A 72,089-nucleotide genomic window follows, 5' to 3' on the forward strand; every position below is an offset into this window, starting at 1 on the left:
TATAATCCTCCCAACCAAACACAACCTAAGCTTTTGCCACAACAATATATCGCGAGTTGTAAGAGGTGAATAAAAATTTGTAATGTGGTCAAAAAAAAAAAAAAAAGTTGTAAGTTTATATGAGTCTATACCTCAATTACTCAAAACTCATTACGTGACGAATTGTAATAAAAATTGTGTGATTGTTTGTGTCCTTAGCATATTTCTTATTTTATTACCTGATAGGAAATGGTTTTAGTTGGGTTTGAGTTTGTGTTGAAGTTGGATGACGTGCTTAAGTCTGTACTTTCTCTCTCATTCATTTGTTTGGGACGTCCGTTTTTTTTTTTTTTTTTTGGATGAGAGTACGTCCGTGTTTTTTTTTTAACAAGTGAAATAAAAAGTACCTTACACAAGCTTGATTTGCTGTCAAATGCCAACTTTTAAGCCACTATTTTTTTTTTATTAAAAAAACTATATAAATAAGTTTTAAGAATAAAAACAATAGGACCCATTAAGGAAAAGAGGGGCCATTTAATATATATATATATATATATATATTATATTATAATATAATATAATATTATAAGGTCTTAGAGTTTGGGTAAAAAAAAAATTTGAAATTTGGTCTTAACAACTTTAAATAAAATTGTTACTTGACCAGTTGCTATGATCCGTCCGTCATCCTCCCCCTTTTACCTTTTTTTATTTATTTATTTATATTTTTATGCTGAATATATGCCTCCCCCTTTTACCTAGCAAATTCTTAAAATGTTATGCATATTAATTTGTTTGGCTTTTATATTTTCATTTTTTAAAATATTAGAAAGACTATGTTTTTTTTTTAATCTTTTAAAAATTTCAAATGACTGTTTATTTGACACTTTTGTTGTTTAGTACCTTAAGTTTCTCAAAAAAGGTTTGGAGTTATGAGATTTGGGTGTTGTCATGGTTTTGAAACCCAGAACCGCAAAATTTTGGTTCAAGTTTTTTAATGTTAGATTATGAAACTCATTTGGAATCATCTCCAAAGATTCTTCTGCATATAACCTTCGTTAGCTCTTATGGGTGAAAAAAAATCACATGATTATCACTTGACTACATTAAGAAAATTCACCAACTAATTCGTGTTATTGGTCACACAAGAATCGCGTGATTTTTATGTTCATAAGAACTAACGAAAGTTAATCATGTGATCCAATTAGTAGATATGAAACCTTAGTAATTTATTAGAAAGAATTGAAATCTGAGGAGATGTTTTTTACAATTGACCTGAATATTAAGGGTATTATTACAATTAGGAAAAAGTTAATAGATGACTTAAGAATATTGGTTTAGAAACTATTTTTATAAAATTTTTATGGAAAAATGATAAAGCAATAAAGTGAAATCTGACTAGATGTTTGCCTCAGTGCTATCTGCTATCCTTGTCCCTATGGGGTGCTGATTTAGAAAAAATAATACCATTCAAGAGGCCATTAGATGCATTTCCCTTGAGGCTAGATAGAACTTCATCAATCCTAAAAAAGCATCATCATCTGCTTTCATGGTATATTTGGCAGGGCGCATTTTGGTCTGCATAGTTAGATTACAAGATGTTTCTAAAAGCAAATACAGCCACATCTAATAATAAACTCTAAAGAGCACATTTCAAAATCAAAACAAAATGACATGGTTTGGTTCTATTAAGCACTGTAACCAGGAAAATACTTGTGGACAGAAATCTATAATGTTACTAACATATACATAATATGAGATGAGTTAAGGCAGCTAACGAACGATATTGTTAAAAGCCTTAAAGTAGAACTGTAAATAAGTTGAACCATAAAGAGATGGCAGCAATTCTATGATTTTACCCTTAGATGCAAATTGCATATGTTTTCAAAGCAATCCAGATGTAATAGGCATCAATTGGATATCCACATATGCTTGACTTGGTTGTTCTTGTGCTGCAAGTACCAAGATATCAAAGTCACCACACCACTTCCTGATCAAGTGAAAACATTGACAGATAGAACTACCATGCTCATCTTTGAGTTCAAAGAGCATATTAGTATAGCAGTTTTTTTTAATTCCTTTTCAAATTCAAAAAAACTAATAGTTGGAACAATTGTTTCGTTCTTTTTCAGATATGCAGTTGCTTAGCAAAAACATGCAGAGTTCAAGATCTTAGGCGATAGCAAGAACTGACAATACATTACACAATTTAACAAGACTTATCTCAACAACAATAAACAATAACTTATCATTATTGTTAGAATAATGGTTATATGCTTAAATTCACCAGGTTTTTTTAATAGATTAAGCTTTTGGGACAAGTGGTAAATTATCAATTTTTATACCTAAACCCTCTTAACAGACTAGCAGGACAACTAGGAAAACAAGATTACAGCCTAAGATTTCCTATAGGGAAAGGACAGAGTAAATGGAATACTATGAAGAGTAAGAGTATCTTGATATGAACAAAGTTCTCCACTCAGTTAGCATTTTTATCGCTTATAAGGCCAATGAAAAATAAGACAGCTACAACCACATAACATACAGCCTGGTATTACATCCAAGGCCACCTTAGTTCCATGCAACGCTCAAAATTATTTCCCGAAGAGAAAACCCCAACCAAAACATTACATCATCAACTAGTGTTTAAGTAAAAATTTGCAACAATTTATCAGTTAAAATCACCAAAACATGATGTCTTCATGATCATGGGAAACAATTCTAAATTTATAAGTGAAGGCAATACACATCTTAAAAGATCATTAAAATTTTTTCATAATCATGTTATTAAGGAACTTTTGGTTCAGGAATTGGCTCCACATGAGCTTATGCATAAGAAGGAGACTACCAGGCTTATGGCATGAGTGTGGAAGTTCTCCATTATTTTTATAACTTGATAATCTCTCTATCTAGCACTAAATTATTGGAAACCAGTTCCAAAGTTCATAAATTGGAATTCGCAAACATTATCAAAAGCATAAAATCAACTCACATGTCATCATCAAGATCAAGATGTAATATTTATCAAAGTTAACTAGCTGCAAATGGATTTGACTCTAATGAAGAAAATTATCTTTCTTAAACGAAACCAAGTCAAACACAACATTTATAACTAAGTAACTAACGAGGAGTACCATCACTGCAAAATCCCAATGACACAACTATAAAAACATTAAAATTTACTCAAATCCAATTTAGAAAAGTAGGTACTTCCAGTTCCGAAGCTCATAAGTTAGATTCACAAACATTATCAAAAACATTACATCAACTCACACGTCGTCGTCATCAAGATCAATATGTAATATCAAACTTTACTAGCTTCAATGGATTTGATTCTAATATGAAGAAAATTGCCTTTCATTAAACAAAACCATCTCAAACACAATCCTTACAACTAATTAATTACAATCTCTGCCAAAATCCCAATGACACAAATATAAAAGAACTAAAATTTACTCAAATCCTATCTAAGAAAAGGTACTTCCAATTCCAACGCCAAGACGACTTGCATGAACCTATAAATTAACAAACCCAATTCCTTGCTGGAAGCTTTCTCTGAACCTTCAAACCAACCTGGCCAAGAATCCCATATCCCTTGCCATATCCAGCACCTAAATAACTCTCCTCAGGTACTCCAAACTGCACCCTATTAGCCAACTTTCTCGTCTCGGTTATCCCATAACGTTTCTTCGAATTTCTTTGTCGTTGGCCACCCCTTTTCTTCTTCTTAGAACTATAATGATCAAGAACAGGAACTGGGAGTGGTTTGGCTAGTCTTGCAGCAGGAGGCTCTTGCAACTTCTCAATCGTCTCACGTATCGTATCCAACGTGTCCCTTCCCCACTTCCCCGTTGGATCTCCTTTAGTTAAATCCATACGAGCTGCTAATACAGCTTTATTAGGTAAAACTGCACCAATGCACCTCTTCAACGAAGGCCGCGAGCTCCTATAAATCTCAGTTTCCTCAAGATAACCCCACAGACATGTTTTCACATTTGAGAATCCTATGTTTTCTTTTTTAACAGAACCAACAAGCTTAACATTATAAGAAGGTGTATATGCCAGTGATGAAAGACCACCAACAGCAACTATAAGCTTCGCCGCAACAGTGACACCAACAATGACTGAAAGATTCGGTGCAATATATCCCATTCTAGCCTCCAACAAGTCCAACACTCTTTTTTTCGACGAATCAAGGGCAAGAACGTAATCACATGCATGTATTGTGTCTGCTAAATCTTGTTCCGAAAGTGGTAATTTGCCACTAGTTGTTGATGCTGTTATAGAAACTACCATTAGAATAGCTGGGGCTAAGTTTAAGCCATCGATTACAGTGATATCTGTTTCGTTACCAATCTTTTTAACAACTCGAGCGTATTCGATAGGGTCTTGAATTATAGATTCGAGTTCTGGGAATTTCTTGCAATACTTGTCGCGAATAAGATTGTAGAGGTTAAAGATTTGGCTATCAATCTCGAGCAACAAGTTGTTAGAGGCCACTGTAAATCGGTATTGAGCATCTGGGTCATTATCCACTGTCAATTCTAATCCAAGAGAGAAGAGGTTTTCGACTTTGGATGTAATATTTTTGAACCCTTTTACGTAGAAATTGGATTGAGTTAGAGATTCATCGACGTTATAGACGCAATTGTTGTTTGAGTTTTGTTGTTGTTGTTGTTGTTCATCATCATCAAGTTCATTGAGATCTTCCAAATAAGCATCGTAGTCCTCAAGAATTGCCATGATGAATCAGAATCAGGGTTTTCAAGGAAGCGAAAGTGTTAGATAAGAAAAAGAAGGAAATCGAGAATTATTATAATAAGTTTGTGTTCGTCGACTCTTATTTTATAGTGTAAGCCTTACCGAATCCGTGTAGGACTAGGAAACCAAAACAAAATAAGAAAACGTTGGCGGTTACTTCGGGGTTAAGTCATACGTGTGTGTCAAACACAAGTGTTCGTAGAAGAGTGGAAGTGTTCTACGCTAATCAATCGATTCAATCCTATACTTCAGGTCGATGAGTTCAAATATTGATCAAATTATGAATGAAATGCGAATATACTTGAATAATTTATAAGATTAAAGAAATTTGACAACTAATAACACATCATATTATTAAACGTAAAACCTATCTTCTAATTGGGATGAGTACATATATTTTTTTTAAAATTTTTTTTGACAAGATAACACACGAAACCTTTGAAAAACAAAAAACCCTTCCCCTCTTCACGCTGCTCTCATTGATATCTTTCTTTCCCTTGTTTTCTCATGGCTCAAACGCAGAGTCTCAGTGGCGGCTCCATGTTGTATGTGAGGGTGGTCACAGACCACCCTCACTTGCCAATTTTTTTTTTTATACTTAGCAAAAAAAAAATATAAATAATTAGTTTAAATTAATCTTTTCAATGACCACCATGACTTGAAAAAAATGTATATATATACTTACAAAAAAAAATATTATATATTATGTAAGGACTCAATTTATAACGACCCCAAAATGATGTTAGGTTCGCACGTTAAGGGCCCAAGTAATATAATTTGTAGAGCGTGGGTTTGAAAGGTTAGGCCTCGGTCACTGGACAGTGGATAGTCATGGTGCTCATATAGAAATAAACCATATTCGCTCGAGAAGTTTTTCTCCTTGGCACGGTATGGGAGGCTCTAGTTCTTGGCCTTTTTTCCCAGCCCCCCTTTTTTTGGCTTGCTTACCTCTCCTTTTATATTAGTCTTTACCCCTCCTCCAACGTCCACGTGTAGGTTCAACTTTTCAGGGCTGATACTTGTCCCATCAGCCCATACCCAAAGTGGTTGGGGGTGGTTGTAAAAACTGAAAAGTATTGCTCTGTCTAGCGCAGAGTATTTAATTGCAGTAATGACAGTCTTTCCTTTGTCCTTTGTCGCCATATTGTCCAGGGGTCATTTCTCTATCAACGCGGATGTGTTTAGTTTTTTCCAAAACTGTTCCTATACCATTCTTGCTCTTTCTTTTAGGAGTGCCTTGGAGATACCGAGGACAGAGTCATCCTCGGCTATGTCTCAAGGCTATTTGGACTCTGATTGTATGTCCTCGGCTATATCCCTCCTCGACTCGGGCCCAAGGCCCTAATGTAAAGTGGGTCAGGGTCACAAATTCTCTGGCCCCACATATTAGATTAACTAATTTTGACTACCATAATAAAAATGTTAAATAATATGACCTGAGAATCACAAGAATTTGAATTCAACAAAAATAATAGTAATGCTATATCTACAATATTTTTCACAATAAATTTTATGTGGTAAGCAGTTATTAATTCTAATTTGGGCTCAATATTGACATGTTTTACGCACCAATAATAGTTTGTTGCATAAAATTTGTTATGAAATTATTGTGATCACTTTATTATTCTCATATCAGTATTTTCAATTTCCACTTTATCTCTCATTAGTATTTTTTTTTTCCCTCTTTGCTAGTACAAAAAATTGTAACATTTGATATTTCATGTATTTGCGTGTTTTTTTTTTTTTGGTGAACTTGATATATTCAAGTTGTCTCTTTATTAAATTTTTTATAATTTAAATTTCTTAGTGAACACCCTAAAAAAAACTCTTAGAGCTGTCACTGCAGAGCCTTCTTTATGAAACTTGAAGATGTGAAAGCTATATACTTTACAAGTACAAAAACTACCATGAAATACATATGGATTTTTTTATCCAAAAATTTTGTTGCTCCCACTGTTAGAGATATATTAGCCCATTAGCATATAGGTCTAAGCTTAATACTATTTTGTGTGTAAGCCAAGTCTCTTACTTGTACTAAAAATCTATTAATTTAGGGTTTAGTCTACTATATATACTCATGTTATGGTTTATTGTAACACATGTTTTATACTAAACACTTATATAATAAAGATGTATCCTTGAAAGATTTTCTCCATGAACGTAGACTATAAGGTTGAACCACGTAACCCTCATGTTTTTGTGTTCCTATTTTATACTTTACTCTTCCGCATCTATTCAAGCATATTCAACATAGAATATATATCATAACTAATATTTAACACTCACAAACCCTAAATCTAAAGAAATTGTAGAAACTTATTTCTCAAAACCTAGATGTATTCCTTCGCGACTTAAAAATAGACGTACAATCACCACTACGTAGCTTTTCAATTTAGGAGTCCTTAATTTTTGATTTGAAACATTGTAGTTTTAGTATAAAACTAACTATGTAATTCTTTTCATGATTATCAAAGACTTTAGTCAAAACTCATCTTGGGAGGTTGGGGCTATCTCCAAAAAAAACACTGGTAAAAAACCCAATGATGAATGTAGGCAACATCACCATCAAGCAATTGCTGCTGAGAAGCTGCCAAACTTTAATTGCTTTAATTGCAGAAGTGTAGAATCAACAATGAGAGTAAAAGCAAGAACAATATGAACAAAATTGGATTCTAGGTCTCTTTGATTTTTTAGTTGTTTTTAAAAAATTTACCAGAGTAGTCATTAGTGATATGATTGTGCATTTAGCATGATTGTTATTTTATAGTTATTGTACTTAAATAATAGGTAATAGTTAATACTTTTAAAGTCTTCCTGTAATTGAATCGAAAGATTACTTGTTTACAATTGTCGGGGTAATTTTTGCAACAAAGGTCGAGATTGCAGAAATGAGCCCAAAAACTCCCCTTGGGTTTGTTAAATTCGTCTGTTATTTGGAGAGCCAAGCCCAAAATTCTCAATGTGAGGTACGCAAAGGCTAATGGTGTTTTATAAAAAAGGAAACCAACACAAAATGAAACACAAGAACGTGCAGAAACTATATATTCATGAGTCAGAAATTTCAGCCTGCAGTCAGCGAGAGGGAAAAATTAAGGGAGGTCCCAAGCAAGAGAGGGAGGGTTCCCTTGTATCAGTATTTTCACCTCCAGGCCTTCAAATCGTCCATACACTAGGTAGCTGACTGGGCTTTTGTGTCAAAGTTTTGGGTTTTTTTTTGTAGGGAAACGTTGTTCCCCTCTTGTGGGCTGATGATGAATATTTATATCAAGCTTTAGGGGATGCTTGTGACCAGTTTTTTAGTTGGGAGGAAGGCCTTAGACCTTTCAGATGCTATTTCTATGACTTTGTGTATTATGTTTTATGCTTAGGGAAATGTTTGGTTGCTTTTTGCATGATTTTGGAAATAAAGTTGTTTCCTCTTCATGGCTACTGCCTCTGGTCTTTGCAGGCCTTGGCAAACTACATTTGGGGCTGAGTGAGCTAGGCTGTTTAGCCTTTTTCTTATAGTCAACTGTGCTTTAGTGTGGAAAATGAAGCTAGGCTGAAAAATTAGGGGCACTATCACCCAAAGCATGGAGCCAAATCTGGGGTAGAAATTTCTGATACTGGACCTCCTTCGTAGGCCCTAAGTGCCCTCAACATCCCTAGCTCACTTCGTCGCACATACGAACTGGGCCCATGTAAAGGGTCCAATAGGAACTAACCCAAACCCACCAAATCATTCCTACTTAATTCCCCAACCGTTTGCATGGGCTTGGGCCATGCAACAAAGCAAAATATACTGATAAGATACATTAGTAAGATTTGCTAAGCAATTGAGCTTAGCCATTCTATCGAACCATAAAAATTGTCGCAAAAATGATTATTAACATTAGCCCCCCTCGCACGAGTGGCGCTTGCGGCATGTGTGTGAGCTTCACAGAATTTTTGTAAGCTCCAAATACTTGATGAATCATAGTATGGGCCCACACTTGATAATAGCATGGCCCATTAAATCTTCGTATGTTGCATGGACTAGTACATTGCCTGTGCATTTTTTTTTTCTAAAATCCCTCTTCCTCATCTCATGTTGTTGCTACCATCATTATTATTGTCCTATACACATACATATATTTGTCTCACTCTCCTTTCCCTTTTTTTTTTCTTCCATTTTTTTTTTTGGTCCACGCCTTTTCCTTTGTTTCCTTGGTCTTCATTTTTTTTCTTTACTTCAAGTAATAGGTGTGTCAAAGTCAAACTCCTTTATGACTTTTGTCTTATATATATATATATATATGTATGTATGTATGTATGAATGTATGTATGTATGTACATGTAATATTTGTCTAGCCGTTTCTTCTCTTCTTTTGTTTTTGGTCCACACCTTTTCCTTGGGTAAAAGGCGTGTCAAGGTTAGGCCCACATAAAAGAGTGGCCTCCCACACCACTTGTTTGCACCCACCAAAATTAGGTTCACCTTAGAAAGAGGGATATGAATTTCTCAGTTTTTTCCACCAAATGGGTCTCCACTTTGCTGTGCTAGGCACTCTGTCACTCCATTCTGCTATCACCGTGATTGACCAGTGAGGCAAGAAAAAGGTCAAGAAAGAAAGGGTACAAGGGCAAGAGTGAAGAGATTAGCTCTTCCCATGGTTAGATTTTTATCTTCCTAGTTTTGCCTTATCCTCCTACTATATGATCAGAGCCAAATGGTTTCAAAACGGTCGCGCTCCAAGGGTGGCAGCAAGAGTTTGAAGCGGTCATAGACCAAGGATAGTGGTGGTTCTTTGCCGTTGTTTGATGGGTCGGCGGTTGACGACTTGCCTCTGAGACCGCTTTGCAATCCATGGGTCACGACAACTTCGCCTTTCTCCTTTCCTTTGTCGCTCGATCCCATGACTCCGAATGAGGAAAAAATGGAGATTGGGTCTAACATTGTGGATTCTGATGAGTTTAATCTTCCACTGACGGATGGCATAACAAAGCTTCGACTTCGTCGCAAAGTGGTACTTCCTTCCTATCATTTTTAGTATGGAATGTGGCCACTCTGTTGATTTTGACTGTTAGGTCAATTGGGAATTGCAAGATACTAAGTTTGTGAATTTATTGAAGCGGTCTTGAATCTATAGTAGTGTATTGGTGTCCCGCGATCTGAACATGAAAAAAGACATTGCCGGGTTGCAACGTTTGGTTCATAGGTGGAATTCAGCAACCCACACATTCTTTTTTGCTTAAGGCTAGGCTACTATAACTTTAGAGGATGTAAATAAAATTTTATTGTTGCCGTTGGTGGGTTGCAAACGGCCATGGCCGATTGTGTTAATCGAAGGGAGTGAAGGTATCATTGAACAATTCTACACAGGTTATGGTGGCTGTGATGCTCCACCATGTAATAACCACCATTGATTTGCTACATGGGTTTAGTATTTTGAAAACTTTGAGGGAACCCTTGTTCATTGTGCTGCTTTTGTGGTTTATTGACTGAGTCGCTTTATGTTAACTGAGCCCCCCTTTGATCACATAAAAGCATACTTGTTTCCTCTGGCTATATTGCTGGCTCGTGATGAATCTCTCACCGTGGGTGCTATATGCTTAAGTAACTTGTATAATCATTTAGTTGCTCTTCACATTTCCGAAATGGAGGTATCAATGTATTATGTTGTGGTAACTCATTTAAACTTGGCATTACTGCAAGTTTGGGAGTGGGAGCGTGCTCTTCCTCTCGTAGCATACGCTCGTTCCGTCATAGTTGTTCGCAAGCACTATCCACCAAGTCCTAAGAACAACCAACTTGATTTTTTATAGAAATTCCGCGAATCTCCTCTTATACTTCTTAAGTGGATAGGAGTTAAGTCTCCCTCACTATCTTGGGTCGAGTTGATGGATAGGTAGACTGACTTTATCTGGCATCCATATGTTAGCATTGTCGATGGTTTTTTGTTAGTGTTGTTGGATGAAGATGTTGAATCTGATATGAGTGCATATAGTTCTTTGTTAGCTCGTACTCCGCTTTGGTTATTTCCTTGTGGTCCCTTGGGTTCTTGGACACGGTACAACCTACACGGAGTTAGGCATCAGTTTGGGTATGATTAGGGTGTGCCGAGTGAGAACCCAATGGTCCTTGACCATAAACATTCTGTGACTACATTCGTTCTACAAACTGAGCGTTCTCGTTTGAATAAGGCACCTCCGCTGGCATTGCTTCCTGAAAATCCGAGAGTTGGGGTTCTTACCCGGAGGGCTTGTTGATATTGGAATGAGATAGTTGTTAGGTTCAATGATTACACAACGACTGGTAGGAATGAATGCACTTTTCCTCCCCCTCCTTTGGCACCAATTAATAGGTCGCGCCACATAAAATTTAGTTGTGGGTTAATCACATATTTTACGAAAGAGAAAATAGGTTTTGTGGCTTGGCATGATGATGTAGTGGCTTGGGTGGCATACGCAGGCAAAGTCCCTAAACTTTGGAAAAAATATGAACCCATGGCTAAAGCTCGCGTCTCTGTTCCTTTGGCACATGGTAAGGCCTTAAATGCCAAGCCCTCAACCAAGAGGGAAAGATCAGAAACTTATGTCAACGCCTTTGCCTTTCCTCCTCCCCTGCCTAAAAAAGTTCGCTCCTCAGTAGCTATGGGCTCGAAGGTTTTACCCTGCACAGTGTTGGCACTTCGCGCCATGAAGGATGATGCTTTTGCACCCTTGAATTGTGCTGTCACAATGCGTCCTTTGCCTGGGCCAGAGGTTTCTAACAACCAGGTACGTCCACTTCCTTCCCTTTTCCTCATTATTTCATTTATTTATATATATATATATATTTTTTGGTTATTTTATTTTTCATATATATATATATATATATATTTATCTATCACTCCACTGGACTAGCATCACTCCCCCCCTCTCTCTCTCTCTTTCTTTTAGGTTCCTTCTTCTCCCGTGGTCTCTAAAGGAAAAGTGGACATCCCAGATTCATTTGAAGATGACTTGTCGGACGATTGTGAAAATGTTGCAGTACCTATTGCTACTGTCTCCCCTTTTATCGCCATAGAACAAAGGTCTTCAGTAGGCACCGACAATAAGATGACCTTAGTGAGTCAATTCCCCCGGTTTTTTCTAACCCACCCCTTGTTCCTCCTCCTTCTCTCTCTCTCTCTCTTTACTAAAAGGGATCACCACCCTCTCATTCAGGATATTCCACTTACTGAAGAAAGCTATGATGGGACAAGTGAAAGATCAGTTGGAACCACAGTGAGCCTCATGACAAAACTTCCTTTCTTGCCCCTTCCTTTATTTTTTTTCTTTTTTTTTTAAATAACTTTATGCCTCTGCTCATACCATGTGACTTTCTGTGTGTAGGGGACTTTGGATGTGAGCAAGGGAGTCGATGCTATCGAGGAGGCGACCAACATGAAGCTTATGATTGCGAAAGCCTCAATGAGTATTTTAAAGCTTCTGGGGGTGCGCACATTCCTATATATGTGTGTGTACATATATATTTATATATATATATATATATGCATATAAGTCTTTCTTTTTTTTTTTTAGTTCACACATACATTTTGACTGGTCTTTATGCCACTTACCTACAGGTTTAGGTTACCCTCGATATGGGCATTGAGGCACGCGTCGATTCCACCATCATACTAAATTCTCAAATTGAACCCATGTCCATATGTCTTAATTCCCTAACTCTCATTTCTAATGGGAAGCACATCAAAGCTTTCTTGGGTAAGTTCGAACAAGACAGAAATAATGAGCATGAGGCTTCCCATTTCTACAACTTCATAGGCCCAAGCACACGCATCCATCGATTCTCAGTCCCTTCAAAGAGTGTTCCATTGTTGGAACATCTACAAACCAGGCATAATGATTTCATCGAGTAGTTGACAGTTGGTTTAGTTGTCATGAATCATTTATTGAGGATCTTGGCTACGTCTCTTGGTGCCATTTTAATTTTATTGTAGCCACTAAAACCATCCATAAAGGAGAACATCTCATGACCTGCGGTTGAGTCAATAAGCAGGTCCATATTAGGGAGAGGAAACACATCCTCTGTGCAGACCTTCTTCAAGTCTCGAAAGTCGACACAACATCTTATATTTCCATTCTTTTTCTTCACAGGAACTATGTTTAAGAGCCACTGCAGGTGTTCGATAAGCTTGATAAATTTTGCTGTTAACATCTTCTTAACCTCTTGAACAATTTGAGCTTCAATGTTGGATGGAAAATCCTTCTTGGCTGCACCACTAGTTTAGCCCACGGTTCAATATTAAGAGTATGAGCCACCATTCCGGGATCTAGACCCGGGATTTCTTCATAATGCCATGCGAACACATCGCAATACTCTTTAAGCAAAGACAGTAATTCCTTTTTCTCTGGTGGCGTGAGCAAGGGATTGATGGAGATAGGAAGCTCCATATTATGATCATCGCCCAAATTGACTATTTTAAGTTCCTCATTGATTGGCGACAACTTAGGTAGGGTCAACACTTCTTGCGATACCGCTTATTTTTTAGTTGGATCAAATGTTTCTTCTAACAAACAATAGGAGGAAGGACAACCCCCCTATGTTAGTCCGGGGCCCTCTTGCTTGGCGTATTCAAGCCCTGCGCACCTTCACAAGCGATAACTAGTGCGCCCTGTTGACGAAAATTGTTAACCAATGTTTAACAATAATTGTTAATTTATGTTTAACGAACGTTGTCATCTTATGTTTTAACAAACGTCGTCAAATTATGTTTAACAAATATTGTCAAATTAGTCAAATTCATCAAACATAATTTCACCCATATGCCTTTTGGCATATGTGTTTTATTGATGTGAGTTGTACCCATTCAAGATAATGTATCTCTTAATTACAATCCCTTGTTTCAAGGGAAGACCTTTTGATTCCAATCATGTCATCTTTATTTATTTGTGTGTTCAAGAGGACATATGTCTTTATTTATTTGTGGCTGCACCTAATAATTTATTTAGGTTGCCTACGTACCCTTGGCAGGGATCAAGCCACTTCGTAGTTCTTAATTTGAGGTTTTAGCTTCAAAGTTTCGAATATGGTTTTGTTCCCATTTTAAATGATGGATCTTTAAGTCAATACTTTGGCTTTTAATTAAGTATTGGGTGAGATAATTGGTTTTAATCTCAAGGATAAGTTGATGACCATATTTTTATGGAAATTGATTCAAGGATAATATTTTGATTGAAGTTTCCAAATTTAATTAATGGAAAGAATATTCCTTTGAAGCAATAATTATTTTTTATGAACATTGAGAATTAGAAAATTTCCTTTAAGAATTACTAACTTTGATCTTGTTTAAAGAATTAATAATTCTAAAGAATTAGTCACAATTAATTTGGAAGAGTTAATGCCTCCATTAATTTGATGATGGAGTCAAGAACTTCATTAAAATGGTGGAGTCAAGGACTCCAATTATATGGTAGAGTCAAGGACTCCAATTTCAATGGTAGAGTCAAGGACTCCAATTTTGGGGTAGAGTCAAGGACTCCAATAATGGGGTAGAGTCAAGGACTCCAATTTTGGGGTAGAGTAAAGGACTCCAATAATGGGGTAGAGTCAAGGACTCCAATTAAGAGGTAGAGTCAAGGACTCCAATTATGGGTAGAGTCAAGGACTCCAATTATGGGGTAGAGTCAAGGACTCCAATTTTAGGGTAGAGTCAAGGACTCCAATAATGGGGTAGAGTCAAGGACTCCAATTTTGGGATAGAGTCAAGGACTCCAATAATGGGGTAGAGTCGAGGACTCCAATTTTGGGATAGAGTCAAGGACTCCAATAATGGGGTAGAGTCGAGGACTCCAATTTTGGGGTAGAGTCCAGGACTCCAATAATGAGATAGAGTCAAGGACTCCAATTTTAAGAGAAAAGACATTACAACACAAAAGAGAAATTTTATTTGGTAATTTTCAAATAAGATTTAAGAGTCAGGGACTCTTGTATAAAGTTTCATGTATGGAGTTAGGAACTCCTCATGAAACCCAACCTTATTTGCTTTCCCAAACAAAAATTATTTGAAGAATGTTGAGAGAAAGATTTTGGTAATGAGAGAATTTTTATTTGGTAATGTACAAATAGGAGTTATGAGTCAAGGACTCATATTTAAAGCTTCATGTATAGAGTTAGGAACTCCCCATGAAACCCGATCCTGTTTGCATTACCAAGTAAAAATTCAAATTTGAGAATGAGGGAGAAAGAGATTTAGAGAAGAAAGGGACTGATGTAAAATCCCATATACGAACCTATGCTGCGTATTTCTCCTCTGCTTGATGTTGCTCTCTCTGTCTGTGCCTCTCTTTTTTGTCTTCTCTCTATGCCTTTGCCGTGTGTGTGTGCACTTCTCTCTTTTTGTATTTCAGCTTTCTTTCCTTTTTTTCCTGCCTTTCTCTCCTTTTTTTTTGCGTGCCTCCCTCTATTTATAGAGAGATTCCAAAGAAGTTGCTCCCTCATTTTTCTCTCAACTGATCAGATCATGGAGCAGTTTTTGTCAGTTTTTTTCCTCCACAGCTCCTAATTTCATGTTGAGCCGTGACCCATTTTTCAGCTTCTTTTCTCTTTTTATTTGCTCCGTTGCTTTTTAAACTCCCCCTTTTTAGCTTGTGACACCCCCACTTTTCAACTTTTCAGGCCCACTTTCACCAAACCGTGTTCCTTACTTTCTGGTGATGCCACTTCCTTATTCACTTTTCAGCTTTTGTTTTTTTTGTTTTTTGTTTTACTTGATTTGTGTCTATCTTTTGCTTTTGTACTAGGCAGCAAGCTATGAAAGTGGCTCATATATAAATATATATATATATATATTTATATATAAATCAAGTGTCTATCTTTTGCTTTTGTATTAGGTAGCATGCCATGAACGTGGCTCATATATAAATATATATATAAATATATATATATATATATATATATTTTGTAGTATTGGCTAGATGCCGACCATACATGACCACACTTTTTTTGAACCTATGTCATTGTTTAATCCTAGTTGCCATGTACATGCAACACTTTTTATAAAGTAATTTCTTGGTTTCAACACGCCCATCAGGCAGTTGAATCGTCTCACATCTTGGAGCATCATGGGTTGTCTCTCTTCACTCTTTGAGTTTCTTCCTCCTTTCAAGGAGATCTCGCAAGTCCACTTCAGACCCTCCTTTAATATCCTCCTAACTAGGCAAAGGGGTACCCAAAGGCTTTGCAACTGCGTCCTCTCCACTTATGGTCAATTGATCATAAAAGGCCGTTTCTAGATAATGAGCCTTTGATTGGTCGAAAGGAGTAGGATTGGCTGGGATACGAATCAGTTTTTAGTTTAAGTGTCCCTTTTCGCATTGATGGTAGGTAAACGATATAAACTTGTGCTTGTGCAGCCATGGTTTTCCTAATAACACATGGTAGGACATAAAAGAACCAAGAACATGGAATCTGGTGAGCCCCACGAGTAGTTCAACCTTTAGTACTAACTGAATGTGTCCATTGGTATGTTCGCATCCTCCTTTAAATTCGGTAATCTCCATTGGCAATCCTTGTATTTTTCTCTGGGAAATGCCTACTGCAACAAAACTACTTAATGGAATAATATTAAGGGATGAGTCGATGTTCACGAGGGCTCTTCTCACATGAACTTCATTTATCATTGCTTAGACATATAATGGCTTCTTATGATCAATGTATTGGACTTCCATGTCTTCATAGGTAAAGGTGACTGCATTGGTCATCTCTAGAAAGGCTCGACTTGCGTAAGATTCTGTTGTAAAACAATGGGATTCGAATGAGGATGCAATGTCGACTATGGCTTTTGTCACTACTGTTCTATCCTCGGGGGTTAATCCCAATTGGTTGAACAGTGAACGAAACGCTGGACTTCTTTACAGTGTCTTAATAGTGGCTAGAGTAAGGGTGGCAGATATCATGGGATTCTCTTCTTCGTCGTCAACATGTCTGACCACAATGATCATCCCCTTTCCTCTGTCATGCTGAGGCAAAGGATTTCTTTGTACACCTTGAGTGCCACGACCTACTTCGAGAGTGTTGTCTGCCAATTTCTCATGAAACAACCTTCATATGTAGCGACATTTCACAGTTGGGTGATGAACATATCTATGGTAGTGACAGAAACATGAATGTTTCTTATCTTCCTCGATTAGCTCTCTATCAATCTTATACAGTTTTATCACTTCGTCCGTGATCCATCGATCAAGGATGACACTCAACTCCTCTGACATGCAAGATATGGGCGGATATTCTTCAACTGCCTTGCCTTTCTCACGCTTCTTCTTGCTAGTGGGCTCATTGGCAGCCACCAAGAGTGCTTGGGGAGCATTCCTCTTATTAGTCTTTGACCACTCACTTGTTTTCCAAGCTCTCTCGTTTGTCTTCCAAGATGCTGTGGTTTTGTGGGCCTTTTGGAGTAGCGGAGCAAATTGCTTGATTTTCAAATTCTCAAGGTGAATTTTGTACTCAGAAAACATATTATCAATGCAAATTTCAACCAATTCATGCTCCTCATACTTCACATGGCATTTGAGGGTTGTGTCTCGAAATCGCCGTATGTAATCAAGTAAATCTTCGCCGGTCCTTTGCTTAGTGTTGTGCAACCCAATCAATGTAACATCCTCTTGCTCTTAGTAATACTTTCCACATAAGCACTCCACCATGTCCTCCCACGACTTGATCGATCCGGCTGGGATCGTGATGTACCATGAATAAGCCTTGTTAGAAAGTGACTTGAAAATTTTGCGAAGGCATAACTCCGAATCACTAGCATATGGCCCCATAGTATCTATGAACTTGCTTACATGCTCAAGAGCATTTCCTCGTTGTCCATCATAGAGCGAGAATGTGGGAACTTCACAATTTCGAGGATATGGTTTGTGCAATAGCTCAGACAGGTAAGGAGGTTGGCGAACAAATTGCTTTGGCACTTTGGAGATTTTCGCTTGTTCCCTCTCAATGAGCTTTGCTATGTTGGCAAGCGTGACATATTGAGAATCATTATTAGCACCAAGAGCGTCATTGGCTTTGTCTTACCTAGTCTTTTCGCTATTATCCGCCACCTTTTAATTTTGACATTTTTCGAGTGCGAGCTCCTCTCACCATGGATTTTCCTTATCACGAGCCTTGTTTGATTTTTCAATGTGCTAGATAGCCTGAGCGAGGTTGTCCTGGTTTCGCTGCATGCCTCGCATCATTTCAAATAATTCCTTCATTTACCGAGGGGCTTGTTCAACCTTCTCATCAAGACGTACTTCTCTCAAAGAGGAAGCACCAGCAGCTGCCCTTTGAGATGGAGCGATGGTGTGGGACATACGTTGGTTTTTTGACTTGGGAAGCATGAATTCTACTTCCTTAGCTACTTGACTCCCCAGCGGAGTCGCCAAAATGTCTGGGTAATTTTTGCGACAAAGGCTGAGATTGCAGAAATAAGCCCAAAAACTCCCCTTAGGTCCGTTAAATTCATCTGTTATTTGGAAAGCCAATGAAAGGTTTGGTTGCTTTTTGCATGATTTTAGAAATAAAGTTGTTTCCTCTTCATGGCTACTGTCTTTGGTCTTTGCAGGCCTTGAAAAACTACATTTGGGTGGCTGAGTGGGTTAGGCTGCTTAGCCTTTTTCTTAGAGTTAGCTGTGCTTTGGTGTGAAAAATGGAGCTAGACTGAAAATTAGGGGCACAGTCACCCAGAGCATGAAGCCAAATTTGGGGTAGAAATTCTGACACTAGACATCCTTCATGGGCCCTAAGTCCCTCCAGCGTCCCTAGCCCACTTCGTGGCACCAATGGCAATGCCACGTTCATGTTAGGGTGTTCCCAGGAACACCCTGACCTGAAAAAAAAAATGATATATAATAATTAAATTTTTTTTATTTGTTTACCCTCTAAAAAAAAATTAGGAACACCCTCAAATAAATAAATAAAATTTATTTGTTCCATTTTCAAGCAAAAAAGAAAAAAAAAAAGAGGGTTTCGGCTGGTAACTGGATACCGGAGCGAAACAAAAGTTTTGATTTCTTTGCAAATTTTTGGGAAACAAGAGGGTTGAAAAGAAGTAGAGTAAGAAGAAGAGGGTTTTGTAAAACTAGATTTAGTAGACATTGTTGCTGCAGAACACCATTGCTGCTACTTTTGCTTCTTCTTCTTTTCGGTCTTACTCTCACCAACACATCTGTCAAGCTTCTTCTCTTTTTTCCATTTCACCTTTTGGTTTTCACCCCATGTGAATTTCTGATGGAAATTTTAATTGAGATAGGAAATGAGAGGACTTTGTCTTTATCTTGACTCTTTACCCCCATATGGTCATGTGACCAAATGAAAAGACATATGGGTTAAAGCTTTGGACAGATGGTCATGAGGCAAGCTTTCAGCCTTTCTCTCGGGTGATTCAAATCCTCGTAAATGGTTCCCTCTGTACCATTCTCACATCAATGTACTTATATTCACCTATTGTAATAAAGGTTCCATATTTTCATATATATATATATATATATTATTGGTTTTTTAAGTTTTGAAATCATAGATTCTTAAAAAAAAAAAAAAAGTTTTAAAATCATAGATTACCATTATTATTATTATTGATTGATTCAATAGGTTACATATGTATTCTAAAAATAAAAATATATAAAATGTAAATTTATCATTTTAAATAACTATATATATTTAGCAGTATTGACTCCCTTGATATACATATATACACTCTTATTGTACTATTTTTGGTTGTTGTTTTTCATTATTTAATTACATATTTATGTTTTAATATTCTAAAACAATAATTGTTATGTGAGTGTCAAAAAAGAAAAACTAAACGATTTGTTTTATTTGAAATTTACTTATTTGGATCAATAATTTTATGTTGTATAAGAAAATATAAATATATATTATTTTTAATTTTTTTTAGAAACCCTAAAACACCTTGAAACGGTATGTCGAAATAGATCGGTACCGAAATATTCCGTTTCACTAAACAAACCGAAATAGGGTCCAAAACAGTATTCATAACATTGCTTTCAAGCAAAAAGAAAAAGCTTAAAAAAAAAATTGAACTAAAACCTAAAAAAGAAAAAATTGTAACAGAGAATCTGAAGAAAAAAAAAATTATAATAGAGCAACCCCACCTAGGAATACCCTGAGAAAAATTCCTGGAGTCACCATTGTGTGGCACATACAGATTGGGCCTATGTAAAGGGTCCAATAGGAACTAACCCAAACCCACCAAATTGTTCCTACTTAATTCCCCGACCGTTTGCATGGGCTTGGGCCATGTAACAAAGCAAAATACATTATAAGATACATTAGTTGGATCCGCTAAGCAATTGAGCTTAGCCATTTTGTCAAACCATAAAAATTGTCACGAAAATTACTATTAACAACAATCAATATGGCTTTGAACATAGACAAAATTTTTGCAACTAATTTCTATTATATATATTTTTTTATAAACATAAATGTGATGTTAGTGGTGGACTCATATTAGAACTAATAAAAATTTGCCACATCAGTAGTTTGTAAAAATGTTGTAAAATAGTTTGTACTTGTAGCATTACTATTTTTATTATTATAAGAGTTTCAACTTATGGTGTCCGCTCTTGATAATAATTCTAGGTCTTTATCATCAGACCAAGACATTAATCGATTTTTGATGTAGGTGAAGATTGAACTCTATATTTCTTATTCAATTATTATAAATTTTACCAGTTGAACTAACTAAAATCCAATTTTTTTTTTATAAGATTTGATTATGTACTATTGTTTTTATTGTCCGTGTAATTTTTTTAGCTAAACGTGTTAGCTGAGTTATATACTCTTGATCCAAAAAAAATATTATATACCCTTTTTGTCACAAGACTAATACATACTATTAACTGTTGTGTTTATGGTTCCTCCAAAAAAAATATATATATATTGTGTTTATGGTCCATGTTTTTAACTGAATTTTTTTAAATTTATTTACCTCAACATGTAACTGACTTCTTTCTCAAAAAAAAAAAAAAAAACATGTAACTGACTTTTATAATAACTAAAGGATTTTTTTTTTTGAGAAACAACTAATGGAATTAGAAGAATGGTAAAGGAAAAGTCATTTTAAATTTAAGAATCACTTGAGATATCAATTTTTTGTTGATTAGAATTAATGGCCTACAGCTTACCAACATTTTGAACAACACAAACAAAACCGTGGAAAGGAGTATACTGTCATAATGAGTGTAATTATTTCATATTACATATTTGAAGTGGTTTCCTGACATTAGAGATGAGGAAAAATGTATAAGAGCCTCCCTGTGAGCCTCCCTTTTATCACTTCATAATATAGAATGTAGGAGAAACCTTATCAGGGCTCTTATAAAATAGCAAATATTTTTATTTCGTTGTTGTTTCACTCAGAACAAAGATAATCCTTTTAGTTCTTATCATTGAAGAAGTAAAATTGTCTTGTGACTTTGTCTTGTGCCCCATCCCCACTCCACTACTTTGTGGGGCGAGGAAAACCTGCGCAGGGTAGAGCGAGATGGCACAGGTTAAGGAGTGACTGGAAAAGGTTGTCGTCCCTGGCTGGTACTGGCCGAAATTTTGATTCAGATAGAATATATGATTTAGTGCACAAATTTATGTACCAAAACGGAATAGAATTCAAAATATAGGATATATCCTATACAAAACCGAATCTACCGATGCTTAGTAAGTGATGACTGTGACCTTTTTGTATAAGTGAGAGTTATGAAGCTTACCTTACAATCGCGGGAAAACGAAATGAGGATTTTTCAACTTGGTGACTATGATTGGTAGCTGAATTCAATGTTCATAACCCTATGAATTAAAAAATATTTCGAATGCTTTAGGTAAGTACATTTGTGGGAGCATGAGGCAACAATTCATGGTATTGATTAACAAAAAACATCTTCACTACGCCCTACTAAACCCACCAAAAATTTAGAAATAGCTCCATTGGAGACGTCTTTATTTGACGAGGATGCTTTTTATTGTTCAACTCTTCATAAAATGACATTGGGATTGTTCGACTTGCCAAACAGTTTTGTTGCTGTTGTTCATCGTTTAATTAATTAGACTAAAAGGAATATGAGAATTAGCACCAAGAGCAACCGCATTAGTAAGTGTAAAAATTTCCTTTTATTTTACACTAAAAACCTACTTTTTTTATTTTACACACTCATTTTTACAAAATACCTACATCAGTTTGTCTATTCTATTATCTATTTTATTTAAATAATTATTTTCTCACTTTTTTATTATTTTATCTCAAACTCTCCCTCTCCACTCACGAGACTCTCTCTATTCCCATCTGAAACTCCGATCCAAGCACAGCGAGAAACTCTTCTCTTTGAAACTCCGATCCAAGCATCGATACTCGCTAATCCAAGCACCAATATTCGCCGATCCATAAGCGCCGATCCAAGCACCGATACTCGTCGATCCACAAGCGTCGATCCACTTTCTCTGTCTCTGTTGGTTTGTCTGTGTGTGGGTGTGTTTGGTTTTGTGGAGTCTGTGGTTGATTTTGTTGTTAATTTTGTGGTTGATTTTTGATTTTGTGTTTGTGGGAGTGTGTGTATCAGAGGAAGAAGAAGATGATGAGGGAGAGAAGATGCGTTGGTTTTGTAGATGGAGAAGAGAGAGAGAAAAAAAGGAGCGAAATTATAAATTATTAAAATAATGTATAGAAGAGTTACAGTAACTATGCATATATGCACGGTTACTGTGGTACTTTTTCATTGATGCACAATTTTACACCCACTGATGTGGGTGTTTATTTTAGTCAAAATGTGTAAAATGTGCTATTTTTTGTATTTTGCAAGATTTTTCATAGACTGCTGCGGTTGCTCTAAGTATCTTTGTTTCAAAGAGAGAACTATATGATTATTGTTTTTTTTTTTTAAAGGTTATATTATTTCTCATCAATATTACTTAGCAACACAATTATGATGCATATTAAGACCCCAATTATTAATATATTTTAAAAGTTCACTAAAACAAGCATTAATGATATACACACAAGGAGTTTTAATTCATGATTTAATAACTTTAATCTCCTTTTACAACAAGATAAACAATGGACAACTTTTCTTTTAGCTTTCTCCCCATATCCCTCATAAGACAAGTTGCCAAATAACTCAATACAATTCTTTTTAATTTTTTTTTATAGGACAATACAATTCTTTAAACCATAGGTTTGGGTATGTCAAAGGTTTTTGAAAACAGTGAATAATAACAATGATTATTGGCAAATTTGGAATAAACTCTTTTTCATTTCAAAACCTCTAAAATTTGTACCGAATGCCACGTCATTTAAAATTATAATTTCTAAATAAAATTTAATATACACCTTCAAATTTATAAAATTCAAGCAAATTGAACCTGTAAATTTATAAGTAGGCCTTTTTTGTAGCTCGATATTTTGCCAAGTTCCCCCCTTAGCTCACGCAATAATCGAGACAGAGAGAATGGATTTGATTCACCTTTGCCTATGAGATTGAGAGTAAGAATTTCCATGTCCAATAGATAGGTTTTTTCCCCTCACTCTCGTTAGCTGTACATACATCACCTTCCATTGTCATAGCGAAAATTTCAACATACCCATGCATGTTCGAAAGTTTTTTCCCTTACTGTGAAACATGAAATAAACAAAATAGATATATACAAAAGGCCAAATTTTGTGGCACACTTCCATGCACTGTTTTGAAAACCCAATTTAACAATTTTAATTGAAATCATATTTTTCAACTACAGGATGTTGTGTATCTATCACTACTTTATAATAATAAATTAAAAAAAAAAAAGAAAAAAAAAAAAGACCAGCCAAGCAAGCGTCGCACTCGCACCCACAACATTTGGGTTCGAGCCCACACGGTTGGTTTTTTTTTTTTTTTGGAGAAGAAGCCCACATGGTCAGTGGTCACACACACTCGGCGGGAAATCACATTGCACCCCAACGTTGGCGGGAAATTCTCAATTCTATTTTGCCCCAAAGCCCAAACCTGCTTCGCTAAATTCGAACCGCACATCTCACTTTCTCAAATCAAACGGCTATAAATACCCCTCACTTATCCCACCCATTTCTCAAATTTTATTTCAAAAAATATAAAAAAAAATCGGTCTCTCTTTAGCCCTCCTACTCTCTCTCTCTCACACGCACATACACCAAATAGTCTCGCACACACGCACTTATACGAAACCCTCGATCTGAGAAACCGAGGGAGAGAGAGAGAGAAAGCCATGGCGAAGCTCTCGAAGCCACAGGCTTCGTCCGATGAAGCCCTATCCAACGCCTCGAATTCAACGTCGGAGTCGGAGGAAGAGGAGCAGCAGCAGCAAGTCAACGAGCAGATCAACGACGAAGAAGACGAGGAGGAGATCGAAGCCGTGGCTCGCTCCGCCGCCTCCGACGAAGATAACTCTCCAAACTCCGACGACGAAGCGGCCGGCGACGACGAGGACGAGGTAAAAATTTTACGATTGTGTCCTCGGTGGCGAACTCTGTGTGTGTGTGTGTGTGTGTGTGTGTGTGTGTTTGATTGGTTGGATCTGAAAGCTGTGTGGTTAGGGTTTCTAGTGGAATTTGTTGCTCTAGGGTTTGATTGTTCTAGGGCTAACTTAACCTAATGTTTAGGAAAAAAAGGAAACGAAAAATTAGGGTTGAGTCTATTGCTTCATTCCGCGTTTTTTGCGTTTTGATTACTTAGATTAAGCTGAAACTGGAGTATTGTGCTAACTTGAGCTTACGTGCTTATCGGTTTTCAAATTGTTTCATTGTGATTTTTTTTTTTTTTTTTTTTTTGCAATTTTATGAATTATACTGAGCGAAAAGTAGTGTACCATGTTAACTTGAGTTTAGGCAATGTTGCATTGGGTTGTAACTGATGAAAAAAGTTAAAAACCTAAGAGTTTAGGCATTGTTTTGATTAGTTGTTCTCAATTGGACATTTTCAGTTGTTGTATAATGTTTGGTATGTAACTTTATCTTCGTGGTGTATTGGTGGCATTACTTTACAGGATGGAAATGATGTGTCCAATGCTGAAATTAGCAGGCGTGAAAAGGCTAGGCTTAAAGAGATGCAGAAAGTTAAGAGGCAAAAGGTTCAGGAAATATTGGATGCGCAAAATGCTTCGATTGAGGCTGATATGGTGCGTTGCAGGACTTGTAGCTGTTTTTGTTATTTATAGCCTATTGGGTATGATGGGCAGGTTTTATTGATGTTTGTTTTATTTGTAGAACAATAAGGGGAAGGGACGGTTGAAGTATCTCCTGCAGCAAACGGAGTTGTTTGCTCATTTTGCCAAAGGTGATCAATCTGCAGCTCAAAAGAAGGCAAAGGGAAGGTATAATCCATGGTCTCCTTAGAAGCAGAATGTATACTGCTTTGTCCGAATGTTCTTAGAGAAGTCTTTTACTTCTCTCACTTAATTACTTCTAATTTGTGATTCCCATCTCTATTGTTTGAGAATAAGCTCTTTTTGCCATGCAAGTCTTCTCATATTTAGTGTTGTTTTAGCTCTGTATGTTGGCTATATGGCCTTTTGGATGATAAAGTTAAATTTTGATTTTGGACGTCTAAAAACTTTCTCTAAGCACAACCATGTGTGGATACAACCCAACTTTTGTTATAATATTGTATTTCAAGTAGAATTAATCTTGCGCAAGTTTTGAGTTTTCTCAAATGGTTTTTTTGGGGGGTTTGTGTTGGGGGGGGGGGGGATAGTTTTTGGTGAGAATATGGCACGGACACCAAATTAGACCAATTAATTCTAATTGACTTTGTTGAACATGATTGATTGTGATTGATGCTATTAGGCGATGATTTCTAGGTTTTTGTTTATTTACTTTATTTTCATTGCTATGTGGTGATCCTAGCAAACTGTAGGTGGTGATTCTTAAGTCTCATCTGTTGGTTCTTTTTTTGTTTTCATGAACACCAAGTCTCCTTTTGAGAGTTCATTGTCTGTCTTATCAAGAAGAAAAGAAAATAAAGAGTTCATTGTCTTGCATTGCATCAGATTATAGCATTCTACTCGAGGTTGTTATTTCTATATGAATTTATATTAAGATACTTTGTTATTCCAATTTCTTGATTTCTTTAAGCTGTTGTAGCCTTTTGTTTTACAAAAAATATGACCTAAAATTTTGGGGAAGAGTATCCCTCTCAAGTGTAGGAGACAGGTTGCCATCAATATGGAAACAAAAGGGATCTTGCTTGTCACTTGAGATGAAACTAATACTTTTGAGTTTGGAGGAATAATTTAATTTAGTAGACATGCACAATAAGATGAACTCATATATTTATACTGTAGGGGTCGCCATGCGTCAAAGATAACCGAAGAGGAAGAGGATGAAGAATGCCTCAAGGAGGAAGAGGATGGCTTATCTGGGACAGGAACCACACGGCTGGTGACTCAACCCTCTTGTATGCGTTCTCTCTTGTGCTCTCTGTTTATCTTTGTGCTAGAATTATCCTTGTTACGGTTGTCTTTAAGTTGTGATTGTACATTGTATTCTTCTTTTTTTGTTTTTGTGTGCATCTTTTATAAAATTTTGTTACTGATGTGTGAATTAACTATTCTTAATGCAAAACATTTTTCTTTTGCTTTTTCCCAATCCATTTCTTTACCTAAATTTCTGCTTTTGGCAGATTGTTTTCTTTTATTCTTGTCCATTTCCTTCATTTTAAACAAGTACTAGATTTAAATGATCTGGTGCTTTTGACAAAAGTGAGTTCTTGCTGAAGAATTCTATCTTTTTTGTATCCTTTTTTTCTCCTGTGCTACCACCATGTGCTGGTTGGAGAGGTTTTTTCCCCCCTCTTGATTTTGTTTTTTTTAGATATATTCATCTGTTGTAAGGACTTCTCCTGCCTATGATTATTATTTTTTCAAGTGCCAGTGTAGTTCAAATTTAGTGCTAATTTTTCTTTATTTACTTATTCTTTTCTTCAGGTATTCAAGGGAAGATGAGGGACTACCAACTTGCTGGGTTAAACTGGCTTATACGACTGTATGAGAATGGTATAAATGGAATCCTTGCGGATGAAATGGTATGCATTTAATTGTATATTTTAGAATCTATCCTTATTTGACATGATGCCATTATTGGCTAATATCCTTTTTGAGTCTTGGTCTTCCAAGCTGTGTTATCACAAATGATCTTGTATGACCATGTTCTGGTGTATAATTGACCCAAAGGATGGCTTTTTTATGATATACATAGTGATTAGTTGTTGGTTTTTCCGTCTAGGGGCTCGGTAAAACATTGCAAACCATCTCCTTATTGGGCTATTTGCACGAGTTCAGGGGAATTACTGGCCCTCATATGGTAGTTGCTCCAAAATCTACTCTTGGAAACTGGATGAATGAGATTCGACGTTTCTGCCCAACTTTGCGGGCTGTAAAATTTCTTGGAAATCCTGATGAAAGGGTGAGTCATTTTATCCCTACTTGAACGAGTGAACTGTAGTTGCCGGATCATCTTTTTGCTTAGTAATTTGTCTTTATTTTTTTGGCAGAAACACATACGAGAAGATTTACTGGTTGCTGGCAAGTTTGATGTCTGTGTCACAAGTTTTGAAATGGCAATCAAAGAGAAGTCCTCCTTACGTCGCTTTAGCTGGCGCTATATCATCATTGATGAAGCCCATCGGATCAAGAATGAGAATTCCCTCCTTTCAAAAACAATGAGGCTTTATAATACCAACTATCGCCTTCTCATCACGGGCACACCGCTTCAGGTAAAAATTGTAATTTCATTGGCATGTTGTGGATTGTTGAAAACTTGACATGTTAGAAATTGCGGATCCATGCATGTTGAACTTGTGGGTAAATCTTGAAAATAGGCAGGGTTGTGTTGTTGGTGATGATGCAGATTTAAGGCAAATTGTCACTCTATAAATGTATGCGATATCTTCTATGGGAAACTATGCTGAAGGTTAACATTACATTTAGTATATAATTAACATGGAAGTGTTCAGGTTCTGCAACCATGGCATTTCATAGTCTTTAACTTTCACAATTACAAAATTTTAGGTTATAGAGAATATTAATACAAATTTTCCATGAGAATTTTTGGAGGTCAATGTGATGGAAGGAAAAGATCCAATGAACGTTGCTTTATTTTGTCATGAGTATCTTTTGTGATTGTCTCTAAGTCTAGATTCTTATTGATTAGATTATGGATTTTTTTATTGTAAAATGTATCTTTTGTGTTGGGCTTTATTTTTGTTAATTTATCCTGCTCCATATATGCCTTAACTTGGTCCTGCGAGTGTCATGGTTATTTTATGCACCGAATTTTAGTTGCTATCAATATCTTTTGGGAGTTAGTGTTCTGTTTCTTTTCTGAGTGATCATTTGTTGTTATCTGCTGGGACACTAATTTCCCTAATCTAAATGCAATGTTGTTTTCTTGTTGTGTAGAACAACCTCCATGAACTCTGGTCCCTTCTCAACTTTCTTCTGCCTGAGATATTTAGTTCTGCTGAAACTTTTGACGAATGGTTCCAAATTTCTGGTGAAAATGATCAGCAAGAAGTTGTCCAGCAGCTTCATAAGGTAGGTTAAAAACTTCTGATTAGGGAGTGTGTTTTATGTTATCTTTTCTATCCCCCCCCCTCTCTCTCTCTCTCTCTCTCTCTCTCTCTCTGCCCCTCAAGCATGTCTTTCAAGCTGATGACATAGCCTTTTGTTTTCTTCATTTAAAAGGTCCTCCGCCCTTTTCTCCTCCGAAGGTTGAAGTCAGATGTGGAGAAAGGTTTACCTCCAAAGAAGGAAACAATTCTCAAAGTCGGCATGTCACAAATGCAGAAACACTTTTATAGGGCTTTACTGCAGAAAGATCTCGAAGTTGTTAATGCTGGTGGAGAACGTAAGCGTCTTCTGAATATAGCAATGCAGCTGCGTAAATGCTGTAATCATCCATATCTTTTTCAAGGTGCTGAACCTGGCCCTCCATACTCTACCGGAGATCATCTTATTACAAATGCTGGTATGCTATATGTTCCACTTGATTTTGGGTTTCTAGGGTTTTTACATTGACAAATGATCAAACCTAATGGACAATCAATTTTCATTTGCAGGTAAAATGGTTCTATTGGATAAGTTGCTTCCGAAGCTGAAAGAGCGTGATTCTAGGGTCCTGATATTTTCACAGGTAATTTTTCTTTAAAATTATTCTAATAATTATGTCGTTGGTGACTATGGTTGGCTTAATGATTTTATTTGCAACAGATTCCTGTTTGGTAATGGATACATGCTGATATGCAGTGTTATTTTTATGTATTGTATTTTTTATTCTTCCTGTCTGATTTTGTGGTTGGTATTTGTTTTTATAATTCAGATGACGAGGCTGCTGGACATTCTTGAAGATTATTTAATGTTTCGTGGATACCTATATTGCCGGATTGATGGGAATACTGGTGGAGAAGATCGTGATGCTTCCATTGATTCTTTTAATAAGCCAGGGAGTGAGAAATTTGTTTTCTTATTATCAACTAGAGCTGGAGGCCTTGGTATTAATCTTGCTACAGCAGATGTTGTCATTCTTTATGATAGTGACTGGTGAGCATCTATCTTTATTTTTTTGCAGAAGTTACTGTGGTGTGTATGCGCATTCTTTCTCTCTCTCTTGTTTTGCTGTTTTTGGTAGTTTTGTTGATGTTTGTGGTTTTCTCAGGAATCCCCAAGTTGATCTGCAAGCACAGGACCGTGCTCATAGGATTGGTCAAAAGAAAGAAGTTCAAGTTTTCCGGTTCTGCACAGAGGTTTGGATTTGTGTTTTTTTAATTAACATATTAGAAGCTAGATGTAATAATTTTTAATCATCTTTGTGATTGTAAATGATTTATGGAACAGTATACTATTGAGGAAAAAGTTATTGAGAGGGCTTATAAAAAGCTAGCACTAGATGCTTTGGTGATCCAGCAAGGACGATTAGCAGAGCAGAAGAGTAAGCATTTTTCACGTTAAAAGATTTTCCTTCATGTCCTTTTTTTTGGGGATAAATTTTTGTATTAAAAATTATACACATGCATTTATATTCCTTGCAGCTGTTAATAAAGATGAACTACTACAGATGGTGAGGTTTGGTGCTGAAATGGTTTTCAGTTCCAAGGATAGTACAATTACAGATGAGGACATTGATAGAATAATTGCAAAAGGAGAAGAGGCGACTGCTGAGCTTGATGCCAAGATGAAGAAATTTACAGAAGATGCAATCAAATTTAAAATGGATGACAGTATGTATATTTGTTTTCAAGAGTTTTTGCCTATAAATATATACTTGTATATTTTTTGCTTTGCAATGATGATATAATTTTAAAATATCTAGTGCTGATATTGGTGTGGTTTTGTGCAGCTGCTGAATTGTATGACTTTGATGATGAGAAGGTAAAGGCAATTCTGTCATGTTTTGTTCATCAACCAATATAGGTTCTTCAATTTGTACTTTGCTTGGTATTGCTTTAAGGCTCACTTTCATAACTTACTGCTGTCCATGCCTTTTGTTGTGGTGAAGGACGAGAACAAGGTCGATTTCAAGAAACTTGTTAGTGATAACTGGATTGAACCGCCAAAGAGAGAGCGGAAACGAAAGTAATAGCATTTTTTTGTTTTTTATCTTTATTTTTAATGCATTTTAATGATTTTCAATCATTATATGAAATGATTTTCCCCCTTGTAGTTACTCAGAATCTGAATACTTTAAACAAACAATGCGCCAAGGTGGCCCGGCAAAACCAAAAGAGCCTCGGATTCCTCGGATGCCTCAATTGTAAGCACCTATTGAAACTCGTGTCAAAACTGCTGCTGTGTTCTCACCTGCTATGAAACCTATTTATTTGTTTATTTATCCTTTTCTTCTGTTGCTGGCAGGCATGATTTCCAGTTCTTTAACACTCAAAGGCTGAGTGAGCTGTATGAAAAGGAAGTGCGCTATCTGATGGTGGGTATCATTGGGCTCCAGCATATATGTTTTCTGCTTTGATAAAAGCCTAGTACATAATTGTTTGAAAGTTTAGTGTTTACGCATGATTTATTTACTATTTGACAATATTTCAGCAAACACATCAAAAGAATCAGCTGAAAGACACAATAGATGTAGATGAACCTGAAGGTATTTGGGTATCTTCCATATGAATTGCATCTACCTGACTCTTTATAATCTTATTCCTTTTGCATTAAATCCTTCTCTAACTGGGTGTTAAAACATTTAGATGTAGGAGACCCATTGACTGCTGAAGAGCTCGAAGAAAAGGAGCGGCTATTAGAAGATGTGAGTGAGTGGATTATATTTTACAGAAAAGATTTATGTTGGCCACCTTTTTCTAAGCTTGGCTATTGGTGCATTTCAGGGATTTTCTTCATGGAGTAGAAGAGATTTCAATACTTTCATCAGGGCTTGTGAGAAGTATGGCCGAAATGACATAAAAAGTATTGCTTCTGAAATGGAAGGGAAAACGGAGGAGGAAGTTGAAAGATACGCAAAGGTCTTTAAAGAAAGATACAAAGAGTTAAATGGTGAGTAATATTCAATTTTACACCATTGTTACTTTAAGTTAAAATAAATTCTAATGGGAAGCAAATGTAAACTTCAATTATTGAGATATGTACATAAAGTTTTTGTATTGGGTTTTGGTAACATCTGTTGGCATGAACTTCAACCTCTTTGACCTTCGATCCCATGGCATTAGTTGCTGTTCTCCAGTCCCCTAGTACATGCAAAAATAACCCATAAATGTGTGTTTTTGTTTGGTTTTGTATTTTGTTTTTGTTTTCTTCTGTTTGGCTAAGGGGAAGAGATTGTCTTAACTGGTTTAACTGGGTTGTTGAGCCATCTGTTATTGAAAGAGATGAGCCACATTAGTGCCTGGTTTTGAGCTAAACTGCAGCACTGCTTGGTTGGTTCAGCTTCTTGAGTTAGTCTTCATTGGTTTTTTTTTTTTTTTGGGTTATAGGAAAACATAATATTTGTGGTTGAACCTGATACAGATTGCAGTTGTTTCTGTACTTTGGTTAAGCTCTGTGAAAAGTGGTTGATATGGTAGAACTATTTACTGTCAATTTCATGATCTCATTAAAACTTTGGTAGCGTTGGATCTAATTGTTATCTCTAAAATGATTCCTCCAGATTATGATAGGATCATTAAGAATATCGAAAGGGGGGAGGCTAGAATTTCGCGAAAGGACGAGATCATGAAAGCTATTGGGAAGAAATTGGACCGGTACAAGAATCCATGGCTGGAACTCAAGATTCAGTATGGTCAGAATAAAGGGAAATTGTACAATGAAGAATGTGATCGTTTCATGGTGTGCTTTCTTTGCAGTCTTCTTCCTCCACTCCCTTCCCTGTGTGAACTTTGGTGTATAGGTTCCATGTTCAATTATTTAAACACATTTTTTGCCTGCCACAATATGCAGATATGCATGGTTCACAAACTTGGGTATGGGAACTGGGATGAGTTAAAGGCTGCATTTCGCACATCACCCTTGTTTCGTTTTGATTGGTTTGTGAAGTCTCGCACAACTCAAGAACTTGCAAGGAGGTGTGATACACTAATTCGGTTGGTGGAGAAGGAAAACCAAGAGTACGACGAGAGGGAGAGACAAGCTCGTAAAGAGAAGAAGCTTGCCAAGGTTCGATTTGTTCCTGCCCAAACTTCTTAGAACACCATTATGCACATTCTTCTTAACTGGTTTCTGTCACACATTGGCTTCACCCACCTCACTGACATGCATCCCTTCATATAAATCTTCCATTTATTTGATCAAGCCAATCTTCATCCATCCGAATTTTTACATTTCACTACATCTCATACTTTAATAATGTATGTTTCAGAATTTGACACCATCAAAGCGAGCCCTGGCTAGGCAGACTGAGAGTCCCTCTTCCTTAAAGAAGCGGAAGCAATTGACCATGGATGACTATGTTACTTCAGTATGTTACTGTCTTTGCATGATTACTAAATATATCATGATTTTGCTTTCTATTCATGTGGTAGTTACCAGCCATGGATTTACTGAAGCTAATTTTGTTCTTTTTGTTGCAGGGAAAGCGTAGGAAATGATATTGAAATATAAAATTAAGAAATTTTTTTGGGGGATGAATCCCCCTTTAAATTACGGTGTAGCAGTAGTGTGGGCAAGGAGTGCCTCTAGTTTGCGCACTAGTTTGTTATATCCCCTTGTTTTTGGATCAGGGTTCAGAATTCATCGTTTCACTGATGGAATTGGTAATATATTAGATCTGAAGAGTTTTGGAATTTGTATAAATGAAACTACTCCAGTATTTTGTACCTTGTAGTTGATTTTAGCTGGTCATCTAATGAAATATACTGTATTAGCTGCTTAAGGCTATCCCCCCAATTTTTCTATTTGAATGTAAATATTTCTTTTTGTTTGTTTCTATTCGGTTGGTCGGGGGTCCCAAATTGCAGCCCTTGTCTCCTGAAAAGTTTACTAGCACCCAAAGTCAAATCCAACTCCTGGAACCAACCAGCAATAAAGTGCCTACTCTCAACAGCTTTCCAGGAATTTGACCAATCTATCAAATTAGAAAAGTTTCAATCAGAGGAGAAAAAACACTGCTGCAAGTTCCAGGCACAGTCGCCATGTCTAAACTAGGAATACCACCAATGGCACATGCAACCGCATCTAAATTTTTGATTAAAATGGTTTTTAAAATAAAATTATTGAAGTACGTCATCTATATTCTCATAATCAGGGAGCTCATTATTTCACGTTAGTAACAGGATCTTTTCTTACACATTGTTTGTTTAGTTGGAAAATTTGATGTAAAGATAGTTTTCTACATTTTCTAGTGTTTGGTAGTACAAAAAAAAATTGGTCAATAGAAAATAATCTTTAGTCAACGAAAAATCCTAATAAAAATAAGGTTTATTTTTTATAGGTTGTTTTTCCAAAAAAGTATTTGGAAAATAATCTCTCTCTCACGCATTTGCATCTATTATAAATATTATCTTCGTCTGTAGCCGTAGAAAACATATTTTTTTGGTGATTTCTCTCTCATGGTAAGCTTTTTCACTTATTCTTTCTTCCCTTTGCTTTTTCTCTCTTCACATTCTCATTGTCACTAACTCTGGTCTCTCCTCTTCTCATAGATCTCTCTCTCTCTCTGTCTCTCTTCTCTTTTTTCTCCATGTTTCTCTTTTCCTTTGTAACACAATTCTTTGATTAGATTTTTTTTTCTTTTACTGATTGGTTAATAGCTCCGGCTTGCAAAGGAGAACAAATTTACAGCGGTAATTATTTCATTTCTCTCTATCAAAATCTCAATTCTTTACTTGGAATTTTAAGCTTGATTTTCTTTTTTCTCTAAGAAATTTTCGGTTTGATGGATTCCAAGCAAAAGTTACTTCTTTTTCGTACATAAAGTGCAAAAAAATAAAATAAAAGAAGAAGAAGAAGAAAGAATGAATCAAGTAAAAGATGAAAATTTTAAATATAGTACCTATATTGCTCTAAATTGCTTTTTCATGAGACAATCTTTACCGTGGATTAATAATATTGTTATATAATGAATGATAATTATTAAGGGGAATAGCATTTGTTGGCAGATACTTTATGCAGTGATGATATATTATGCAGATACATTATGTAAATACATAATTTAGAGTAATATTGAAGACTTGTGGTTGACCATAGTAGACAATTAGTATACCAACAAAAAGAGTAGACAATTAAAGGTTATTGTTATTTATATTTATTGAAAATGTATTTCCCTATCAAATATATATATATATATATATATAGTCAAATGGTTGATATATATATGTGTGTGTATACATATGTACGTACATTACGGTCCATATATATGAACAAGATGAGTGGTAGAGATCATGAAAATTTGACAACTAATTAATTTTGATTGTATTTATTGTCAAAATTTTAGTATGAAAACCAAATTTATTATTGGTTTTTTATTTATAATGATTACATTAGTTGGTTTACATAATACACATGTTTTAAATTATACAAGAAATATTTTTTAAAAATTACATACCAAACACCAAAAAACATTCTCAAACTCATTTTTAAGGTTGTTACCAAACACTGGAAAATAAGATAGTTTTCTAGAATATACTTTTTGGAAAATAAACTATTTTCCAGAAAGCGTTAACATTGAAACAAACAGAGCGTTAAGCTATTCCTATCCACGTGGTACATTAGCCGTAGTAGTCTCCACTCCGGTGAGTTCTTTCTATGGAGTGGACACAACAAAATCTTACCATTTCATATGATCTACCATATTTCGAGATCTACCATAACTCAGAACAAAGGCAACGTTATGAGATTTTGTTGTGAGCCTTTCAGTCTATAGGTTGCATCACTCCTACGATACGAGGTTGCTGCATTCTATTTTCCAGGTTTCAGTATTGGGCCGGATAAGTAAGGCGATCTAAAGACGACCTCTTCAGTTCTAATTGTCAAAAGAGGATTCCAATTGAATTCCATGACATTCCTTAATATAACATGGCAGCTAGACTGGTTCTCTGAAATGTTTGGTATTCAACAAAGTCGACAGGTTACAGAACCGCGTATCAGCTTTTGAACTGCGTTCTCAACAATGGCATTTTCACTATTTTAAAATTTTAATTCCATTCGAGAGAGAGATCATTACATGAGAGCAATATGATCAAACCTTTCTGTATAAGCCGAAAACATAACTCAAATCCATATACCTATGAAAGTACAAGATGTAACTGACACCCACACCAAACCCACTAAGTTTCCCCACGTACAGAATATTATATGGGGGCAAAAATTAGACTTCATGGCTCTCTGTAACAGACTCCTGAAATTCCTAGATACATAGATGAACACGTGTTGCAGACAACATTATGCTGAGGGATTACATCTAAATGCCCCATATCACAACAGCAACCCTCTCCCCTGTTCCATCTAACTGTGATTCCTTCCATTACCACATAATTACGCATTGTTCAGTTTCTGTACTCAATAACAAGAATGATATAAGACAAGCAACAGTCAAGGTTGGATACAAGACCCCCATTATTTCCTGGGTGTACATGGACTCCAAGAAATTAAAGGATGATTCATCTTGCACATTCTCTTTCTTTATGATTACTCCCAATGCAACATTTCCTCCCTAGAAGACTCATGTAAAATGACTCGGAGCTTTAATGTATTTACTCATATGTACCATCGAAGCTACCCATCGCGTTTGCCCGCTTCTTCTCTCTCCAATTCTCACCCCATACTTTTGCCTCTGCCACAGCACGTTCTCTATCTAAATCACGATTCCTTGGTGTTTCCCTTGCTCTCCCAGTACCTACGGGGCTATCTCTCTGAGATTCATGTCGCTCTAACTCATCCAAACCCAATTTTCTCCCAGAACCACCACCAGTTTCAATCCTGGCTAACGCTGTGCCAGTACTCGATTCCCTTGCATCTCTCTTTCTGAAATCAGGTGAATTTTTATGAGTAGAAGGGGAACCAAGCCGCCCAAGCTCATCTGGGCTATCCAACCCATCTGCCATGCCCCTCCTTTCATCCCTGCTCCTAGGAGTAGATGGACCAACTCTGTTATTTGCTGCAGCAGCTGCAATTGGATCATATGTTTGGGAGGCTAAATATGTGAGAGCAGTGACAACATCCCCTATTAGAGGCCTAGTGGCAGCTTGTTCCTGCAAACACATGGCTGCAACTGCAAGAGCTTGGTAGAGTCCTCGCATCGGATAACGACCTTTCAGTAGTGGATCAGCCATTTTGGGAAATTTTCTACGATCCTTGAAAAGTGGTCGTGCCTACAAATACCACATACCACATGATTTTTTAATTTTTCAAAGGAAAGAAAAGAAAGAGAGAGAACTTAATTTTATTCAATTCAATGAATCATTAAAAAACCATTATTCATCGATGTTACCTTAAAAGTCTTTCAAATTGACAAAAAAGTACTTACCCAAGCAACAAGATTATGCTCTCCAGGAGCTCGTGTATTATCAATTGCCTTGCGCCCTGTTATAAGTTCAAGAAAGACAACTCCAAAACTATAGACATCAGACTTTAGAGTGAGTTGACCTGTCATAGCATATTCTGGAGCACAATAGCCATATGTCCCCATGACACGTGTGGACACATGAGTCTTATCACCAACAGGACCTAGTTTCGCAAGTCCAAAATCCGATAGCTTAGGGTGAAATCCCTCATCAAGAAGGATGTTGGATGATTTTAAGTCTCTGTATATGACAGGAGGATTTGCTTTATCATGCAAATATTCCAACCCCTTAGCTGCACCTGCTGCAATCTTCATCCTTGTATTCCAGTCCAGGGGCTCCTTGTCCGGTGGAAGATCTAAAAATCAAATTCGAAAAAAAATATAAATATAATAAGTGTAGTTTGCAGAAATTTTAGATATGTAATTTGAATTTGAGCCTGGTATATAAGTATTGAAGGAAAGTAGAAGTGAACAATAGTCACTGACTCGCTGAAGAAAAAAGCACAGTTTGTGCAGCTCTTGTGGAACTCTAAAGCATTCAAGTGTTAGTCATGAAATGAAGTATCATTCAACATTAGTGGTAGAAGTTTTGATTCTAAAAAACTAGACTATCATGAGTGGAAAGAAATCATTACAACTTAGCCTACAGGTATTTAAAAGTATCTCAATTACATACTATTCCCCCACCCTCTTTTTGTCAAAACTATTGCAGTGTCAGAGACATGGGTGGAATTGTTAGATTTCATTATCTAAAAAACAAAGAAGCAAAGACATGAGAGTGGATTTGTACTTGTCTCATATTCGATCGTTTCATTTGTTCACTCAACAGGATCATCAGGAAATACACTTCCCCAATAGCTGATCCTGGAATATATCAAAATAAGAGTGACCCGATTCATCCATGAAGTGCTTAACATGCAAGGTTGTGTTTGTATGTGAACATACGTATGTGTGCTTAACAGCATGGAATTATCTCCTTTGCTGCAGAATTGATCTAAGATATTTATTGGGATAAAAAGTTTTTTTTTATAAGATATTTAAAGAATAGAATTCAAAATATGTAAGGTGGACAAGTGGAAATACAAGAAATGATAGGATTCGAAATGAGGAAATTAGCTTAAAGATATAAGTGGCCCCTATTGATGAAAAGATGTGGAAGAGTTGCCTAAGATGGTTTGGTCGCGTGCAGAGGTGAGTGATTAAAGCAATAGTGAGGAAGAGTTAGTTGATTCAAGTCAAGAGAATGAAAAAAAAAAAAAATATATATATATATATATATATAACAAAATAAAATAAAACAAAAAAACAAAAGGTAAAGGAAGACCCAAAATAACATTAAAAATAGTAGAAAAAGGACATGCCAGTTAAGGAGATAATAGAGAGTCTGACTTTGGATATATGATAGAATGGTGGAAAATAACACATGTAGCTGATCCTAATTAGTTTGTTGAGGATCCATAGCTGCTTTAAAAAATTTGGAACTAAGGCTTCTTGTTGTATATTTAAAAGAATCATCATCTCATTTATGACAAACACCAGTAATTATCAGTGAAAGAAGCTTTATTTCTTGTGTACTTACATACATATACATAATCTATAAATATGTATACATACGTATTGTTAGCTTCTAAAAAATGTGCTCAGGCTGTGTTTAGAAAATTTGAACCCAGATCTCTCACCAAATAATTCATATTTCCAGAGATGAGTGAAAATTAATTTAAAGTGAAACAAAGCTATAAAATAACTATTTCATCCCCTTTTCGCTTTGTTAGGCAAGTGTAAACATAAGTTTTAAGGTTGACATAAACCCTATAGTCAGAAAGCTTTAACTACAGCCATTTATAAAAAAAAAAAAAAAAAAAAAAAAAAAATCCTTGGCAAGCATGTCTTCTCAATTGCCAATTATCCTTTTTTTAGGCTAGTTCTTGTCCTTTGACACCCTTCAACTTATATGCTTTTTTTTTCCCACTCTAAACCCCTGATATCTCCCTGCACATGGTAGCACAGCATTTGACAAATCTCCTAATCTTATCCCAGATATGCGCTGCATTAGAACTTCTTACAAATGCATGCACTTCTAATTCTGCATTTCCCCTTTCCCTAGATTTTCACTCATTCATTTTATTATCTTCATTTTGGCTACAGTTATTTCTGGATGATTACTCACTAGCCAATATTTCAGACCATAACAAATAACTGTCAATGTAGCACTAAATTCCAAGTAAAAGATTCCCTCTTTTTTATTTTTTTTTAATCACGTGGTGGCTAGATAAACAGTCTCCTCTCAAACTAGAATTAATGATCGATATACGAGGAGACAGTCTCTTTTACACTACAATAGCTGATTGATATTCAGGTCAAAGAACAAAAGAGGTCATGTAACTTCATTCTGAAATCACATATATGGTTTTCAAAAAAACACCATCAGAACTCTGGTTTTATAACACAAATATTTGGAAAAGAAGTTCAAAAAAGTCAGTTTCTAAAATAGATATTTTGTAATCCCAAGACAGCAGGGAGAAAAGAAAGTTTGTTTACAGAGGAATAAATGATTAGACAAATATTCCATGTTACCCAAAGTGAGAACTAGAAGACCAGTTTTACTTGAGAGAGAGGAAAAAAAGGGGCGGCAACAGAAGCACAAGTACAGGCCATAATGATCATTTGAGGTGACAAAATGCAAAAAATCAGCACCCACATTCAAGCAGTTGTTACAAACAGGAGAACATATGTTCTTTATGAAAATATGCAGCTAAATGCAAGTGGTTATTTAGAAGAAAAATATATGGTATGTACAAAGATATGTTCCATAACAACCATAATATCGAACCCCACAGGCTCACAATATCTAACCAAAGTTTCCATGTGGCATCCCCTTGAACTTGACATTACCAGCACCTCCTAAGGTGTAAACTAGTTGAACGCTTTTACAAGAACAACCAAGTAAGCCACTTTTGCCCCCCCATAAATGGTATCAACAATGATCTTGAACATTGCTTACCAATGAGCAGTGGCTCAAATGGGACTTCTTCCTCTCTTAAAACAATCAACTCTTTAAATCATTTCAAGTTGTCACCATAAACAATAAGTAATTAAAATCCACATAAGTTGTATTTAGAACCTATTTGGACATCAAAAATCCTTTCACAAATTGTATTTTGGTGCGCACACACATACACACCAAAAAACAAAACTTTCAAATTAACTTTAAAATTCCTAATCGACAACTATAGTTTTTTTTAATAGGTAAGAAAATATTTTATTGAAAATGGAATAGCATGAAAAATACACAAGGTTCACGATAGTGAACAAAGAGAAAAAAGAGATAAAAATAAGCAAACAGACACTAAGCTATTCTAAGAGACAAAGGAAAATCCATAAATGTAGAACAATCCGAGAGACCCCAACACCGAGACCAATCAAAGAGGGTCCATTGGCATAAATCTAACAACTGAGCCAATGATTTTCAAGTATCCTCAAAAGAACGCCGAATCCGTTCAGTCCAAATATTCCATATTAAACAGCCCGAAACCAGATTCCAAATATCAGAATTATGTTTCCCAAGCCAATGATACCAACAAAAAAATAAGTCTGCAATGGAACTTGGCATGACCCAATCAATCCCAAACAACCGAAACATATAAAATCGACAACTATAGTTTAAAGAACATGTGATCATTTTGTCATTTTTTTGGCAATAAAATACCACCTAGTGTTCATGTCACTGGTCTTTTGGTGCCCAATAATTCCTAGGTGCAATTTACTTGGTTTTTTTGGTACTTTTAGTTAATAGTGATTTTCTAAGGAGGTGAAATGAAACAATTTAAAAAAAAAAAAAAAATCAAGGTTTTAATTGAAAATTTTTAAAAATCTATGGTTTAATTTGAAACCTCTTCAAAGTTCAAACTACATGGGAAAGTATATAGGTCAACCAGACATTTACCATTAACTTAAGACTCTTTCAACAAGATCTGTATTTCTTCTGGTTTATAAAATAAACATGCTTTTAGTTAGTTGATTTGACATCAACAACATTTTTCTTTTTCTTTTTCCCAGGAAAAAACTCTGTGCATGCTTTCAATCCACCAATTACCGCTATTATGCTGCCAAATTCAACCCACACTCACTAGTGCTATTATTAATTGTCATTATATGCCAGCCGAAGACCACTATAAGTCAAAATCAACTACCAGTGCTGTTTTCAGGTTTATAATTCTATGGCAATTCAAGTACAATTAGTTTTCAATCAAAAAATTATATTCCACCAGTCTCAACAGCTCTATCATTTCCATAGTCAACCTTCTTTCCCTTCATGGCCTTTTTTTTTTTTTTAGGTAAATAGGGAGAGGGGGCTGTTGGAGTTCTAACCCCAGTGCCCAAGCACCACAAGAGTTGCCGGAACCACTAGATATCCCTTGAACCTATGCCTCAAAGAAACACCTTGAGTGTTCAATGCGCTTGCCACTTTGTTTTTCTGTCAAAAGAATGTCTTTTGAAACTCTTCACAGGGTTCTCTCCAAACTATACTGATCAATTATATATTAACCAATGGAGGGGGTTCGACCTGTGGTCTACAAAAGGGCAGCTGAATCTTTGAAATCCCCCTTCTCGGTGAGGGTGGGATTTCCCTTCTTTTTTATCTGTTCATTCTCAATTGAATCTACCATTTCCAAAAGAAAGGCATATGCCTCACACAACATTCCCCAAAAGAAGAAATCTATTGCTTAAGTTATAGGCCACTAATTATGGCAGAAAATCTTCCCTTTTTCAATGAATTAGTTACGCACACACCCAATGGATCTGAACCCACAACCTCACCCTCCACCTAGAGTAAAGATACTAGTTTGAGCTATAGGTCATTGGCAAAAACATCCTCCCCCTCTTCCCTCTCTCATGTAGAGTTGAGATGAGGAAAAACTATCATTAAGGGAAGGGAAATCACCAATAAAAAAAGGAAAGAAAATACTTTTAGTGTGACTGATATGATGCACACAGAATTCTAAAGTAGTTCAGTCCCATGCTACTGGCACAATATTGTAGATTTTTATTTTTTGACATGTCACACTATTGTAGATGTTTATGGGTTTGAATTGTAACAATAAAAAAACATAGGCAGTTTGAAATGTAGCCATGTATTCTACCAGGTACCACTACCATCATTGACCTTCTGATTCATTGGTATACTACTATAATACTGCTATCATTGACCCACCAGAAAATGCAACCAATGAAACAAAAACACTGCCAATTTTGTTAATTACTACTATAATACTGCTGTCCTACAACTAATATGGCAATTAATTTATAATTAATTGTCTCACCATAACATCATAGATTTATTTATTTGAAGAGCAATCTAACCCCTTTGCACTGTCAAAGTCACCTATACAAACATGCAATACATAGTCACAGGACATACATATATGGTGCAGATACTTTAAAATGACAACAATACGGAGGTTTTCACTTCCAAGTCTTGTACATACCAATCATCAAACAAACCACTGTTTAATATATGCTCTAAATCTCTAATCTAATGAAGATTCCTACTATAATAAGAACCTCTAAAGATAATAGCAAGAGTATATAATCATGTTTCAACCCAGAAGAAGCTAAAAACAAGTAGTTGTATAAAGTGACACGCTATAGGCCTATATCTGAATTAGATGCAAAAGGTTCCTCAAGTTGTATTATAGACATTAAAGGAAGGAAATCTAACCATGTAAATGATCCTCCAAGGACCCCAATGGCATAAACTCATAAACAAGGAGGCGTTGGTCTCCATCAGCACAATAACCGATCAAGTTGACAAGGTTTGGGTGGTGTAAGAGGCTAAGCATGAGAACCTCCACTAAAAACTCTCGATTTCCTTGAAGACCATTTCTGTCAAGCTGTTTCACAGCAACTACCTGCAAAAATAATTTAACATCAAAGACCTGACAAGCCAGATTGAACCAATTTAGCTTTCAAGGAATGAATTTGGTTTTTCTGAAATCAGCGATTAATACTCTTTGGCAATATCATACCACAGATGAAGCTTAAAGGGCAAAAATAGAACAATGTAGAAGTATCTATGTCAAATGAGATCCAAAATCTAACACATGGTGTAGATTATTTTAGGCCATACATTGAATACGTTAATAGATGTGGCATCCTTTATAACCAACCACAAATTACCTGTCCAGTGCTCTCCAACCGACCTTTATAAACATGTCCAAAACCTCCTTCACCCAGTAAACTTTCTGGCCTAAAGTTCTTTGTTGCTACTGCAAGTTCCCGAAATGTAAATGTTTGTGCAGCAATATGTGCTGTTGGTCCATCTTTTGGAATAGACGGTTCCTTCTTAGGATCTGAACCACTTCGAGATTTTGATTTGTCTGTAGAAATAAGTGAATTACATACAATCCAGTGAGTAGGAAAAACACATGTAAAGCCATATTTAAGCTAGAAAAGAAAATTAAAAATACCTTGAGGACATGTTGGTAAAGTTGTGTAACATTATCCAGTAACCTAAGGGCATGGATTCTTGAAAATAACAGCTGGAGGAAAATTCTTGAAAATAATAGCTGGAGGAACCTATAAGTTTCTACATTGCAGTTTACTAGCAAACACTTCAGGAAATTACTAATATCACTCATGAATGCCAGGTTCTACAGCAGAAAACACCATTTTCGGATATTCTATTGATACTGAGTAATCCACACTAGTACCGTGCCAAAGAAAATTGGTTATAAATATAGCGTTTTCAATAAATTTTTCAAATTGAAGCTTAACATTCTATTTACTATTGCACCATAGATTCTTTGCAGTTTGCAGTCAAAGTTTTCAACTTTTTTAGTTTTTTTGCCAGACAATTAAAAACTCTCACTCAAAATTCACTAACTAGCATCTGTATATGTCCTACATTTGAAGCTTATGAACCAGTAGAAACTGATAACAATTTTTTTTTAATTTTTTTTAAAGCAAGCAAGCAGGAAAAATGTTTGAAATTTTAAGAACTGAGACCAGATCTCCAAAATTGTTCTCGATACAACTCCATAAATATAAAATTCAGACAATAATTACGAGCAGCAAATCATCATTTAACTGTAACAGTCAAACCATAAGAGCACCAAATTTAGCAAACCAGACTTAACAACCACAGATGCATCAGATCAAAGTGGCAACAAATTCTGACACCAACCCATCATCAAAACATTCAACCATTACCAAAAACAAAAGACAAAAATTCAACAGAAACCAAAAAAGAAGAAGAAAAGCTTACCCAGTTATCAAAACTAACCAAACAACCCAAAAAAGAAAAAAGAAAACAAAAAGAATTCAAGACAACAAATTTACCTGAACTAACCCTGCTCACATGGTGAGATTGAGTTGAGCCATCTTTTATTGAATCTTTCTTGGTCACTTCCTTTACATCACTTCCCTCACTGTTGGATGATCCAAAACAAGGAAAACACCCACCCATATCAAATCCAAACACAAATCAAGGCCACACCCACAAGACCCAGTAAAGTATAGCTCACATAACACATAAACACACTCAAAATTCTCCAACTTTATCACTCTTCATCTTTCTCACACCAAACCCCATCACAGAAATTCAACTCAAGACTCAGTCTTTCTCTCTCTCTCTCTCATTCACTCACTGAGACACTCTCTCTCTCTCTTGGATTTTTAGTGGCCATTAAAGGGAAAGATCGAGACCAACATGTCCAAAAAGCAGATCAACAAATCGAAGAAACTGATGATGTGGTGGAAGAGAAGGTAAAGAAAGAGAAAAAAAAAACACCAAAACCAAAAAAATTAAAAAGGAAATTTTTTTAAGTAAATAACATTATTTTAAGGAAATATAAAAGAGGCTGACTAAAGGGGCTTAATTAAAAGTGAAATTAAATTATAAATTAATTATTTGATAAACGATTAGATAACAAGGAATAAGTGAAAAATACTGAGTAAGATACCCACTACAACTTTTGTTTCTGTTTTTTTTTTTTTTTTTTTTTTTTTTTTTTTTTTTGCTTTTTAACTTTTAACCCTTTGAAATGCGAGAAAATTACGGTAATAATTATCATGGTCGGAGTATGGGTCCCACCTTATAGATGGTCCACACTTGTAATAGAAGAGAATGAGCTATGCACAAAAAAAATATTCACTAATTTCTATAAAAAATAAAAATCACTAATATTTTTATAAATAAGTTTGTCTCGAATCACCATTGTTTTTTTAACTATAAATGATATACTATATAACAACAATTTTGAAGACTATTATCAAAATTTTTGTGTAGACTTCCTCCAAAAAGTATACCACAGTTAAATCCTATAATATTTTCGCAACAAATTTATTTTAAGTTATTGGTGTATTATCTTATTTTAGTTTATTTTGACAATAGTGAAGTTGCACTTCAACTTGCTGTAAAAATGTTAGTGGAATTTTTTGTTGTGATAATAAAAGAAATTATAAGTTATAAGTGACTTATCTCGTAAAGAGAATTGTTATGTGCATAATATTTTCACAACAAATTATAGATGATAAGTTGTTTTTTTTAGAATCATAAATGATAAGTTATTACTGATTATAATTTGATCCCACTACTTAAATTACTTTTTTAGCCACCAATAATAGTCTGTAACAACTTATTATTTAAAATTTGTTATGGAAATATTATAAATATAATATCTATCCATCTGTAAATTATGAACAACAATTTTTTTTTTTCAAGTGAAAAAATAAAACAACAAAAGTTTGGCACAACAAATTTACATCATTAAGAGAATATGTAGTAGTCAATATATATTAACAATAACGAGAACCACACCCTTGTCACAATTATTTACTGCAAATTGCGGCAAATAAGTTACGACTAAGGTGTGGTCTTAGAATTACTTATAAATGGTAATGTAAAGCTTGTTTAGTAAGAGATTTTAGTAATGTTGTTCATATTTTTAAAAATACGTGTGGGTGAAAAATTATATAAAAATATGTATAATGCTGTTTAAATACTGAAAACTATTGTTTAAATAATGGTAACAAGTGCTAGTAGTATTTCTTCATAAGTTTGTGAAAGAAAAGTTGTGAAAGTTTATAAGCTTGATAAGGGTAAAGATTGTGTGTGGTTAGCTGTGATTTAGTATGGGTAGTATCTGGCTTTGGAGGCGTTGGATTGGGATGGTGATGGTTCTGTTAGGTGTCACGTCACGGTGCTCGATCCGACGTCTTTGAGACCTGAGGGCTCCAGTGGAATTTGAATTTTTCAAATTGTTGTTGAAAAAGTTCGTTCCTCCTTTCCTTTTTCTTAGTAAGTAATTTTTTTTATAAGAATAAAATATTTATATATAAATCCATGCATGCCCCAGTGCACTGGGCTTTTTCAGTGAATTTGTCAAGCTCAATTACCAACTTATTTTACCATGGTAAATAAATGTAAAAGTTTTTTTTTTTTTTTTCAAGTTTCTTTTCTTTTTAGATCCAAGGTGGCTGTATTTTGGTGAATAGTTTGAATCTGAGTTTGATTTCAAGGTTCTTTCCAGCACTTCTAATTCAAAGTTCAAACAAAAGAAAAAAATTGATAAAAATTTCAAATGCCCAAAATTTGGTCATAATTCCTAGTTATATCATATAGGAGTATATGGGAAAGTAAACCTTTAAATGCGGCTATTTATTGTTGGATGTGAAACTTCTATTTGCAAGTCATGCATATTCTTTTGCTTCCACATTGAAATGAAAACCCTGGTAAAAAAATCTCCAACAATAATGCATCTTTATCTATACAAGAGGCTCTTAAACCAGATTCTCCTCCTTATCAAGAAACCCAAACAAATGATATTATAATCTTGTGTTTGACTAGCTTTACATGTAAATTAATATATCTAAACTAAAAAAAAAAAATTAAAATTTATTAAATTGAAATCCTTCTCTCTCTTTATAGTTACATTAAATTGGGCGGAGAATCAAACCGTAGACCTCATGATCGCATTTATTTCAATCGTAATGTACATATATAGGAAATTATAAGTTAATCTATATATATAATAATAGGTAAAGCAGAGAAAAAATCCAATTAAATTTCTAATTGGAATTCAATTAGAGTATAATTTTGCACCATGTGTCTTATCTAATCTAAATTTTAGAATTTTGTGCCAAGTGAGTTAATTTAGTGTAAAGATTGAATTTTAATTAGAGTTTAATTTTGTGCCACGTGTCCCATCTAATCTAAATTTTTAAATTTTTGTGCCAAATTAGTTAATTTAGTGTAGAAAACGAGGAATCCAATGTAATAAACCATGAAAAAAATAATCATATAACTAAAAAAAATTCAAATTTATAAATCATCTATATGTATATTAATAGGTAAAGCTTGGAGAAAATTGAATTCGAATTTGAAATTATAATCCAATTTTGCGCCATGTGTCTAAATTTATGTGGGAACTACACCATAATTATTCACTTAAACTTGTGCCATGTGTCTACTTAAATTTTTTTATCTTTTTGTCAAATGAGTTAATGAGTGCAAAATACTAAGAATATAATATTAATGAATTATAAATTTTTTAAAAAAAAAAATCACATATACTCAATAAAAATCACCAGATGTTTCTCAAAAGATAAATAAAATAAAAATCACCACATAATAAAAATCACCATACGTTCTATCTTATTAAAAATTAGGAAAAAAAATGATCATAAGTAGTATTAAATTTAGGTAAGAATTTTAATATGTGACTAATTACATTTACTTTAAAAAAATAATTTGACTAATTATCTATATTTTATGATAAAAATTGTATTTAATTTTAAATATATCTATATGTATGCATGAATGCATGTGTTAGAATTTGAAATTATAATCCTGGGAACTACACCATAATTATCTACTTAAGCTTGTGCCTTGTGTCTACTTAAATTTTTTAATCTTTTTGTCAAATGAGTTAATGAGTGCAAAATACTAAGAATCTAATATTAATGAACTATAAAATTTATAATAAAAAAAACAAAACAATCACGTATACACAATAAAAGTCACCACATGTTTCTCAAAAGATAAATAAAACAAAAATCACCACATAACAAAAATCACCGCACGTTCTATCTTATTAAAGATTAGAAAAAAAAATTATCATAAACGGTATTAAATTTAAGTAAGAATTTTAATATGTGACTAATTACGTTTACTTTAAGAAAATAATTTGACTAATTATCTATATTTTATGATAAAAATTGTGTTTAATTTTAAATGTATCTATATGTATGCATGAACGCATGTGTTACATGCTTTAAAATTTTAATTTGACTAAGCATTTATATTTTTATAATAATTTTTTTTTAAAATTTAAATGTATCCATGCGTTTGCATGGAGTCACATGCTAGTTTATCTTTATTAATAAAGATTATGCCTCGATGCATTTAGGTAGGTACCATTGTACCAAAGCATCTAATATTCTGTATGAAGTAAATGGCAAGTAACACATCAAAAAAAAAAAAAAAGGCATGTAACCTGTGAAATATTACAATCCACAGTTTTATTTTTTACATGTTCTTGGGAGTGGAATATATATATATAATATATATATATATATATATATATATATATATTCTCTGCACTCACTCACTAATAAGGCTGCTCCAATAGACAAAAGCCATTAGATGCTATCTCATCTCCTTAGAATTCTCAACCATGGGTTCAATGGACCTAAAGGTTTTGAATCTAAAAATTTGATTCCATTGCCACTATCTACGCTTGAGATTGAAGTGAGACCTTGCAGACAAAACAGCAAACACACACAAAGGCATGTGCCTGTGTCCTGTAATAAAAGAAAGAAAATGCGATGGGCACACGGTTGGGTCAGCATTTTTCCATTGTCAAACCACCACGTTATAGCATCCAACCCAAATAGTCCACATAATGTCAATTGGACCCCTTTTTATATATACATATACATATAAAAATTGAGATTTGTATAGAACATAAGAGCATTCACAGTAGTGGAGTTAAAAATATAGCAATTTAGCTCCACCAAAAGTTACTTTATCTATTTTACCTATACATATGCCACAACAGTGGATCTATTTTAGCTTTCAATACAATAAAATAATATAAATACCACAATAAAATAATATAACCCCTACAATAAAATAATATATCTCACTCCCAAAAAATTTTAACAACACCAACCACAACCACTTCTACAATCAGCCATAGCCACCGCAGTCGCCGCCACCACCACCGCCACCACCACCACCACCAGCAGTCCACAGCAGAAGAAAAAAAAAAAAAAAAACCGATATCTCCAATATTTTTCCTCTACCGGACCAAACAAATTCACCAAACAAATTCACCGATCACAATCAAAATAAAAAATCATAAATCGCAAACAAGCAGCACGTCGGCGAGCTCCATGGGTTTCAGACCGGCGGCTTGATGAGCAAGCAATCGGCGGCGTGAGATGAGGCGTGAGGCGACGTGAGGCGACACAACGTCGGCGAGCTTCAATGATCTTCAGACCGGCGGCTGCGATGAGCTTCAGACTGACAGCTTCGATGAGCTTCAGACCGGCGACTTGATGAGCAAGCGATCGGTGGCGTGAGGCGATCGGCGGCGTAAGGCAATCGGCGGCGTGAGGAGATCGGCGGTGGAAGAGAAGTTTGCTTGAGAGATAGAGATGAGAGAGTGATTGGGGAGATATTCAGCAAAAAAAAAGACTGGGGAGATGAGAGAGTGACTGAGAGAGAGACTGAGAAAGAAGAGAGAAGAGCGAGAATAACTATTATTTTATTAACCGGCCGAATAAAAAATTCATTTTTTTTTTTTTGCTATCAGCTACAGTGCACATCTATATATAGATGTGCACTGTAGCGGAACATCTAAATTTTTTCCTTATACCTCCACTGCTGCAGCGTGTCTTTTGGATATGTGGAGCTAAATTTTAGCAATATAGCAATATACCTCCACTGCTGTGAATGCATGTGTGGAGGAAATTATGGATTTTAGCCAGTCTATATTGCAATGGATCAGATATAGCTATTGGTACATATAGTTTCTGAAGTGGTACATTGCTTCCGTAGTGTCCGTTCAAAATGTACTCAAGCACCCACTTCAATCAATCATTGTGATTGAGGAAGAAGAAGTTTTTATTTTTTATTTTATATATATATATATACACGTACCATAAAATTTCTGTTTACTCAATAATAAACTTTTTTTATTATCATATTAAGATATTAATTGATTTTTTTTTATGTATGCAAGATTCAAATCTTAGATCTTCTATTTGAGAATAAGAGATTTTACTAATTAAATTAATTATAACCTACAAGAAAAATTATTTTATATATCTGATATATGTATCATTTGTTCCTCTCGTAATAATACACATCCCATATAATTATGAGGTTTACATGATTATAAGTCTCACATACATAAGAGATATAATATTATAATGCATATTTGAATTTCCCATAAATATATTATACATGAGATAATTATTATTAATAAATGAAATAGGAAAATGGTGTGAATATTGTTTACTATATATGTGTTGCTTAAAAAGGAAAAAAGAAAATTATTGCTCTCAAAGTTAAATTAGTTTTGTTTGTTTTAGCTTAGATGTCAATTTATTTTCACATTTGGTTTATGAATAATAATAATAATAAAAAACTATATCATTACACTACCTAGACAAAATAAGTTAATTAAAATAAACTCATCCAAGGAATTTTTTTAATATTTCATTGCTTGTGGTTTTCAATTATTAATTTATTATATAGTCTATTTATAGTTAATTGATGTTAATTAGTATATAAATTATTTACTGTTTTTGCCCAAAGTGGCATCCTCTCACATATTCCTTGATATGATCGTTTTACTGTTGATCGACTTGAAATGATAAACAATCTCCTTTGTTTATTATTTTAAAAACTCATTCGACCTTAGTGTGCCTTTGACTAAATTTCCAATGTCATTTTTCATTTTTCTTTTTTAAATCACATTAAAACTTTTTGTTATTTTAAACGATGGGTCCAAAGCAGAACAACACCTACAATTTTATAGCTTCTTAATTATCCCATAATATATGTAAAAATGTACCATCAATTGCCATGGAAACAATTGAAACTTATTGCATTTTGGATTAATTTGTGCTGATCAAAGAGAAAACTCATGGTAAACTATTAAAAGTATATGCATATATATTAGTATTTATTTAAGAAAAGGTAATTCATCAATGAAACAAATGGGTAAAACAATCAAATAGGCTCAGACCCAAATGAATCAGCATTCCATAAAAAGAAGCAAATGTGAGAAGAAAAAAAGCCAACTGATGGCTATTTAATATTATTTTCTGAGTGTATCTGATTGTTGTTTTATTTTAATTTATTTACTAAATGAGTGTGTCTGATCATTTTTTTGGGTGAACTTGTCTGATCATTATGTCTATATACATATATATATATATATATATATTTCATATTTCATGCTTCTAGTCTTTCAAGCATGAATGCCGAGAGAAATTTCTCACATGATTCATGTGGCACTAAAGCTTAAAGATGGTAAAGTACAATAATATAATAACAAATTGGACAAAGCAAATTCAAGGACCAGTGTCGGTCCTCAACTCCTCAGTGACAATATTTACAGTGTCCAATCTTGTCTGTCGGATAGTCTCAAACATTTTACCTAACATGATCATCAATTTTCTAAACTTTGTCTTTCCAAATTCCCAATTAACAAAAACTAAAAAAATTGCATACATATTGATAAAAATATATAAAGTGGGTTTTCCAAGCTTTTTTCAAAGTTCATTAAAAAACGTACCACCATGTCTGCTTGGATCTGGCGGGACTTGTCATTCTTCAGATTGTAATTTTGACAAGTCTGGCTTAATTTCCTCCTTGAAGTTTGTGCTAGTGTATGAGCACCAATATGCTTTTCAATTATTGGTACTCCTCGTACAAACTTCTACTATAAACCTTTAACATGTTTCTCAAAAAAAAAAAAAAAAAAAACCTTTAACATGTTTAAAATGCAACATTAGAAATGCATTGGAATCTTTAAAATGGTCGGTCACTCTATATATTGATGCCTGTTCTCTTTTTTTTTTTTTTTTTTGGGTTAAAAGGAACCATGTCATTATCAAAGCAAAACAACAGAAGTATTGGCAGAGCACCTTAGATTGTACAGACCTTGTGCATCAGAACTTAGAATATTACATAGTTCAACAGAGTCAGGATTTTCTAATATAACAAAATCAAAAGGGGAAGAACAGCCTTCCTTAGCTAGCTTGTCTGCCACTCTGTTACCTTCTCTGAAGACATGGTTGACCTTGAAGTGCTGGAGATGACTAAGGAGGAACCTGCAGTCATTTAAGAGGGGGGAATAAGCTCTATTAGAGTTGTTATTTGAAAGTACGAGCTGCACAATAACCTTAGCATCAAGCTCCACAGCAAGATGGATTATTCCCAGTTGGTCTGCTAAAATGAGACCATCTCTGAGAGCCCAAAATTCAGCTATGATGCTTGTTGCAACCCCAACTCTTCTTTTATTACCTTTAACCCAGTTGCCATTACAGTTGCGAATTACACCACCCCCTCCCGCTTTGACCGGGTTCCCTAAGGATGCTCCATCTGAATTTAACTTAAACCATCCCTCCTCTGGTTTATTCCAACGTATTAGGTTGGTGGAGCAAGGCTTGGGAATGCGTACTTTGCTCACACAGAAGTGATACTTCATAGCTTGTTGAATGCAGGATTTGTGGAGGCAAAAATTCAGAGGGGTGTTTTCAAAAACCACCCGATTTCTGTGTTTCCAAAGGCCCCAAATGGCAAAAAGAAATTGTGTGCTCCATGGCAGTCCATTAGCCTTCAACTAGTTGTTGTCAAGGCAATTCTTTTTTAACCATTCTGCCAAGTTCAGATGGCTTAAATTAAGAAGAGAGAGAGGAGTTTTGATTGCTTGCCAAAAGGAGACAGCAAATGGGCAATCTCTCAAAAGATGCAGTATAGTTTCCTCTTGGTTATTACATAAAGGACAAGTAGTATCACAATTAATACCACATGCAGCAACCACTTGCCTTACTGGAACACTATTGTGGTGACATAACCAAAGGAAAGAGTTGATTTTTAGCCATATGTCTAACTTCCAAACCCAGTTGCCCATAAAAACTTGGGGGTTATTTTCTGCAGTAAAGTTAGACGCATATGCCGATGTCATATTAAACTCACCATCATGGGAAGACTTCCACAACAAAGAATCCTTCCTTTCACCATATATTTGCATAGGTGTGGCATAAATCTTGTCTTTTACCTCATTCGGTAGATCAAAAGATATAAAATCCCATCTCCAATTCCCATCTTGGAACATATCATCTATAGTCAATTTAGCTTCACCTTGGGTGAGGGGGCCTTCAACCAAGCTTCTTAGTGAGTTGCCTTTAATCCATTTATCCCCCCAAAAATTTAGCTTAGAATTTTTACCTGCACTCCAACACACTCCCTTTTCAAAAATGGGAAAGCCTTTTTTAATTGCAGACCAGCAAGGAGAGCATGGTAACTTGTCTAGGTCTTTTGAGTTTCTTCTTGAGCTTGAACAATATTTTTGCAAAATGACCCTTGCCCATAATGATTCTTTTTCCTGATATAGCCACCAATTTAGTTTTGCTAGTAAGGCAATGTTCATTGCCTTTGCCTCTTGGATCCCCAAACCACCCTCCTCCTTTGATTTGATGATCTTGTTCCAACCAACCAAATGTAGCTTCCTCTTCTCTGGAGATGAGCCCCAAAGAAAATCCCTATTAATTTTATCTAGTTTGTCACAGAGATGTGTTGGAAGAGCAGCCCCTTGCATAACATAATTGGGGATGGTTGTCATGACTGATTTTACTAATATGGTTCTGCCCGTAAAAGGCAAAAATTTGGCTTTCCATCCAGCCAGTTTAGAGATTACCCGCTCTGCCACAAAATTAAACTGTCTCCTTCCTGGTTGCCCCTTTGTGTCTCAAGGGAAAACCCAAGTACCTCCCAATATTGGTGGTTTCATGAATCCCCAGATATTCACAAGCTTTGTCCTTAATATTGGATTGAACATTTGGCGAAAAATAAATCCGGGATTTTTCTAAACTAATCTTCTGCCCAGATTCTACACAAAACACATCTAGTACATCTTTAATGGCCTCACACCCTTCTTTACTCACCTTAGCAAACAACATTAAGTCATCCGCGAAGAAAAGGTGTGAGATGGCAACATTTTCCCTAGAAGCTTTTATCGGAATCCACCTTTTGGCAACGCATTCCTTCTCAATGAGGGCCCCAAGGTATTCCATACAAAGGATGAACAAGTAGGGAGAGAGAGGATCCCCTTGCCTAATTCCTCTAGATGGCTTAAAGGAGTTCAACTTACTTCCATTGAAAAGAATTGAAATGCTAGTGGTAGTCACACAACTCATAATCAATTCAATCAAATTTTGGGGGAAGTGGAATGCTTATAGAACTTTATGGATGAAGCTCCATTCGATTCGGTCATAAGCTTTGGCCAAATCCACTTTGATTGCCATGAACCCACCCTTTCCTTTTTTCTTGTCCAAGGAGTGAATTAATTCTTGTGCTATGATGATATTATTTAGACCCCTTCTTCCTGGGACGAAGGCTGCTTGAACTGGGGAAATAAGTTTGTCCAAAAGTGGTTTGATTCGGCCTACTATAATTTTGGTGATCACTTTGTAGATTGTATTACATAGACTGATGGGCCTATAATTGTTGAGGTTCTCCGAGCTTTGAGTTTTTGGAATTAGAGAGATTAGGGTCTCATTTAAATATTCAGGAACTGTCTTAGCTTCAAAACTATTACATACCTCCCTACACATTGAAGCCTTAACATCAGCCTAAAAATATTGGAAGAACCCAGCGTGAAGCCCATCAGCTCCCGGGGCTTTAAAAGGCTTCAAAGACCACAGCCCAAGCTTTATTTCCTCCTCTGACATCGGTGCACAGAGGGAAACCCGATTACCTTCCGAAAGAAAGCAACAGGAAAAATTTTCAATATCAGAGAGGCGATTGGATGATGAAAAGCTTGTTTGGAAAAGATCTATATACCCCATTAAGATAACATTTTTAACCTCCTCCTCTTCGGTCACCCATTCACCTAGGGAGTTTTTAATGCTCTTAATCCTGTTTCGATGTCTCCTAACTAGCGTGGACACATGAAAAAAGGACGTATTACAATCCCCATAGGCAGCCCAGTTAATGCGAGATTTAAGAGCTCAGTATTCCTCCTTTTGAAGCCTTATGTCAGCATATTCCTTAATTAGATCCTGTTCTAATTGTACCAGGAATTGGTTTGGCCCATTTGAAAGTGCTTTTTGGGTTCCATTGATCCTGGCAAGTAGCCTCCTCTTCCTAGCACACAAGTTACCAGACACTGTTTTATTCCAATTGGTGACCCTATTTGTGAATAACTTAATAGCAGAAGGAAGAATTGATTCCTGTTCCCAGGCACCTCTAACTACATCATGAAAGTCAGGGTGATGCAGCCACATAGTTTGAAAGCGAAAAGGTCTGTTAATGGAGGCAGGAAGGGGCTTGGAGAGCTCTAAAAGAACGGGGCAATGATCCGAAAAAACCCTGGGGAGATGAGTAACAGAGGCCTCAGGGTAAAGGAGTCTCCAAGATGGATTAGCAAAACATCTATCAATACGTTCCAGGATTAAGTCCGGAACCTGTCTGAGATTGGACCATGTAAATTTAGGTCCTGAAAATCCTAAATCCAGGAGGCTGCAAGTATCTAGACACTCTTTAAAATCTAAAGCTCTATTAAGATTTATACTCCTACCACTGAATTTATCTTCACTGTTGAGAATTTCATTAAAATCCCCTAGTAACAACCAGGGCATATTGTGCAACTGAGCAACTTGGGTTAAATTTTCCTATAGAATTTTCCTTTCAGCTAATCTAGGACTAGCATGAATAGGAGAAATAAGCCAAGTAAGGTCAGAATTACGTACCTTAACAGTGGCATGAATCTCCTGTTTGGTTGAGGACAGCACAAAGACATCCACTTCCTCTTTTTTCCATAGCAACCATAATCCTCCTGCATATCCAATGGTCTCCGTTACAAAGAAACCATCAAAAGGGAGATCCTCATAGATTCTAGCAGCCCTATCACCTCCAACCCTGGTCTTAGTAATGATCATGATGGATGGAAAGTGGTTAAAAGTCATTTCAAAAACTCTCTTCTTAAAATCCGAATTAAGAGCACCCCTACAGTTCCACAATAAAACATTCATTTGGGAGCAATTGTTATTTGGAATCTCCATTGGGTTAGTTCCCATCATTGATGTTGCTATCATGCTCCATCCCATCCTCCGGAGAAGGTCTTTGGAAGCTGTCCAATCTGGTTTCCATACTGTTAGGTAGTTCAGTATCCCCTTCACTTCCTCTCTACAGTAAACCAGGAGATCGTAACTCATTACTGTTTTGAGCACTTGGAACAGTTTCAACGTGGGAAAATTCCCCAGGTGCGCTGTTGCTGAACCCCTGAAATCTATTACTTTTCTCTCCTGTATTAGCCAACTCGATTCGTCCAAGTGGGGCAGCACTAATGGCCGCCTGAGCTTGTTTAACGCCTCTGCTTCCACTTCCGAGATCAATGGCATGTCTGTGAGAAATTTCCACCAAGGATTTGGTATTGTTCCCCACGCTAAGTGATCCAATGCCAGATTCCCTGTTCTCATGCTCTCTGGAGTGATTGGAAATATGTGTTTCCATGCTGTGCAAAGATTCTCCTCGGTTCCGCCCATTGTGATCGTGGGAGTTGACCGAATCTGAGCAATTACTTCGTCTGGAATAACTACTGCCTTGTTCTTGTGCCACATTGCCCAGCCCGAGGAGGGGAAAGGTGGTGGCCTTCTGTTGGAGCGGTCCATGGAGGGAGTTGGAGGAAGAAGAAGTTGAGGTTGAAGGAGTGGACTTGGATGATTTCGTGCTTGGCTCAGGACTGGAGCGTTTTAAGGACTTGGTTTCTCTGGTATTGGAACTTTTTTTAACTTGGGGTGACCTTGAGTTTTTGGCTTTACTCTTAACCGTCCCATCTGTCTGGCTTAAAGGTGGTCAGGCTAGTTTTTGGGATTCTGAAAATACCCTTAGTTCCTTTTGCATTTAACAAACTACTCTGGTTCGTTTGATTGGGTGTATTTACACGTTCATTCTTGATTGGCTGTTTCTTTCTAGTTACCAACATCCACTCCCCAAATTTTTGGTCAGTCTTCTTCTCTGATTGCATAGACGGTGATTTAGGTGAAGAGGTGCTTTTCTCGGGTTGTACACGATACCCACAGACTTCTTGTTTATGTCCAACTCTACCACAGCAGAAGCATAGAGCTGATAATCCTTCATACATCACTTTCTAGAATAACCGTCCCACTTTAATGGTATTTATTAGTGGTTTCTTAAGATCAATTTGTATGCACAAACGAGCATAACTGCCTCTTGAACCAGAAGCTGTATAGGAATCAATTCTAAGGACTGGCCCAATGGCTTTGCCTATTTCCATAAGGACTGACTTGTCATAAAACTCAATAGGCAGCTCTGGAAATCTAACCCAGACAGCCACTGATGAGAAACTAGACTCTGAGTGCCCGTTTGGTTTCAGCTGAAACCTGCGTTCACGTTTTGCGTTTTACTTTTTTTTTTTTTTTTTTTCCTGCATCGTTTTTGCTTTAGGGGGACAACACACTGTTGATTACTGTTCATACACTGTTTGGCACTGTTCACGGGTTAAAAAATATTAAAAATGGGTCCCACGATACTATTCACACATTTAAAAATAATTTTGCTATAATGTTTTCAATTTTCAGTTTTAGCAACAATAAGTTCAATCCAAACGGACCCTGAAGTTTTGAAATATGGCTCCCAAGATTTGATTGCCAGAAAATGTCCGCCAATAAACCATGGACCACCACGTAAAACTTTGTCATAGTCCCCATTGTCATAGAATTTTATCAGGAAGAAGTCTTTGCCTAAGTCTACACAATCCATTCTAACAGTGGGTTTCCACATGGCATTGATCTTGAAAGTGAGATAGTTGTATCCAACAGTTCTACCAAACACTTTCACTATCAAAGCTTTGGCCCATGGTGCCCTGATACGGTTCTTAGTTTCTTTTGTAAGTTTAACTTCTACCAGACCTTCTGTAATTTCTTCTAACTCAGAGTCAGACTTTGCTTCAAGAGCCTCTTCATTCTCAAAGCTAAAAGCTTGAGCATAGGCTCCTGGGATATCACCAATAAGACTATCTTTGTAACTAACCTGGCCATGAGTTGGAATGAAAGGATTATCTCCACTACTGTCTTTGAACTTCTTTGTGCTTCTGTCAAGCTCTTCCTCTTCTTCTCTGGAGCGTGGGGTTGCGTGTTGAAACTCAGGTTCCATCTCACTTTTTTTCTTGCTAGTTTGTGTAGCCACTTAGCTGTCACCTCTGTTTTGAGATATTTTTTCTATTGATGCCTGTTCTATTTGTTAAGGTGCTTTGCTTCCACATTTTTGTTTTTGTTTTTGTTTTTTTGGTCTTTATGGTGGTTAAGTGCTTCCAATGATATCAATTTTAATGTAAGTAAAAGGATATAAATAAATATTTGTAAACCATGGAGAAAGTTGAGTTATTAACTATTAACAATTAATTTTGGGTAGGTTTTAGTTAACTCAACTCAACTGGTAAAGTCTCTGATGATTGAATAAGAGATTTGAGGTTCAATCCCTGTCTACACCAAAAATTGATTGGTATCTTGATCTGATGATAAAGAACTATCATCAGGAGCGGACGTTATAGGTTAAAACTCTCTCAAAAAAAAAAATAATATTGGGCTATTGCATACCGGCCGAAAGAGGAAGAATGAGTTGATATATATTCTCTAAAATTAAATCACAATAATTAATAGTTGGAGAAGAAAAGTACTTTCTTCCATACAGAGCATATTTATATGGTGTTGCCTCCATCACTCTATTAGTCTGCCTTCCTCTAAAAAGACAATACACAAATTTTCACCCAAGTCACCATCCTTGTTCGTTTGAAATCTCATGTAGCATGCCAATAATCATATGGTCTATTATTGGCATTTCATCCACAAATCTGTGAAGTTAGATCTGCAAGTCAAATATTCTCAATTTTCACTTACTCCTCAAAAGAGAGAGAAAGAGAAATCGAATATAACACACCCAAACAACCTTTGAAAGAAAATTACATTCCACCCAAAAATTGTAGCAACGCATCCAAAAAAATTAGTTGGTTTTACTCTTGATTGGGAGAATAGATTTCAAGATACATATAAAGAGTCAATTAAAGGACATCGGTGCAGTGTCCACCAATGCGCCAATACTTTAAGCTTGTTACTTGATATTTGAATGAGAAATCGATATGATTTTTAGATAAGTTTTATCACATACCTTTTTCCCCTACTCACTCTTTGCTTTTAAAGTTGTTTTCTTGAAATTAATTGTGAAAAATGGTTTTCCTTAATTTTTGCTATTGTGAGTTATAAGAAATAATGGTTGGTAACATCTAGCGTTGATTTCAAAGTATTCGGTTCATGCATTTATTAGTTTCTTGTGTTGAGGTTATTAGGTGTCGATTTAGGATCATTTGATGGGTTAGCTTTACAATGGCCGAGTCAAGTAGATGACATGAATTTCAAAACGACTGAATTGAGTAGGTAATTGCATGGCGAACATTCATGCCTCACACTTATTTCCTTTCTTCGATCTAATGCAAGTTGTTCAATGGTATCAAGTATCAAACATCAAGTTTGCAACTTAATCAATAAAAAATTATATAAACGATGATGATGGTGGGGAGTACATGCATCTTAATGAATGAGACCGTATGGGATAATTATCTACCACCCCATCCCACTTTTGCCAAATTCTAGCTACTATACTATACCTTGTTATAAAGCAAAATTTGCGTGGTAAGTTAGAGGTGTTCATGACCACCGTCCATCCAGTTCTTAACAGACACGTGGCGATGTGATAAAGGTTAATGATCTATTTTTTTGGATAAGTAGAGGTCAATGATCTTTGACGAAATCATTGAGTATTAATCTTTCTAGAAAATAAAGAATATACTAATCATGCCGTCCTTGGAAGATGAATAGGTTTGGACCAACATTGAGATTATCGTCACCTTAATAATAATCAAAAAAATCATTCACAGAATACGAAGTAGAAATTTCTGTTCTGAGCAGCTGACAGGTGGATCGTTTTGTGCAAATTAAGATCAATTAATACCACTTGATTGGTTATTTAATTTAAGTAAATATCACATTAAATAAATATATAATTATAATAAAGTAGAAATAAAAAACAAAAAGAAAAAAAAGTGTGACGACCTTATCGAAGGTGATGGCTAGATTAGCTATGCAGGTTGTTGGAGTCTCTTGTCTTGAGAGAATTTATCAGGACATGGTAACTCAGGCCCCATTTTTTTTCATTTGCCAAATTATATATCAAACCCTGCTTTGGGTGGTTTTAAATTAAAAATTAAACTTTCACAAGTTTAAGATTGAATAGTGCTATAATCAAATTATTTTTCATAACAATTTTATAACAAAATTGAGGTAATAATTTGTTATTGATTCTCATATAAGTCTCCATTTATATAAATTTTTTTTTACCCATTATTAACATCATGCTACCTAAACTTTGTTGTGAAAATTTTTTGCCCTATGCTTTATTCCGAGGTTAACTAAGGCTTCAATTTGACTTTGAGTTGAGCTTGACTTCGAGTTGAAGCTTAGAATTTGATAATAACTTAACAAAGAGGACTTGAACCAATACAAGATGACAGATGACATAAACATGATTAAAAAGTAACTAAAGTAATTTTAACTAAGTGCAAATTTCAAATCTAGGCTAGACTAATTATTTTGAGGCTAAATGGAGACAATAAACTACTTAATGACATACATAAAAAGTAAATTTGATGATAAAGATGTTTTTTTGGGGTAGTGTGATCAAGCTAAGGGCAGTGCTAGTATAGATTTCCAGAGAGAGAAAAGAAGAAGAAGAAGAAGAAGAAGAAGAAATATTATGGGTTATGAGCCTTACCTAATTTAGCAAAAGAATTATGGGCTGTGAGCTCAATTTGTGACGTAGAAAAAATATGGTTTGTAAGCCCAATTTGTGAAGTGAAGAATTTGTGGACAAAGAGCCCAACCCGCCTGATTGGTAATTTCTAAAAGGAAACTTTGGGCTTTTAAGCAGATTCGGCCCAATAATACACGCTAGCTAAAGTCCAGGACAAAGTATATGTTGGATCAAGAAGGCAATCTTGGATGAATGAGCTAATAAAGCCCATATCAAATCTCTAACATTAATTTGGTAATTTTGGGCCGATGACTCGATATAGAGAGGAGATATGGAGTTTTATTCTGATATATATCTTACCAAAGACAAAGCTATATTAATCACTCGTAAAATGTTAATGTTTTTCATGTGACTAAATTATTAAAAAGAAAAAGAAAAAAGAAAAAAGGCATATGAGATTATGGAAGGGTAGTAATGACTTTCTCTGTTATAAGATAAAGTAGAATCAATTCCATCACATTATAGACAAAGTGAATATTTACCTATCTAGCTTTTTGGCAATGGAAGAATACAAGAGTGACACCAAAAGTTGAAGTATCACTCTCACCTTCCTTTTCTATATTTTTCGTTCCTTTTCTTGTGCTAGCTCTCTTTTTGTCTTTCACTGGCATCTCAGGTTGGCCACATAATATCCATAAGCAACACTTGAAGATTGCAAAAATGCTAGTGTGTGATTGTTGTGTACCTATCGAAGAACAGTCAAATATATATATATCTTCTAGGCCAGTGATTAAAGCGATATAAATATATATATATATATATATTTTTTTTTTTTTTCAGAAAGAAAGCAATATCTTTTAATTTTTTGTGTGTAAATAACAAAAGGAATACAGAAAAAACTATGTTCTAAATGATGAAATCTCAGTATTTCTCAGTATTTAGTGTTACGGTATGTTTTTATGTATAAATGTTTAAAACAATTGACCTATGAGGCCTGAATCTAGGATTAATTGATTTGCCTTGATTCAAGCAACAATCAGGGTTAATACTAAAAGCTTTTATTTTTTTGTAGGAATGCCATAAATATAAACTATTGGGCTATATAGAGTTTATTTTTTTGTTCGATTCGGTTTGTGTTGCAACCCGACTTGGAATTTTTACATTTTAAATAGGTTTTTTTTTTTTTGATAAGGCTTAGTTCATGAAGTAGAGGCTTGGGCTTAGAACTTTTTGGCCCATTTTTGAACCCATTGTTTGGGGTATATATATGTTGTTCAGAATTAGGGTTTGCTGTATCATTGTACTGCATTGTCGCCTATATATTATTCTTTATGACATATTGAAAATCTTTATAACTCCGTGAACGTAGCGATAAATATTATTTTCTATGACATATTGAAAATCGTTATAGCATCGTGGACGTAGGAGTATCGCTAAACCACGTAATTTTTATGTCTTGTGATTGTTCTTTGCATGTTATTCTTTATTTTTTATTTACTAATCACAAATTCTAGGAATTAGGTCAAATTCCTAACTTAAACATATGCAAATATACTAACATACTTGTGCTTCATTCCCTGTTCTAGATAGGAGATGAAAAGGGAAAAAAAGTGATGAATCTCTAATTAATTAAGGCCAGGACAATTTAGCATATTGAACAGGAAATATGAATCCTTTCATTATTAACATTTTATCTATTGGATTTAAGAGACACTGAATAATCTTTAGATTTGTAATATTTATTGAACAATGAAAGGGTATGTTACTGATGTAGCATTTACCATAATACAACAAACAAATCCAAAAGAGACATAATGAAACTTAAAAATTAACTGCTGTCCAGTCCAGTGGTCCTGTTATGGATGTGGCTGCTTTTTCTAATGCAAAAGGCACTCCACAGATTTTCAGAAAAGTCCTGATTACCATATAGTTGTATTTTTGAATACACAAAATGAGAACCTAAATATTCTATGGGCTTTACGGCTGAGGTAAGCATGCATATGGGGGTGTAAGGAGGGCTTGATTGTCTCAGCATTTGTTATAGTATCCATTCCATTATCAATGTTGCTTTTGTGGATGTATACCCCAAAAGTCGAATTCTCAAAGTGGTGGCTGAAACTCTTCTTCTTTTACATTCTCAAATCAATTTCATTCGTGAAACAGACAGATCTTTCGGTGAAGTGTGATACTACGTGCGGGTCTATCTAATAAGCTTATTCTCAGGATGAATACTACTTGAATTTTCTCCAAGTACACTTGAGAATTCCCTTAAAAGCAGCTTTAAATACTTGAGTGATTAACTCCGTCAAGTAATGAGAGTCAATTAGCATCTGTCCAACATCTAGGTTTCATGCATTTTGTTGTCCTATTAAATACTACTTGAGAAATTCCACTCATAATGTGCAGGAGTTAAACACAAAACTTCAAAATATGAATCTATATTAAATCTTTTTTGTAGCTTCTAGGAATAAATAATTTCTCCATTTATAATAATTTAATTTTTCAGATTACTAATAATTTATTATATTATTATAGTAGAAGATAGGCAAAAAAAAAAAAAAAAATGTAGAAGATAGGCTATCTCAAAAAAAAAATTAAAAAAAAAAGTAAAAAGAGAGAATTAGATCTAGTAGTATGCTAAATTACAAATTACAAATTACACCATTCCAGACCTTTGATTTTAATGTGTTTTTAATTTAGTCATTTCATTTACTTCCGATCAATTTGTTTGAACTTTCCAATTGAAGTCATTTTGTGAATTTAATATTTGATGAAAAACCATAATAATATTGTGTACAAATGGAAGTTAAAGAAGTAAATTGAAAAATAAACTTATGCATGAGAGGAGTGAGAGAAGCTACATATATATACAGGGTATTGTAATAAATTTTTTTTGAGAAGAAGACCCCAAAAGTGATGAATATTATTCAATCAACTGGATATTGCAAAAAATAAACTTTTCTTTTGCTAAAGATAATAAAATGTCCAACCAATAATATATATATTGCCTTCTCCTAACTATTAAATTATTTTTTTAATAAAAAAAAATACAATTTGCATGGAGGGTAGCAGACACTTATTTCAAATAAGAAACTTTGAGACCACATGCATATGGCCTACTAAAATAATTTGGATGGTTCAATAGAGCTATAGTAAGGTTTCCAAGGCTTTGGACAAAGAACGATGGACTGTTTAGAACAAAAACTCCATTAAGATATAGGGCCATGCGAATTTCTTGCCGCAAGCACTTTATCCATAAAGAAAAGATAGATTATTAAACAAAGATAATCCCTCCACAAATGCAAGGAATCCCTTTGTTTAGTGACAATATGGCCGCGCAATCAACCTACTTAATTAAAAGTGAGATGGTGGAACATAAGGAGCTTTATCATATTGCAACTTGCTTTTAACTCCCAAATATTCTCAAGATAGAGCAACACCTCTAGAATACCAAAACAAGGGGCACCATGGTGCTATTGGAAATTTGGAATATGGGAACAGAAATCTGTGACACCATCCTGATGACAAACACCCCCCCCCCCCCCCCCCAAGCATCTTAAAACCTTCCTTGATGTTACAACACTAATAAGAATATATTTGCTTAAAATGTGATCCACTTTTATATAACTATCAAAGAATATATCCATTTTTTATCGAAATGATATTATCAAATAATTCGGCTAATTATGCCACATACAATTGCCAAGGAATTTCACAGGCTTATGTGACATGCACTCATTTGCCTAGCTAGGTCAGAATCACACCATTTAGCCCCACACCTCCGTTTTCACAGTACCAACATAAATATAACTAAAAAAAAAGTGTTTATACTCTATACCAGTGTTGTTGATACCGTACCGTACCGGCCGGTACGGCCGGAATATACCGTACCGGCCGGTGATCCGGTACGGTTAACCTCTACGTTTTGTACCGGTAAAAATACCGGCTGTACCGGCCTCGTACCGGCCGTACCGGCCAATACCGGGCAATACCGGCCGGTACCGGGCATACCGGCCGGTACATAAATTTTTTTTTTTTTTTTTTTTTAAGTTTTGTAATTTTTGAATTTTTGTTAGGAAAGAATGGTAACTTATTTGCATTAACTTATTAGTATTATTTGTTTTTTTAGTATGCAATGGTAACTTTTAAGCTTTCTATTTTATTATTTTTATTTTTTTTCCCTTTTAATTGATACAAAAGTTTAAAACCATGAATAATTAGTTTTGAATTGAGGAAATGTTTTATGGTAAACTTTTATATTTATTATAATATATATATATATATACAAACACATACATATATATATATATATTTATAAATATAAAAATAGCGGTAAACCCGAAACGGTATACCGGTATTGACCGGTATCCGAAATATATCGTACCGGTAGCCAAACCGGTACGGCCTCCGGTACGGTATTGACATCCTTGCTCTATACCACTATGATTAATTACCACCAATGGTATTCAACTCCTATTATTGCACTCCCTCGTATAGATTGCATTTTATTATGTGTCACAGCATAAAAAAAGTCGTACCCAGAATATGAAAAAGAAAGTTAAAGGATAATAAATTTATTAATTTATATCTTTCATGTTCATTAACACAGGAGCTAGACGTAATGTCAAATTAAAGCTCATATCTTTTTAGTGAAATAAAAGCGCCACTTAATACAAGTTTTCACGTAAAACTGAGAATTTCATATAGAAACTACATTTCAGACTCTACATATAGATTATTTTCCATACAATGTACTTGCAGGAGCCGCGGGGTCTAAGTGAAAAAAGTAGGGAAAAAAAAAGGAAAAGAAAAGAAAAACCAACTGAGTTAACCTTATTTGGAACATTTAGTACTAGGGTTGTGAAGGAAAATGTTGCTAAAGCCATAAAGCTCCAGCTTCTCGGAGCATTTTCTTTAGAGTACCATTCAAATGAAGGGTCATGACCGTATTAGCTGAGCCCACAAATTTACCCCCAATGAACACTGCTGGAACTGAAGGGTTGCACCCTAGTCGCATCAGAGCCCACTCCATTTCTCTTCCTCTAGAATCTTCATCAAGTTCATGAATTGCTGGGCTGACTCCTTGCTCATAAAATAGTCTTTTAATTGCATGGCACATGCAACATGAGCTCTTGCTGAAGATCACCACTGCCTTTTGCGATGCAATTTTCACAATGCGATCCATTGAGCCTCAAGAACCACGATTGAACAAGTATTAACAATAACAACAATCAGACCTTAATCCCAAAATTTTGAAGCCGGTTATGGGTCTTTGACAGACTCTTTTCAATGTAACTAGTTGTGCTGATTAGTGTAAAATGTGGGTACCAAAGATCTTTAAAGCACAAAACAGAGCTAGTTAGTGATCTTGGGTAGTGTTTGAACTTTGAAGTGATGAAATTTTGATGGGAATGTGAGAGAATCTGGCAAATATTGCTGCTGGCTTATGAGGCTTGTGAGGAGTTGTAGTTGCTAGGCTTGGTTTGTGATTGAATGAAGCTCTCAAAGGTCTTATATATAACTGCTAGGAAAGCAAAGGTGGTGGATAATATTAATATATTTGCATAATATACATTTAATTAATTCTAAAGTAAGAAAACGAAATGAAAAGGGGAAGATTCCTTTAGATATTTGGATTTAGAGACAAAATCACCCTGGATGATTGCGACTTGTGTGGCTTGCTGTTAACTATTTTACCTAGTTGTGCCAAGAATCTGAGAATAGCTAAAGATAAGCCAAATGCCGAAAGTGGATCATGAGGAAAAAAAAAAAAAAAATAGGCAGTGTACGGTACACTACCTTGGTGTGGACGAAAATGCCCTGACTATTTTAACCAAAAAAAAGAAAAAAAAGAAAAAGAAAATGCCCTAGACTACGGTATTTGTGATGTGAGGATACGTGGGTAGCAATTTTAGTACTAAAATCCCATAAAAAATCATAACTTTTATCATAGTTACCTTACGTAGATTGTGATTAATTCTTTGTCGCTTTTATAAAACTCATAATTTTTTCTGTAACATTCATAATTTGATATGTGGTAGACTGTGATTAATTGTTTGTTATTTTCACATAAATCTATTATTTTTTCTTCACCATTCATAATTGATGATGCTGAAAATCGTCAGTAAGTACATAATCCTCACGTATTCTAGACAAAAATTGCGCAACAAAAAAGAAGAAAACCTTACAGAGAGTACTGGTGTGATATTGACCAAATACTCTCCGAAAGTTAAGTTAGAGAATGTTCACCACTCTAGAGTGCCAGAATTGGGGTAAGTTATGCTTACCTTGATATCTGGGAGCTTTGGGTTTTTATAGTAGTGTAGAACCGACCTTGGTTTTCTTGGTGAAGAAGACGTTTCCTTATAGGGAAGATCTTCATAAATACATGTATTTTACGAGATTCTTCCCATATAGAGATTTCGTTGATTAGGGCTAATCGTGGGGCGCAAGATGTTTCCATTTGAGGTTTCTTGGAGACCACTTAGGCCACGTAGATGCCTCGTAGCTTAACTACCATCTCCTTTGCATCCGTTTAATTTGAACCCGTCCACTATGGAGGGTTCGTCCGTTTTTCTTTCTCTTTGTTCGGGGCATAACCCGACCACTTCCTTAATATCGCCACCTACGATTAACCTTATTGAACGGATTTGTCTACCTCAATTTTATCCTCTCTAGATGCTCCCTCACTTTATGGGTCCGTCGCCTAATTTGGTAGACGGGCTCATGGAGTGATGGTTTGACTCAACCCTTGGGGAATGCACCTTGATTGATAGCCTAGTCCTAGGGTCATTAATGCAGGAGGGACATGTGTCATATTTTTAGTGGTTGATTATTTAGATCGAAGCATCCCTTCATCTTCCGTGCCATTTCCTCTATATATATGTCGCCTTTCCCCTTCATTTTTACTTTTCACAACAAATTTCCAGTCAAAGCGCTACTGTCTCCTATCAGAAACTGACATATCGTCTATTTCGTGTGATTGTCCGCCACGCCTTCTCCGTTGCCCTTTTTGCATCATTCAACTGTAAGTATCCTTTGCCTTATGTTGAACTCTCTTTTTTGCTTTTCTCTTAAATATTGCATGCCCATCCACTATTTAGACCTATAGATTCTTAGGAGTTTTATCTATCATGTGTAGGTGACAGATGTCTAGTGAGAAGTCGAGTGATCAATTGTGTGTCTGCAAAGGGGCGGGCTACGATGAGGTGTATCCGTTAGGTCAGGATAACCCCGGCACCTCCCATGATGAACGGGTTCTATCCACCAACTCACCTTCCACGGAGGAGGATGAGGACTTGGACGTGGAAGGATTAGAAGGTGACTCAAACGACGAAGATATAGGCAGTGCCGAACCCACTTAGTCCGTCATAGGTCTTGATGGCTTTAGGCAATTTATTCTGTTTCCGTTGTGGACGGTAAACGGCTTTCATTCTACCATCAAGAAAAAAAAACTTTGATACTCTTAAGGAAAAATACCAGATTCCCGTTGGCATCCTAATCCGTCTGCCCTTTAAACATGAAAAGTGCTACTACCAGAATGCTGAAGACAACGGAGTGTATAAGCAGATGTTGAAAGCGGGACTTAGATTCCCTTTAAGTGCTCTTCACCGTTGTCTCCTTCAATACTTGGGACTGGCCGTCACCCAAATCTCTCTGAATGCTTGGAGAGTCTTCCTTGACGTGGAAGTCTTATATGGGGTCTTACTAATGGGGCACGCAGGATGACGGTGGAGGAGTTCTTCCACTACTAACGTCCATTTGAGATTGTCTAGTCTAAGGGCATGTATAATTTCCTACCAAGGAAACCGTCACTCTGGTTAGTGTGTGAGACCCCTGATTCAAATAGAAACTGGAAAAGTCGATACTTCTTCCTTCAAGGGGACGGCTGGATGTGTCACCCTGACGATTAGGAGTACATGCCAATGGCCAAAACTTGGGGTATAATGCCCTTGTCTGGTAGGTGTCCGTCTGTCTTAAGCTTCGTTTTCTTTTACTTGTTTTATTTGATATCCTAATCGTCTTCTTGTTGGAGATCGTGATCGCCCAGAGGTTACTCTTAAGCAGTGGAATTTCTTGGAGCATATCTTTAGGATTAAGTTGTCGGACAAAACGTGGGTGAAGTTGGTTACTTTGAACACCATCCATTGGTATTGTGAGGGTCCTGAACCTACTGCAGCTACCCGTCACCACGATAGTCAAGCGCGCCGACGTAAGTTCGTTGCTCAATACTTATTATTATTTTTAAAATTTTTGGTAGTTTACCTAACTCCCTCTTTCTGTCCATCTTTATGCATAAATGGAAGACGGAAGGAGGAGGGCTTACATCAAGCAATAGGCGACTGCACGGAAGAAGGAGGGAATGGGTCCATCCAACCCGTCCATAAAGAGGAAACCGTCGGACAAGATCGACCATCTACCTAAGAAACCTAAGGTGGCGGTAGGGTGATAGGCCAAAAAAATATTGACTTCTTGTGATGAAGTAATTGATTAATTAGCCAAGTTTATTAATTAATCAAATTAACATGCAATTGTACGTGGTAGCACGTACGTGGTAGCACAAACAAATCACCAATAAACTAAACTATGCAGCGAAAAATGAATTTATACAATGATTTGTTTACGAATGGGGAAAACCTACACGGCAAAAACCCTACTAGGTGATTTTAAGATCACCACTCTCGAGAATCCACTATTATCAAAACAAGCAGTTACAAGTAAAGGAATCCCAGTACCTTATACCAACCTACAGTTGAACCCTTACCCTAATACCCAATTGGACTTGTTCTGTAGTGATAATTTCTCATTTTCAATGCACGGCTCCCAGTATGTGACTAACCAATAGATGCGCGGATCCCAGTATGCGACTTGATCACTAACTTGAGAAGGATGTTGGCTGCAAAGTTCTTTAGTTCATCACACGATGAAGATCATGAAATTGCTTGGTCACAAAATCCTAAGGTGTACAAAACACAACAACTTATTCAAGAGAAAGATGAACTAGGGCATATGTTTCCAGTTCACAATATACTTGTGAAAAACTTTTTCATTAAGTTGCATCAGCTGTGATGGCCCTTAAAACAATCTTTATATATGTTTAGGGTTGTGAGAAAAAAAAACCCAAACATACATTCATGGATTGGATGAAAATTAGAACTGAAAATCTGAACTTCATAAATCTAGACAGATACCCTATCTGTCGAGTCTCGGGCTGAAACAGCTCTCTTTAAACCTCGATAGATGCTAGCTGTCGAGTTTTAAAATCCTACACTTTCTGACTTGATTCTTGGACAGACTTGCATGATTTTAACGCTTGAACTTGAAACCTTGTTTCTGGAAGCATTAAACACATCCTAGATCTACCCAATTACAAGTAAAATGCGTTTTGTTAAAGGATTAGCCAATTACATAAAATAGCGACATATGTTCCTATCATTGAATCACATATGTCCTAACAATCTCCCATTTGGCAATCTGTGACAAAATCATAATAAACAAATGAACATATGAGAGAAGTCATAAATCATTCAACTCATATTCACTTGTTGAATACAATAAAATCTATCCTAACACAAACTCTTGAAAAACTTTGCAAGAAGGGAGTTTATGGCAAGTAAACTTTGACAACCTGTAGTTTTGAAATACTTTAAGTAAAACTTATCAAGGCATCTTAGTGTGAAACAGAAATATAAGATTGCATACAAGAAAAATTGAAACATTTGTATAAAAAAAGAAAAGAAACAACACATGTAAAGATAGGTGAAAGAACTGTAATAACAACCTCAAATATATATATATATATATATATATCAACAAGTACAAGGTTTGCTATCACAATATGATCACAAGATCTAAGGTACAAGAACAATGTATCTAAATAGAAAGGAAAAAAATAGATACATAAAGTCCTCACTACATCCCTCAAAGAAATGAACACTCCCCCTAACAAAAATCTCCTATACTAACCCTCCTCCTATGAGTATGACTACTCTCATATCCAAAACTACTTCTCATTTTTGTCACGAGTGACAAAGGGTAAGTATATCAAGTAGACATCTCGTCATCACTGAGTGAGCTAGCACCCTCATCCTCATCATCATCGTCGTTGTCGGAGTCATCATCGTCGTCGGATGCCTTGGGAGGAGGACAGGGAGACTCTACGTAACCACCAAGGTAAGCCTGTCGTTTGGCAATACGACTAACACGTGTTCACCTGACACAAGTCATCACTGAGAGTGTCAAGGCGAGCATCCATATGCTGAAGCTGCGCTATGATCGCATCAAAAGTCACACCACCAACAGAAGAAGTGGGAGGAGTTGCCGTCCTGGATCGCCTCGAACGTAGCTGTGCCTCACTCCATTTAACGGTAGCGGCGTCTATGGCACACATGATATGGAAGTGGTCGGAAACAGGAAAAGGAATAGAAAATGGCGTAAAATCCTCGTGATAGCCGAAGAGAAGATGAGCTTATCATGGGTCTCGTATCTCTATATATATCTATGATGGAAAGAATAAAATGAGAGGGAAAATCTGTAGTAAGATGCTCTAAAAGAGAAAGCAAAAATCGAGCATGGGGCTCGGTAATAGAGTTATAATGAGATAAAGGATGCAAAACAAAAGTCATAACCATGTTAAGAAACCGAGGACCTTTAACAAAGGCCGAACAAGGAGTGAACTAACAATTACCCCAATCAGAGGGACGCTCACAAAAAGCAGATATAAGCTTGTCTTTAGACACAGTCTTAAGACGCTTACAACTAGAGTAGTTAGGATGCGCTATCCTGGGGACATAGAGCACGTCGGATACAATATCCGGAGTGACCATGATGTGCGTACCTCGAACGCGAGTAACAAAGAGAGGAACTGAATAATCAAATCTATGCATGTTGGAATAGAACTCCTGAACATAGTTGTCAAAACATGAATCGTATCATAAATCGATTTTTAATTTTTCCATATTGTGTATCGTATCGTATTGTGTATCATAAGATACACAAATACTTAATAAAATTTATAAAAAATTATAAGTATACATATATAAAGGGTATATTCATTACAAATTTTGAATATATTCAACTAATGACTAATTTATTCATCACTTGTGTAATAATATTTAACAAGCTAACTAAATAAATCAAATTAGCATGTGTTTATAACATACACATTCAAATTACTTAAATTCAAAAGTGATAATATATTACAAATGACCCAAAAATAATAATTTATTTTCATCATATTCATCAAATTTCCTAATCAACCCTATCTAAGTCAACACTATCATCATATTTATAATTTTGCAAATTTATTTCTTCATTAAAATTTTCTTCATCATTAT

General features: G+C 35.5%; 5 protein-coding genes across 5 annotated transcripts; 1 reads left to right on the forward strand and 4 right to left on the reverse strand.

The window, feature by feature from the left end:
• Positions 1-3,356: 3,356 nt before the first annotated feature.
• Positions 3,357-4,737, reverse strand: LOC115950724 (U4/U6 small nuclear ribonucleoprotein Prp31 homolog). Its single transcript, XM_031067960.1, has one exon. The coding sequence runs from the start codon at positions 4,717-4,719 to the stop codon at positions 3,499-3,501; it is 1,221 nt and encodes a 406-aa protein (XP_030923820.1). The 5' UTR covers positions 4,720-4,737; the 3' UTR covers positions 3,357-3,498.
• Positions 4,738-23,791: 19,054 nt separating this feature from the next.
• On the forward strand, positions 23,792-33,090 carry LOC115994783 (ISWI chromatin-remodeling complex ATPase CHR11). Its single transcript, XM_031119046.1, has 25 exons — positions 23,792-24,172; positions 24,725-24,856; positions 24,945-25,051; positions 26,021-26,133; positions 26,663-26,760; positions 26,961-27,140; positions 27,229-27,450; positions 28,136-28,270; positions 28,421-28,703; positions 28,795-28,868; positions 29,055-29,275; positions 29,391-29,478; positions 29,570-29,663; positions 29,764-29,952; positions 30,072-30,103; positions 30,231-30,307; positions 30,396-30,485; positions 30,587-30,656; positions 30,773-30,827; positions 30,928-30,986; positions 31,066-31,231; positions 31,842-32,020; positions 32,132-32,347; positions 32,550-32,648; positions 32,761-33,090. Exons 1-25 carry the CDS (start codon positions 23,948-23,950, stop codon positions 32,776-32,778), a joined length of 3,222 nt encoding a protein of 1,073 aa, XP_030974906.1. The 5' UTR covers positions 23,792-23,947; the 3' UTR covers positions 32,779-33,090.
• Positions 33,091-35,310: 2,220 nt separating this feature from the next.
• On the reverse strand, positions 35,311-44,532 carry LOC115994784 (serine/threonine-protein kinase PBL27). Its single transcript, XM_031119047.1, has 5 exons — positions 44,028-44,532; positions 42,867-43,066; positions 42,409-42,598; positions 36,654-37,045; positions 35,311-36,498 (listed from the first exon to the last, which is right to left on the reverse strand). Exons 1-5 carry the CDS (start codon positions 44,152-44,154, stop codon positions 35,881-35,883), a joined length of 1,527 nt encoding a protein of 508 aa, XP_030974907.1. The 5' UTR covers positions 44,155-44,532; the 3' UTR covers positions 35,311-35,880.
• A 10,406-nt stretch (positions 44,533-54,938) lies between these two features.
• LOC115949754 lies at positions 54,939-55,568 on the reverse strand. The gene has a single exon (XM_031067039.1). The coding sequence runs from the start codon at positions 55,566-55,568 to the stop codon at positions 54,939-54,941; it is 630 nt and encodes a 209-aa protein (XP_030922899.1).
• A 9,851-nt stretch (positions 55,569-65,419) lies between these two features.
• On the reverse strand, positions 65,420-66,232 carry LOC115950546 (monothiol glutaredoxin-S10). Its single transcript, XM_031067735.1, has one exon. It carries the CDS (start codon positions 65,936-65,938, stop codon positions 65,630-65,632), a length of 309 nt encoding a protein of 102 aa, XP_030923595.1. The 5' UTR covers positions 65,939-66,232; the 3' UTR covers positions 65,420-65,629.
• Between the last annotated feature and the right edge of the window lie 5,857 nt (positions 66,233-72,089).

This window comes from Quercus lobata, chromosome 6, assembly GCF_001633185.2.
Source record: "Quercus lobata isolate SW786 chromosome 6, ValleyOak3.0 Primary Assembly, whole genome shotgun sequence".
Taxonomy (NCBI): Eukaryota; Viridiplantae; Streptophyta; class Magnoliopsida; order Fagales; family Fagaceae; genus Quercus; species Quercus lobata.

What these genes read in the sequence shown, in the direction of transcription:
- LOC115949754 (XM_031067039.1), bottom strand. Translation starts at nt 55,568, where the DNA reads ATGCCCTGGTTGTTACTAGGGGATTTTAATGAAATTCTCAACAGTGAA.
- LOC115994783 (XM_031119046.1), top strand. Translation starts at nt 23,948, where the DNA reads ATGGCGAAGCTCTCGAAGCCACAGGCTTCGTCCGATGAAGCCCTATCC. An exon ending in TTTTCCGGTTCTGCACAGAG is followed by an intron (nt 29,479 to 29,569) that starts GTTTGGATTTGT and finishes TTTATGGAACAG; the next exon opens with TATACTATTGAGGAAAAAGT. An exon ending in ACGATTAGCAGAGCAGAAGA is followed by an intron (nt 29,664 to 29,763) that starts GTAAGCATTTTT and finishes TATTCCTTGCAG; the next exon opens with CTGTTAATAAAGATGAACTA.
- LOC115994784 (XM_031119047.1), bottom strand. Translation starts at nt 44,154, where the DNA reads ATGGGTGGGTGTTTTCCTTGTTTTGGATCATCCAACAGTGAGGGAAGT. An exon ending in CTTGGAGGATCATTTACATG is followed by an intron (nt 37,046 to 42,408) that starts GTTAGATTTCCT and finishes TTTGATTTTTAG; the next exon opens with ATCTTCCACCGGACAAGGAG. An exon ending in AGCATAATCTTGTTGCTTGG is followed by an intron (nt 36,499 to 36,653) that starts GTAAGTACTTTT and finishes TGGTATTTGTAG; the next exon opens with GCACGACCACTTTTCAAGGA.
- LOC115950724 (XM_031067960.1), bottom strand. Translation starts at nt 4,719, where the DNA reads ATGGCAATTCTTGAGGACTACGATGCTTATTTGGAAGATCTCAATGAA.
- LOC115950546 (XM_031067735.1), bottom strand. Translation starts at nt 65,938, where the DNA reads ATGGATCGCATTGTGAAAATTGCATCGCAAAAGGCAGTGGTGATCTTC.